Source organism: Natrix helvetica (assembly GCF_964273705.1).
Source record: "Natrix helvetica genome assembly, chromosome: 8".
Taxonomy (NCBI): Eukaryota; Metazoa; Chordata; class Lepidosauria; order Squamata; family Natricidae; genus Natrix; species Natrix helvetica.
In genome coordinates, this window is record NC_138559.1 from 21,464,301 (window position 1) to 21,536,389 (window position 72,089).

Here is a 72,089-nt window from a genome sequence, read left to right on the forward strand (position 1 = left end):
GGGTAGGACAATGGGTGAAAACTAATCAAGGAGAGAAGCAACTTAGAACTAAGGAGGAATTTCCTGACAGTTAGAACAATTAATTAGTGGAACAACTTGCCTCCAGAAGTTGTGAATGCTCTAACACTGGAGGTTTTTAAGAAGGGATTTGCGAACCATTTGTCTGAAGTGGTGTAGGGTTTCCTGCCTAGGCAGAGCGTTGGACTAGAAGACTTCCCAGGTCCCTTCCAAGTATGTTATTCTATTAAATGAGCTGATAACTGTGCTATGGAGGAGAGAAAGTGGTGGGCTCCTTTGATCCCACTTCTGGCTGGCTGAAAATTGGGCTGAGAGAGGGATGGCAACTGAAGGGCACTGAAGAATAGGGGGAAGGGGGCTAGCTGGGACATAGATAGAAGCATAGATGTCATTTCCCCAAACAAGGAGACATTAGAAATTCTAAGTGTTGTGAGGGGGGGAGGAGGAACCAATTGGTGGCAATTTCAACCACGACTTAATGTATTAATATATAAAAAGCATCTGACAAGACTTCAAAATAGAACTGAATAATAATAACCTGCTCTATTGTAAAAAAATAAACACCCAATTTCCTGCAGCTATGAAGTGCATTGATAGTGCCTATACTGCCTGATCATTCATCTTTAGTTATCTCTGCTGCTGCTGAGTGTACAACAACAGCACAATTGCCATCTTAAACTGTTGGCAATCTATTTGGTAAATGCTTTGGATTTTTCATTACCTCCCACTGAATACTCTTCCATGAGAGTGGCTCACAGATACTGGGCTACATCTGTTCAGCATGAATTATTCCACGTCGGGGTGCGTGTGACATTGTCAAGTCCCGGCTTCCTAAATTCCAGGACTTTGGCAAACTTCTGGACTGGTCCCAACTTTAAGGAATCATGTACAGGTGAGATGGTGGAGGCCTTACTGAATTAGCTCCGGAAAGAAAAGAAAAAAAAAAGACAGAGAAATTGATGGAGGGAAAGATGGAAGCCATGCTATTCACTGCAGATTTGGGGGAATCTTGATGAGGAGCAGATCCAGTAATGTGTCCGTTGTGGCCCGTCAGTGGAATTGGCAACAGATTCGGACAGTGAGGAAGTTGGGGAGGAACATGGGTCACTCCTGGAGTCTGATGAGGGGTTTATGTCAGAGGCAGAGAGGAGGCCAGAGCCGTATGCCAGTTATCAGCACAGCCAGTAATGATTCACAAACAGTCTGTGAAGATGCCGACAGATGTCTGCTCAGGTTGCCACAGTCTTTCAGGGTCATATTGATAAGCACCCACCTTTATCTCCCTTGAAACGCCAATTGCCAATTAGTTCTGCAAGACCAAACGTAGCACAGCGTTCAACAAGACTTCTCAGAGTTCGAACTGACTAGATGAACTAATTGCTTCCTGCAAAGGCTTACGTCCGTTTGCTCTTCTTTTATGTCTTTGGGAGGGGCCAATCATCTCCAAGCCTTACTCCGAGTCACCCTTTTTGTCTTAATTGTTCTTACCTTCTGGCAGCTCTGCACATGTGCACACTGGAACACGCTCACACTGTTCTGCTTCATTGATGTCAGGCTCCAGAGGCAGCATCTAACTAGTAGATGGCCCTGTCCCTCCCCCTCTGCCTCTGACACAGAGCCCTCATCTGAGCCTTCCCCAGACTCCAAGAGTGTCCCATGTTCCTCCCCAACCTCCTCACTGTCCACCTCTGCTGCCAGCTCCGCAGGCCGCTGGTGGACCACAACAGGAAGAGGAGGAAGAACTGCAAACTGGGCAATGGTTTGATAAGAGGCTGCAAAGTCCACAGAAAGAAGAGGGACATGGCAAACATCTCAGAAAGGACCCTACCTAGTTTCTTAGACTGTATAGTTGAGGAAGGGCATGATGGCTCAGCAGTTAAAGATGCAGAGCTTGTTAGTTGAAAAGCCAACAACCCATGTTCAAGACCTGAGCGCCACACTTTGGAGTGAGCTCCCATCCTCGCCCCAGCCCCTCACCCCAGCTCCTAGCAGTTCGAAAGCATGCCAATGCAAGTAGATAAATAGGTACCACTTTGGTGGGAAGGTTTCTGTGCACTTTAATGTATAGTCATATTGGCCACATGACCACGCAAATATCTTTGGACAACAGTGGCTCCCTTGGCTAAGAAATGGAGATAAATATCGCCCCCTACAGTTGGACATGATTAGACAGGGGAAACCTTTGTAAGTTTCCCAATAGTGAGGAAGGAGTGATGGACTTTAAGGGGAGATGGATTTGAGAGATGGATTTCAGACTTGCAAGATTCTGTTAATGTAATGTAACACAGTGGCTCAGTGGCTAAGACGCTGAGAGCTTATCGATCAGAAAGGTTGGCAGACCAGCAGTTCGAATCCCTAGCACCGCGTAATGGAGTGAGCTCCCATTACTTGTCCCAGCTTCTGCCAACCTAGCAGTTTGAAAGCATGTAAAAATGCAAGTAGAAAAATAGGAACCATCTTTGGTGGGAAGGTAACAGTGTTCCATGCACCTTCGGCGTTTAGTCATGCTGGCCACATGACCATGGAGATGTCTTTGGACAGCGCTGGCTCTTCGGCTTTGAAACGGAGATGAACACTACCCCATAGAGTCAGGAATGACTAGCACATATGTGCTAGGGATACCTTTACCTTTAACCTTATATTAAAGAAAATACTAGTAATCCTGGGTGGATGTCTCATCTAGACTCTCCATCCCAAGACCGACCCATTGCTAAGCTGATAATTTTATAGCCCTGCTAATGTTAAAGAATGCAAAGATATGTCTGGTATGTTTTCAATCTAAATTAGTACATCATGCATTCAACAGAGTGAACATTTGGGGTGAGCTGAAAGCTGTTGCATAACTGCAAAGAACTGGAAGGGCGCAAATGATTTTAGCAACACATTTTGCTCTCTTGTGTTCTGATGAGAATAACAGAGCAGAATGCAGAAGATCAAGGGCTTCTGGATAAAATTCCCACCCTGGCACTAGAAGGAGAAACAGCACCAAATGTTCCAAGCTGTCTTGAAGCCAGGCAGACTTATGAAAAGAGGGACGGATAGAGAGATCATGGAGAAGATGCCTTCAAAAAGGATGAAGACAGGAAATGAATCTTCAGCCCTGGAAGACGGAGCGCCAGTCATTCTAATATTCTTCTTCTTCTTCTTCTTCTTCTTCTTCTTCTTCTTCTTCTTCTTCTTCTTCTTCTTCTTCTTCTTCTTCTTCTTCTTCTTCTTCTCCTCCTCCTCCTCCTCCTCCTCCTCCTCCTTCTCCTTCTCCTTCTCCTTCTCCTTCTTCTTCTTCTTCTTCTTTTTTTTTTGGTGAATTCATTTGCCAGCTCCTAAAGCAAAAAAAAAATAAAGCCATATCCAGAAAGGGAGATTAGCTCTCTCTCTTTTTGCAGCAATTAACTGCCAGTGCCTCCTGCTAATGCTGGAGAAGAGCCAGAGGCAGAGTAGAGAAGAACAGAGAAAGAACAAGGACCCAGGATCCTCTGGATGGAGCCTTTCCAGATCCAGCACACCTGAAGGGCTGGTATCGACAAGCTCTCTTTAGTGGGTCATCACCGTCACCTCTGGCTCTTTAGAAGTCCATTAGCTCCGCTGGAATGGCTGGGCTGACCTCCTTTGAAGGCGTTGAATCTTATTTATATGACAGGCAGAAACTGCCTTAATAGAATCTTGAGCAGTTTAGATGCTCCTTTGTCTCTCTTTAGAAAGAGCCCTGCATTTGCAGCCTGACAAACACCCTTTGGAGGGAAAACCATTGTCCTGTTGGAAAGCCAGATGAAATTCCGAACGGGTCCATATTTTGCTTAAGGAGAGCAGCCTGGGTCAGTACTCTCTTGGTGAGCGGCATGGCTACAGGAACCCAAAGCAGAACACGGTTCTTTCTGAAGTAGCCCTGGATTCTCTCCCCCTCCCTCCCACACACACACACCTTTAGAATCTCTTTTTCTTTTTTAATATTTTTATTGTACATTTGTCTTCATTTTGTATCGCAATTTCAACTTTGCAACAGCGAGACACTGGTTGCATCAACACTTTTTAAAATATGCATGGTGTTATATATCCTAATTACGTCCATTTTTCTCTTATTCATACAATATTCAACATAGGGGGAAAAAAATTATAGGGACTTGATATTATACCGCATACTTATATCTGTTGTTTCCATCGTTCTAACATAGTCCTCTGTACATTTATCGTTCTATATATTTTAAGTTGTACTTTTCAACCATCATTTTCGACCATCCTGAGGAGAGGAGAGAGGAGGGGAAGGGGAAGAGAGGAGAGGAGAGAATGATAAGCTTTATTATTATTTTTTTCTGTGTACACAGTGGCACCCCTTAAAATGACATTCTGTGTACACAATGGTCCACTCTCAGGAAAGCAAAAGAAAATAAAAGAAAATAGAAGAAGAAAAGATAAGATAAAAAGAAAAGAAAGAAGAGAAAGAAAAGAAAAGAAAAAGTACACACACACACACACAAATACATATAAATCACAATCACTTTAGTCACATTTTGAACACATAGCAGAAAAAAAGAGTCTTGAGAGTTAACGTAGTTGATACTATATAATGCAACGGTATATTACCGAATCTGGTTGCTCTACTTTTTGAACATTATTTATTTACTTGGATGTATGCATGAGTTTAAAAAAAAAACATGTTGCTGTAGTTTCATTGCTGCTAGGATCATTACCGGGATCATCAAATAGAGAACCTGAGCATGCAGGATTTTTTTGAGCATCTACTTCTCTTGCTTTGTGCTGGTGTTTTTAATAGGGATGGGTAATGGGGGAACCATCGCGTGTCATTTCTGCTTAAGAGATGAGCAACTTGGGAAAGGCTCCGTTGTGCGTGGGGCTTCATGTGTGCCCATGTTTTCTCTTTCAAGTCGTAACAAAAATCGATTCTTAACCTTTCAAGGAGTTTATGAAATCCTGATGCGAGGTTCAATGGGCATTGATTTCTCTGCTTGCGTAGGCTCCCCGCGAAGGCTTGTGGATGACTTGGTTGGTTGTTTTTTCCCCTCTCTCTCTTTTGGCTGTGTTCTGAGCAGACCAAAACAGATGTTACCACTACAATTCAGCAAAAGGATAAGAAAGTTACTTCTTCCAATACAGATTCTTCTCTTCTGGGTTTCCCATGAATGTGACTATCCTTGGCTGGAAACGTAAGAGACTAAAAGCCAAGAGGTCCGGTACCGAAGAATCCACCAGTCCCGACAGCAAAGTCAGAGCGACTGCACTTAGAAACCAAAACATAGAGGAGAGATATGGGAAAATGAATTGTACCAGGAATGTAGGGTTGTTGTTTTTTTTTTTTTTAAAAAAAGACAGGAACCCTGTAGCTGATTACAGCCCTTTCAGAAGTAACATTGAATCCCCACCCACACCTTTAAAACCTCATTTTCAACAATCAAGAGGAGGGGACAGGACAGGAGAGGAGAAGGAAGGGGAGGGGAGAGGAGAGGAGGGGAGGGGAGTAGAGTATAGGAGATGGGATGGAAGGGGAAAGGAAAGGAGAGGAGAGGAAGGAGGGGAGGGGAGGAGGGGAGAGAGAATGGAATGAAAGGGGAGGGGAGGAAAGGAGACAGGAGAAAATGGAAGGGAAGGGGAGAGAATGGAATGGGAGGGGAGGGGAGGGAAGGAGAAGGGAGGGGAGGGGGGAAAGGAAAGGGGGATAGGGGAGGGGAGGGGGAGAAAGAAGAAAATAGAATAGGTGAGGAGAAGGGAAGAGAAGGGAAGGGGGAAGGGAAGGGAAAGGAAAGGAAGGGAAAAGAAGAGAAGATAAAAGGCACTAGAGGAAGGATAGAGACAGAGGATTGCAAATCTCCTCCAATTGTTAATAACTTAGAGAGTGGGGATAGAATGAAAAATATTGCAGGAATATCTCCAAGTAAAAGCGGACCATCACATGCACTGCAAAGCTATAGTTCTGCTTCTTTCTATTATACCAATTTCTCATTTTGTTATCCTCCCCTCCCTTCCCCTTTGCTGGAAGGATTTTCTTCTTTCACACTATGACAACTATATCTTCCGTTGAGCATACTTGTCTACCTACAAAGCTGATTTTGAAGCTGACCTTTGCAAGGAAGCTTTTGGTTTAATTCTTTGTCCCTCCTCCGGTTGCAAATTCATTTGCTTATATTCATCGTTGGTTACCATGGTTGCCCTTGTAACTCCCTGCAGCCCTGGAGGGATGAGACCAAACGCTTTCTATTCCAGCATCTCACTTCCCCACCTCTCTGGGAGCCATCTACTTAGAGAAAGCTTATTAGCAAAATATGAAATGAATAGTCTGCCTTCTCATATTCTCCAAAGCACCTGAGGGCAGAACAAGAAGCAATGGGTGGAAACTCATCAAGGAGAGAAGCAACTTAGAACTGAGGAGAGATTTCCTGACAGTGAGAACAATTAATCAGTGGAACAGAAGTTGCCTCCAGAAGTTGTGAATGCCCCAACACTGGAAGTCTTTAAGAAGATGTTGGATAGCCATTTGTCTGAAATGGTATAGGGTTTCCTGCCTAGGCAGGGGGTTGGACTAGAAGACCTCCAAGGTCCCTTCCAACTCTGCTATTGTATTTGTATTATGTACTTCCTAGGAACTGTGAGTCCTGCCCGGAACATGCCAATGATAGACATGTTCTCACTGTTGTTGCTAGCAATGTCTGTCTGTCTGTCTGTGTCTGTCTGTCTCTCTCTCTCTCTCTCTCTCTCTTTCTCTCTCTCTCTCTCTCTCTCGTCTACCTACTTACCTGCCTAGATAGCTAGATTGAAAACTGAAGAAGCTTCCTGGATAAGAAGCAAAACATCTTCAAAGAAAAACCAGAAAATCCAGTTGCCTCTTGAAAAAACATATTTGGGACAACCATGACCTGGATGATTGAGAATCTCGATAGACATCTGTCTGTCTGTCTGTCTGTCTGTCTGTCTGTCTGTCTTTTCTGTCTGTCCCTCTATCCCTCTATCCATCCATCTGTCATCTGTCATCTATCATCTATCTATATGCAGCTTTCTAGCTATGTAGTTAGCTAGCTAGCTATTATCAGGCTAGCAAGCTATTTATTAGATAGATATATTCTATCTATCTATCTATCCATCCATCCATCCATCATCTATCTATCTATCTATCTATCTATCTATCTATCTATCTATCTATCTATCTATCTATCTATCTATCCATCCAAACATCCATCCATCCATCCATCCATTTATCCACCTATCTATATCTAACATATTTATCATCTCTATCTTCATCCACCCATACCTCACTCCATTTACAACTATCTATCATCTCTATCTCCATCCATCATCCATCCATCCATCCATCCACCCATCCATCCATTTCTATCTATCTATCTATCTATCTATCTATCTATCTATCTATCCATCCATCCATCCATCCATCCATCCATCCATCCATACAACCATCCATCCATCCATCCATCCATCCATCCATTTATCTCATGCAGTTGTGTTGGATGCATAGAAGCAAAACACGTATTTAGAAAATGTCATTCCATCCAGATGCTTGCACTAAACTTCCACCAGCCCAAACCAATGGTCACTGATGATGGGAAGTGTAGTATAACATCTGGAGGTACTGCATTGCCTGCCTAGGGACAAAAGGTTTATTACACAGAATTTGCAGCCTCCACAGATGTTAGAAGCCAGTCCCAGCACAATGCCAGTCTCATCCTCTGTCTTTTCATTTAATCTGACAATTTAGCCTCCCTCACCTACTGTCTTCCTTAATACATTCACATTTGTTTGATCTCTTACAACCTCGGTTTTTTTCTCTCTCTCTCTGAACTGATGAAATAATAAATTGAAGCTCTTGGAAAGGGTGGGGAAGAAAATGGGAAGCTGTGCAGAAGGATCTAAAATGGGAGGGGAATCGAAGTGTTTTAAGCAGAAAGAATTTCCTAAATGTGACATTGCTACTTTGAAGGATAATCGCTGATGGACCGATTGTTTACTTCCTTGTTCCTTTGCTCCCCCCCCCCGCTTTCTTTCTTGAAACGCTAGATGCTCAAGAGTTCTGTGAATTCTCCATTTATGTAAATTATGTTCTATTTTCCCAAAGAAACACTTTCAGATCAGATGGAGGTGAAATGTTGATTTATTCCTAGGAAACATAAATGACAGTTCCCGGCAGATACTTACCCACATATCACATATTAATTTTAAGATTGCACACACTTGAATAAGAGAGAAAAGGACAGAGGCTTTGGGACATTTATTCTGGCACGTATTTTCTTCTTCTCCTTCTTCTTCTTCTTCTTCTTCTTCTTCTTCTTCTTCTTCTTCTTCTTCTTCTTCTTCTTCTTCTTCTTCTTCTTCTTCTTCTTCTTCTTCTTCTTCTTCTTCTTCTTCTTCTTCTTCTTCTTCTTCTTCTTCTTCTTCTTCTTCTTACCAACTGCCTGTTGCAAACAATCTCTTTAAGTACCTGCCTAGTAAATAATAGGTTGGAGATGGGTTTGCTGTCATCACGGCAAGCAGTGAGAAGTTGTGTTAGCAAACATTTTGGCCCTTTCATTTCGGAAGCTGCCTGTAATAACCAGTAATAACACAGAAATATATATGCAGGATTAGAACATCCTGTGGTCTCCAATTTTTTTTCTCACCCCCCTTTCAAGGATAAAAATTAAAAGAGAGGATTTTATTTTTCTTCTTCGCGCAGACCTGCAGACAGTTCTGACCTTAAAGTATCAAGAACCAAAAATGGAGAACAAGAAGAAAACAACATTTTGGGGTGTCCGTTTTGAATAATGTAACATTTAATCTGCAAGCAAAATCTGCAGAGACCACAGAAAGGTGTTCTCTCTCCCCCCCCCTCTCTCTCACGCACACACACACACACACACACACACACATCTATCTATCTATTTATCTATCTATCATCTATCTATCTATCTATCTATCTATCTATCTATCTATCTATCTATCTATCTATCTACCTATCTACCTAATATCTATCTCTGCCTGCCTGCCTGCCTGCCTGCCTGTCATCTTTATCTATCTTCCTACCTATCTACCTACCTATCTAATATGTCTGTCTGTCTGTCTGTCTGTCTGTCTGTCTGTCTGTCTGTCTGTCTATCTCATACTTCAAAAAAAAGTTAGATACCCTTTGCAATAAAAAAGGAGGGGAAAGGATGAATTGAACAGAGTAAAAGACAAGGATTCAGGATTTAGGCCAATCTTAGCTCTCAGTGCTTTGCTTCAAAGCTGATCGATTCTCATTTGTTGGTTATCTCTGTGGACAATCCCACCCTTCTAGTGTGTACACACAGCTCAGTAGGACCAACAACAGTTCAACCCAACAGAAAATTAATGTCACTTAAATGAGAAAGGAAAATAAGTTCCCCAAAACTGGAAAAAAAAAACCAAACAAACCATGCATTACAGAATAAAAACAACCGGACGTACTGCGTAACCTGATCCACCAGGTAAAAATTATACTGCCTGAGGAGAGAGGCAAGGGAAGAAGAGAGGGATAGGAGATAGGCCTGGGTGGGGGGGAAGAGGAGAGAGAAAGGAGGAGTGGAAAGGGGAGAGAGGAGAAGGAGAGAGGAAGGGGAAGTAGAGAAGAGAAGAATGACAGAGGGAAGAAAAAAGAAAAGGAAGGAAGGAAGGAAGAAAAGGAGAGGAAGGAAGGAAGGAGGGAGGGAGGGAGGAAGGAAACAGAAAGAAAGGAAGGAAGGAAGGAAGGAAGGAAGAAAGGAAGGAAGGAAGGAAGGAAGGAAGGAAGGAAGGAAGGAAGGAAGGAAAGGATGAGGGAGGAGACTATAATGAAAGGGGTCAGGGTCAGAGGAAAGTCCTGCTTTAGCTACCACTTGGCTACCACAGGTGCCCCTCCCACATGAGTGATGTCGAGCTGGCCACACCCCTCCCCCCAGCCACACACAACTCTAATGCTGCCCTCAATAAAATAGAGTTAGACACCCTTGGAATAGCATCTCCTGCTTGAGCAGGGAGTTAGACTAGAAGACCTCTAAGGTCCCTTCTAACTTTGTTATCTTCTGTTGACTTCTAAAGCTTCTCAGCACAATTTCACTTTCAACTTTAAGGAATGCAAATGTGTCTCTTACAAAAAGAAGTATGTAGTGGATGATTATCAAAAGCAATATTGCCTCTCCTTCCCAATCCCGCTTTAGCCATCAGCAATGTCTGGAAAAGCTTAAGTCGAGAATAGCTCGACCAGGAAGGAGTGCCAGTCTTCTTCCACCCACTGTAGATGTCAGAAAACTCCTTGTCCCTCTGCACATATTTTTTACCCTCTGCTCTGAGTAGCAATGCCTGATGGAAGAGGCCAGGAGTGTTAACAATTCCTTTATATGTGCTCGGAATTTTTTTTAAAAAAAACGGATGGCTGCCATTTGCTTTGCAAAGATGTCTTCGAAGGCCAGGAGAGGAAACAACCTCTTGTCTCTTCGGTGAGATTTCCAGCTTTGAAAACAAAAAAAAAATCAGCCTCTATTTTATTTATAGAGGCATCAAGCAAAACTGTCAGCTCGACAAATGCTTGGCTCCTGATTGGGAAGCTCCTCCAGATACAGCAGAGCTATCTCTTGAGTTTTCTTTTTCAAATGCCCCGGTGTTTAACGGTTTCCATGAGTGCATCTATCGAGGTCTTTGACTAGGCAGCTTTAACAGCCATGCTAAAATATCCGTGCCAAATTAGGCAAAATTGAAAGGCTGCTGAGATGTCCAGATACGGTTTCACCCTTCCTTCCCTCAACTCTTTACCCAGGGGGCTCCTTAGAGACCGAAGGACCTGGTTGGTGGTCAGAAATATGCAATATTTTTGAACAGCAGCTACAGATTCCAATGATTTGAAATCTTTCTTGGATGTCCCGAAGGTGCTTTCTTTCAAAAGGCAGCTGGACTTTCTGGCTTTCCTTGAAGACGTTTCGCTTCTCATTCAAGAGAAGCTTCTTCCATTCTGGCTGAATGGTGGAGAATGCAAGGATTTATGTTCCTTGCAGTCCTCTGGACTCTTTCTGAGAGTCTTTAAGACCCCTTGGAGGCTTATCTATGCCCATAGCAGCTAACTCCGTACAATCCCCCCTCCCATTTTCCCACATTAGAAACGGCATAGTAGAATAATAGAAAGTGTGGCAGGCCAAGGATCCAATAGAAAAAATGGCCGCAGGCCTGACAACGGGGGGTTAGGACCTTTGTTGGTGTTTTGAGTGTTTAAGGTTGCCAAAGCCTGTTCTACATTGTTCACATGATCTCCTGACATGTGATAGCCCAAAGATCCCCAGTGATCTCCCATGTCAGACAATGAACTAATTTGAGGTCTGCCCAGCCTCCCTCCATCACCTTACTATTTACACCACCTTTTAAAGTTAAAGTATAGAGGTATGGATAGACTGGAAAACAATATTAGAATGACTCAAGATGCACAGGTAGTACTCGTCTTGCCAAAGTTTATTTAGTGACCATTCAAAGTTACAACAGCACTGAAAAATGGGACTTGTGACCACTTTTCACACTTATGACCATTGCAGTACCCCCCCCTGCCCGGTCAGGTGATTTACATTCAGAGGCTTGACCAGTGGCTCATATTTATGACAGTTGAAGTGTCCCGAAGATCACACAATCCCCTTCTGACAAACAATGGGAAACTCAGACTCACTTAACAACGATGTCTCTGATTTTACAACTGCACCAATTCCCTGAATGAATGTGATGAGAAAAGTCATATGATGGGGCAAAACTCAAATGAACACCTTTCTTGCTTAGTGACAGGAATTCTGGACTCCTTTGCGGTCGTAAGTCAAGGGCTACCTCTAAAAAAAATGGAATCTCTCTTGTGTAACAGCACCTGTGGTTATCCAGCTAAATTCATAGTATAAGGTAAGAATTCTCAGCCAGCCAGTCGAGGCGGTGATTGGCTAAATATCCTTAAGTGATTTTTGAAATGAGAGATGAGGGGGGGGGGGAAATGTGTCAGGGAAAAAAAATTAGAATGAAGTTTGTGGTTTGGAATATTAAACAGCATTTTCTGTCGGGGCTGTTTAGTTTCCATAGATTATTTCATCCCTTCAGTGTGTTTGCCAGCCAATTGGAAGGCTCCCTCAAGCCAGACCATTTTATAATTAAGTGATAATTGTTTTTGCCAGGGAGCACACTAGAAAGATAAACAGCTTGAGGAATCAATAAGCATCAAGGTCATATATTGAATTATTTACTGAATCGGGTTGATATGTATCTCTCAACTTTTCCGCGCAAAGGGTAAGAGGTTCTGCTTTTTTCTTCTGAGAGGTGGGACTTTCTCCATGGGCCAGAAAAATCTCTCTATATAAAAGCGAAATACCACTCATGCATCATCATGAAATCTCCAGAACCATAAATCCTACAAACTTGAAATTTGACACGGATGTTCCTCTTGGCTTCTAGATGCTCGCTAATGAAGGGTTTTTCAAAATGACCATCAGATCATTAGTATTTCCTATATTATTATTAACACGCTCTGATGCTAAGGAGTTTGACATTCTACTCCCCCTTCCCACCTGAAAAGAACTCTGTTCCGACTACCAGTTCCCTCACATTCCGTTACCTCAGTTCAAACTGGCAGACGTTCCACTCCTTCACTCAGGAACGCTCTGTGGATCCTTACAGTATTAAATGTTGTTACCTCACCAAAATGTCTACGCCTTCCAACTATAGAACTGCTTCTGGACTCAAGGCAGCACGAAAAATATTCCAATATGTCTTTCAATTATTGACCACCACTGAGCCAATGGACTGTGAACCAAATTTCTCCTGCATAGTTCACATAGTTTTGTTGTGAAGCACGGGTATCCAGCTTGTAAATAAATAAATAAGGATCTGAAAGAAAGAAAAAAAATCTGAAGATACGCTTGTGAACTTAAAAGAAATGCAGGGATTGTCTTCACCCTACATGCTAAACCCTAAACTCGTAATCAATTGAAGTAAATTGCAATTTAAGATAATGATCTCATTCGCACAATGTGGAATAATATTTGGATTGCTGCAATGCGCTGGCCCAGAAACATCCCAGCTCCATTTTAGCCTTGTCTGACTTGTTCTACACACCCAGACTCTTAAATCCTCACTCAAAGTGTGCTAGTAAACCTATGTTTTGTAAAAGTAAATGATACTGAGACCTGGAAAGCTATTAAAATGCAAATTCATCCAGCCAGCAGCTTCTGAGTTTTGACTTCTTCTTCCACATTTTACACACACACAGACACACACATACACAGACATACACACACACACACACACCTGTGTTCTTAAGTCCAGAGCACCAAGTAGTTTTTTTAAGAATAAAAATGCATCCATCTTCTACTTCTCTAAGTGTTTGTGAGGGAATTTTATGAGTAGCAGAGACTCTGAAGCTTTGTTGCATTTCTACATCAACAGTTGAGTGTCACACCAGAAGCAGTTAGATCAGGGGTGTCAAACTCAAAACATGGGGGGCCGGATCTGGCCCATGGGGTACTTAGATTGGGACCAAAGTGAAGGATGGGCCTGCAGTGCCTCTGCCAGCAAAAACGGAGTTTGGGAGTGCTGCGTGTGGCCTTCCCGAGCTCTGTTTTTGCTGGCAGAGGGTTGCAGGAGGACGTCACAGCCGAAAACGGAGCTCATGAGGGCTGCCTGTGGCTTTCCCGAGCTCCACTTTCACTGGTAAAGGGTTGCAGGAGGCCATTGCGGCATAAAACGGAGCTCGGGAGAGTTTCTGTCTGACCCAGTCTTTCTGAATGGATTGCCAAATCTTGCCTCCCCAGTTTCTGATTGAGGAGGGAGACTGGGGCTGGTTTCTTCCTCCTTTAAGATCCCCCCCCCCATTTCTTTTTAGGGGAAATGTAATATTCTGCCTTTTTAATATTCCCCAAAATATTTTATTCTCTAGGAGGGTGGGTGGATGCTGACATTCTGCAGTGCCACGCGCTAAAGAAATAAACAAATCAACCATTCGAGTCTTCCTTCTCCGATCTAAAAGGAGATGCAGTTGCCTTACTTCTCCCAGGGCGGCACCTGAGCTCTCATGCTGGACCAGACAATTAGCAGGATTCAAAATCAATCTGTCAGCTTGTCTGAAGACCAAGATGAGTGTTTTTTTCACCCCCTCTCTTCTTTTGCCAATCATGTACCTGCTTGTGGTTTGCCTGATGCTATAATCTTTCCAGATGGCTCTGCCTTCGCTCTGCAGCTCTCGGTATTGATTAGCTAATGTCACCGCATGTCTTCTTTTTAAGGTACAGTCCATTTATGTAAAGAAAAAGGGACGGGGGAAATTCGCATCGGTCTCACCGTGGTATCCCGTAGGTGCTGGGCAAACAGCTTGAAGCAGAGAGCAAGATAATCTCCTCCTTTTCTCTTTGCCAGTTAGAAAAGTTATGGCCAGCAGTGTCCATGCACCTTAAACGATCACTTAAGCAACAAAAAAAATATAAGGTTTAAAATGTACTGGTCTCTGTTACATCTCGGTAGAAACGTATTGTCTGGGACAGGGGTGTCAAACTCGATTTCATTGATGGCTGCATCAGCGTTGTGTTTGATCTCGGAGGCCCCAGGGGGAGTGGCCAGGATGGGCATGGCCAGCCACTCGTGCCGGGGGGGGGGGCACCTGTGGTGGCCTGAGCCCCTGCCAGCGAAAACGGGCTTCTGAGCTCCGTTTTCAACGGCAATGGCTTTCTGCAACCCTCTGCCAGCAAAAATGGAGCTCAGGAGGGCCACGGGTGGGCCGATCCTTTGCTTTTTCCAGGGTGGTTCCACGGGCCAGATTTAAGCACCCCGCAAGCTGGATCTGGCCCCCAGGCCTTGAATTTGACACCCCTGGTTTGGGACAACATTTTTTTGAAGTTTTATCTGTTTTATTTATGTAACATCTAATTTTCATGAAACAGTGTGTGTTCTGGGTATAATTGAGCTTAAGTAGTCATCTTTTACATTTTTGTTGTTATAATTCCTCACCATCATATTAATAATATAATAACATAATAATATAGTAACATTAATATGTAACATTTGACATCATCTTCTTTAACAGGTCTCCTCTTTACCATTTCCTCCAATTATATCTCCTCCTTTCTAACATCTATTATTTAGCTCTTGATAAAATATGTACCATATCAAAAAATATTCAATTTCTTCTTTATCCTTAATAGCAAGTGTTAATTTGGGACAACATTTTACTGGAAAAGGAATAAGGATAATATTTCTTTGAACACACACACTTATAAAGCTCTTTGCTCACTAAGTTTTGGCAGAAAGTAATGGACTGTATAAATATATATTTATTTAACTTTTATCCCAACTTTCTTATTGTGATCATACCTAATATTCTCTCCTTCTCCTATTTTCCCTCACAATGACATCCCTGTCAGGTGGGTTGAAGTGTGAGTGAGGGAGTGACTGGCCCAAAATCACCAAACTAGCTTTTATATTTAAGTCAAGATTAGAACTCACTGTCTCCTAGTGATTGGCTCAAAATCACCCAGTTGGCTCTCAAGTCGAAGGTAGGATCAGAATTTACTATCTCCTGATGATTGGCCAAAGTCACTCAGTTGACTAGAATGTTTAAGGCAGGACTGAAACTCACAATCTCCTGGTTCCTAAACCAGTACCTCAACCACTAGACAAAACTGCCTCTCGGATTGTGCTAAATATAAATCAAAAGATGGTTGGGCGATAACGTTTTCACATTTTCAGTCAATAATATTCTTTTGAATGACATACTCAGTCCTTGGAATTTGATAACCAGATCACATAAATGGATTCTCCATGCCCTTACTATGGCCCGAAGACTGATATTGCAACATTGGAAAGATGCTCCCTTCAATGGATTGAGACCAATTGCACTTGCCACCTATGAGTGGATTGTCCCAAAGATGCTTTTTTTCAAGAGGCAACTGGACTTCATTTTTCCTGGAAGATGTTTCGCTTCTCATCCAAGAAGTGGTTGATGATTGAAACACATGAGGGAATATTGTTCCCACTGCCTTGAGTTTGGAAGCAATTCCATAGCTGGAAGGCGTAGACATTTTGGTAAGGTACCGACATTTAGTACTGTAAGGAGCCTCAGACTATTCCTGAGTGAAGGCATGGAATGTCTGCCAATTTGAACTGAGGTAACAAAATGTGAGGCAACTGGCAGTTGGAACAGATTTCTTTTCAGGTGGGGAGGGGGAGTAGAATGTCTAATTCCTTAGCATCAGACCATGTTAATATAAAATAGGTCAAAATGAGAGTTCTAGAAACGCATTAGAAATGTGTATGTACTTGAATAATTGCATTAGATAAATCAATTGTATCTAGTCACTGATATATTTTTCTTTTTTGCATTTTACTTCAGGTTTTTTTTAAATGCCTTTTTTGTCTTGTTTCCTTGATGATGTATGCGTTTTTATTTTCATTTTTTGTTCCTTTTTTCCATTTCTTATTGTCGCTGTTTTAAAAACCATAAAAGAATATATTAAAGAAATAAAAGGAAAGCATAACTAAGGACTTCAGCTTTCACCCACTTCTGAAAGAACCGAAGAAAATAGATCCATGCTGATACCCGTTTTTACCCTGTGCGCATATAAAGGGCGTTGGAACCAATTTCTCATATTTGATGTACTGTATGATTTTTGTGCATTCTTTTGTATCAAGAGCTCCTGTTTTTGTCATGCTCTTTATGAGAGTTCATTGAGCTGGGGAAGCTGAACAAGATGTGCTTTGCTAAACATACTGGAATTCAGCTAAAAACAAAAATGTTTATCCAAAGGAGATGTGATGGTGAATCTTATACAGGTAGTCCTCAGGGGTGACATACATCTCTTCCCTTTTTGTCCAGGACCTCAAACCTTGTGATCCTGTCCACCATTAAACCATCTTTCCAAGCAGTCTCCATGTTTCCAGGGTTTTTCTTCCCACTTGGAACTGAACCCAGATGGACATTTCTTCCAACACTTCCAAGAAGTTCTGTTTAATTTGGTTTTAATGCTCCACTTGTGGACATTCAGAGGCATCTGCAATGGGAAACCAAGGGTTCTCATCCATAATAGTCATTCTTAGACTTCTGTGTCATGCCTGCAAGACATCGTTTCTTTTGGACTTCAGGCCTGCCACACTTTCTACTGTCTACTTTCTATTGTGGGAAAATGGAAGGGGGGGGGATTATATGGAGTTGGGCGATATGTAGCCATAATAACATTCTTCTTAGAAAGCCAAGGTCATCTTTGTCTCTGCACCTGGCCAGAACTGGATGGGTGGAATCTATCATCATGGCAGTGGAAGATTGGACCATGTGATAAACTTGTGGGTGTTGGGGCAGGATCTTGAACTTTCAGCTGGGTGGGAAAACCTGGAAGCTTTCCGATTCGGGTTGTCCCAGATATGCCAACATGATTCTCTTAATAAATTGGAACCTTGAGGAATCCTTTGCCTTGGATTTAATTTTGGATGCTATTTGGAACCCTGACATTCTGCTTTTGTTCTTCCCCTTTTGAGGAAGTTTTCCTTTGAAATAGCTTTGTGTTTGGGCTCATACGTGATGCACATTCAAAGGGAACCACGGTACGGCTTTTAAAGCCGACACACCATTTTAATTTGTGGCCTGTCCAGGATGAATTTTCACAAGAGAATAGCAAGGAGAATTTCACAGGGAGTGGATGTGTGGCTTGCTGGCTAATTGTACAAAGCAAATTTACCACTTAGACTTGAGAAGAAGAGGACAATAGCTATCTCAAAGGATTACTATTTTAGATTTGTGTTTTTTACCGACGCAGGCAGCATCACACCAAAATAGAGGCAACCTATTTCTGGTTTGTAACAACCTGTATGCCGGATTCCTGGAAGCAATTTGTACTCACTGCAGGACGTTAGGCGAGGAACAATTTAGAGAAACTCCTCACAGAGAGGGGTCAGATGTCACTCATACTGTGCCTCTGATTTTCAGAAGATGGGGGAAATAAAAAACAAAGCTTATCTCAAGAACGCTAGAAAACCTTTCACAATTGCCCTCCATTGTCTTTAAACTTAACAAGATTGCTTTTAGAATATCTTCTTTTCTCCAGGAGCAACTCCTCTCCTTGTACCCCATAAATGTTCTTGTAGGTGTTCTTTGGACCTCCAGTTGGCTGGAGGGAAATGGTGGTTCAAAACTGTGAAAAATAAAATAAAATAAACAGAAAGCCTTACTACAAAGAAAAAAAAAACCAACAACACAAAGATTTATGAGGCTTATCGTGTGTTGGGATTTCATTATTTTAACTTAAGGGTGAAAAGAAAAAAACAAAGTACAACATGAGTTAAGTTCAACTTTCAGTTATTTTGTGAACATACTGTATTCACAAATTTATATTAGTAACAATGTAAAAATAGTCCACTGATGTTTTTTTTTTCTGGGGCATTTTTCAGGACAATCTACAACTTTGCTATTTCTTGGTATTCTCCCATCCGAATTCCAACAAGTTGTAACCCTGTTTAGCTTTTTCAAGATCAGAAGATTACCGTATTTTTTGGAATATAAGATGCTCAATAGTATAAGACACATCTAGCTTTTGGGGAGGAAAACAAGGGGAAAATAATCTGCCTCTGCCTCCCTGCAATTTGCCTCCTTGCGGCAAACAGCAAACAATACAGACGATATACATATACTTTGCCTCCTTTGTATACTGTTTGTAGTGTTACATTTCAGACTATGCTTGTACAGATGCTGTTAAATTGATGTGTCTTTCTGGAAGTATACGTTATTCTCTGCTATTTAAAAGAAGACACAATAGCACTGGGCCTCTTCAGATCAAGCATTTATTTTAAAAGGCTTCCTCATTTTGCTAAGTTGTCTAGAACAATAATAAAACAGATTTTAAAAAATAAGTCTAATAATTTGAACATTCTATAGGCATTTATAGTTATCGACTGACTTCCTTGCAGCAAACAGCCTGTATCAGCTTGGCCTGATTAGAAGAAAAAAAAATCTGCCTCTGCCTCCCAGCAATTTGCCTCCTTGCAGCAAACAGAAAATTTCACTTTCAATTTCAGCACGGACCTCCCGATGATCAGCTGTTTCAGGTTGCAGGGATTGCTATAGCCTATTGCTGCCTCTGCAAGCCCCATTTTCCCATTTGCTGCAAGGAGGTAAATTGCTAGGAGGCAGAGGCCATAGAGTGGGGGCCAGTGATGGGCAGGGCTACATTTGGTGTATAAGATGCACCCAAACTTTCACCCTCTTTTAGTGGGGGGGAAAGGTGAGCCTTATACTCCAAAAATATGGTAACTAAAGGCTGCACGTATTGATGCTTATTAAAGAAGATAATTCATGTGCTACCTCTGGTTCCGAATACTGACTTACACAGTTATTATGGTGGTTCACAGTTTATTCAAGGTCAAAGAGATAACAAAGGAATGCAAATCAAAAAGAGTCTCAGATGGTTGTCTGAAATATTGGCTTTTAAATAGGAGTGTGCAGAAGAATAGTTCAAAATCAGTCCAAGATTCTGAGAGCTGGGTCAAGGTTGTTGGTCAGTCCAGAGGTGACACACTCAAGGTTTCTTATACAAACAAAATCTATAGGAATGTCATGAAAGAAACAGAGATCAGGCATTGTTTCCAGCAAAGGGAACATGAGTCAGGGCTACCTCTTAAATCAGGCTGCAGCCAGCTGTCCACAATCAAGATGCTTATTCCTTTGCTTGGTGAGAAGCCTCATGGAACATATGTGCTCTGCAATCCTCTCTACTCACCAGGTGTTGGGGTTGGGATGTCTAACTTCATCCGCACCTGATTGCTGCAGCTGTCCAAGTAGTTTGATCAACTTCATGTAATCCTTGGCTTGATATCTCATCTGGAGCAGAATCAGAATCTGAGTTCTGAGCCAGATCAGGACAGTTCGAAACTATTTGCAAGCTGAACAAATTCATTCTTCCTAAACTCTTCTTCCCCTCTAAAATTTAAACACTTTCATCCATTTTGAGATCCAGCAACATCACGACTCACCTAAGCAGGGCAATTGGTCAAACTCATCATAACATTATGTGGGCCCTTTATGGGCAGAACACAGAGGCATTTGAGATAGCTTGATATGCTATTGGGCAGATCTGCTTTTGGTCTTTGTGGTTTATACCAGGGGCTATACTCCCTAAAACATAGAATGGGCTGGGACAAAAACGAAAAGTAATGCAATTTGCATTTACATGGAAATGCAATTTAAATTTAATTAATTTACTTAATATGATTGCTCATTGTGCAGATAATTAAATCTTAATTATCACTTTGGTAGCTAGTTTGAAAGAGTGGCAACCAAGGTCTCTGACAGAGTGAATACATGAAAAGCAAGAAGGAAGAATATGTATCTTCTGAAAGCAAAGTTTATGTGCAATCAACACTACGTATTTGTTACTCAGTGATTCCCAACATTCACACCAAGTACTAATATCTTTGACAGGCTGTCCTTCCATTCCCCAAATACATCTGAAAATCTGGTCAAATCTTCTGGCTCATAAATTTCACATAAAGAAGGAAGTGGCTCAAATCCTCAATTACCTTCAGGGTGGAAATGTATTAATCTTTAGGAGACCTCAGTATGAGTTTGCTTTCCCCAGGTTTTCCAGGTGTAGTTTAATGGATCAAGCGATCCCCAGAAAGTTAGAGCCAAGCACAATAGGACATCTTCTTTTCTTGCTTTGAGATAAAACCTATCTGGGAAGGAATAAAAAGCAAAATGGGAGTGACATCTTATTTGGGGTTTATTTTCAATGATGTTTTCTAATCCTAGATAGATAGATAGATAGATAGATAGATAGATAGATAGATAGATAGATAGATAGATAGATATATCTGTTGTCTCCATTTCTGCTTATCCTACAAGATTTGACATGCTCCATGTTCCCTTGATTGAATAAGGTCACAAGATAGATGGATGCTAAGTGAGGCAGGCAGGCAGACAGGCAGGCAGGCAGGCAGGCAGGCAGGATAGATAGATGATAGATAGATAGATAGATAGATAGATAGATAGATAGATAGATAGATAGATAGATAGATGGATGGATGGATGGATGGATGGATGGATGGATGGATGGATGGATGGATGGATGGATGGATGTGTTGTCTCAATTTCTGCTTATCCTACAAGATTTGACATGCTCCATGTTCCTTTGATTGAATAAGGTCACAAGATGGATGGATGCTGAGTGAGGCAGGCAGGCAGGCAGGCAGGAAGGAAGGAAAGATAGATAGATAGATATTTCCTTTAGCAAAGGGTAAACATATATTATTTATTTTTCCTTAACATATCAGATAATTTACACACAAAAAAAAGACACGTTTATTTATGTTTGAAATTAAATTAAAATTATGAAACAAAGATGGGATTGTGTAAAATGTAGGCACTTAATTCCAAAGATGACAGGTTCATGTTATATTTATATTAAAAGTCCTTCTCATCTCTTTTTACACAGATTTGTACATACGCTTTTGCCTTTGGTACAGTTTGTTGAGGGAGAAGGCATCACTCTTTAAACATTTATGTTCCTACTTCAAGATTAATTCAGATGGGGAACGTTAATCTTCTGCAAATGCTACCCTTTGCTCATGTTAGCTCTATCCCTTTGAAAAGGACACTGCCTGAATTTGTCACATGGCTAACATTATATCTGTACATCAGTGGTGGGATTCAATTTTTTTTTACTACTCATTCTGTGGGCATGGCATTGCGTGGCTTGGGGGGCGTGGCTTGGAGGACGTGGTAGGGTAAGGATACTGCAAAATCCCCATTTCCACTCCACTCCAGGGCAAGGATACTGTAAAATCTCCATTTCCGCCCCACCCCACTAACCTGCTTTCCAGCTCCTTTCTTCTATGCAGGGCAACAGAAGACACAGCTGATCAGCTGGGACTCAGGAGGCAGTGAATAGATGGGGCCAGCCAGAGCTGGTATTTGCTGGTTCTCCAAACTCTGAAATTTCTGCTACTGGTTCTCCAAAACCGATCAGAACTTGCTGAATATCACCTCTGCTGTACATGTACTCTAGATGTCATACATGTGGTATCTAAACAGATAATGGTCATTGGGGTGGGGTGGGGCAGGGTGGGGTAGGACAGCTAGGAATGGACAACTGCCATGAGAAAGGATGTTGACATTGTTGCATCACAGAAGTTCATGGCCAATTTATAATGACAACCCTCCATTTTAATTCCCCACAATGCCCATCATTAGACTTCCTCCTCCTATTTTCCCCACAATAAAACCCAAAGTGGTGGGTTAAACAGAGAGAGAGAGTGGCTGGCCTACAGCAGCTGACTTTTATCCCTAATGTGGGAGACTAGAACTCACTGACTTCTAGTGACTGACCCAAAGTCTCCCAGTCAGCCTTCACTCCTAAGGTGGGACTAGAACTCATAGTCTCCTCACAATTGGTCAAAAGTTACCCAGCTGGCTTTCACTCCGAAGGTGGGGACTAGTCACCTCACAATTGGTTAAAAGTCACCCAGCCAGCTTTCACTCCTAAGGCATGACAAGAATTCATAGTCTCCTCACAATTGGTCCAAGTCACTCAGTTGGCTTTCACACCTAAGACGGGACTAGAACTCATAGTCGTCTCACAATTGGTCCAAAGTCAGTCAGCCGGCTTTCAGTCCTAAGGCATGACTAGAACTCATAATCACCTCATAATTGGTCCAAAGTCACTCAGCTGGCTTTCAATCCTAAAGCGGGATTAGAATTCACTGTCTCCTGGTTACTGGCCCCAAATCACTCATCTGACTTTCGTGTCTTAGGGCAGGACTAGAATTCCCAATCTCCCGGTTTCTAGCCTAGTGCCTTTACCACTAAATCAAACTAGCCTAATCTTGAAAGCGAACTGTGCCAGTTCTCTAATTAAAGTTACAAGCCTTCCTTTTTTTTCTTCCATCTGTCATAATATATCAAAGCACAGCTGGTCCTGTAAATGCTCCCCCCCCCCCTCTTTTTGGTTTTTAAACTCAATCTCTGCTATGCCTGTTTTTCAGTCCAGGCAAATTCCCTTTCTTGGGAATGCAGAGAAAAATCATATGGAAAATCCCCCCCCCCCATTTCTACTCAGTTTCCACTGCACAGATTTTACCATGCCTCTGAAATCCACCCCATACTGTGAAATACATAAGCTCACCGCGAAAAGCTACCATGTGTAATTGGGTTGTATAAATAGTCACTTTTTAAAGATTCAAAGGATACTTCAATGGATTTTTTTAAAAATATATGTCATTGGTAATGCTTTCCTTGCCAACAACTAAAGTTTGCAGGGTTGAGATGGAATGGGGGGGAGGGGCAGGCTAGACTAGACATACCCAATTTCTACAACCGTTCTTCATGTGTTTTTGCTTCCAGCCTCTTAAACCGTAGCCCAAAACATTGTAAAGTTGGGTATAACTCATTTTATGGGACAACAATTTGTTTGAAAAGGTACAGAGTTTCCTGCCTGAGCAAGGGGTTGGACTAGAAGACCTCCAAGGTCCCTTCCAACTCTGTTATTCTATTCTGTTCTATTCTATTCTACATTTCAATATCCTATCCTATCATCCTATCCTATCCTATCCTATCCCATTCCATTCCATTCCATTCTAATTCTATTCTATTCTATTCTATTCTATTCTATTCTATTCTATTCTATTCCATTCCATTCCATTCCTGCCTTGCTTAGAAATCAAAATTATAATCTCAGTTGTGGTCATAAGGTGAGGAGTCCCTGTACAGGTAGCCCTTGACGTACAACCCCAATTGAACCCAACATTTACGTTGCTAAGTGAGAAATCTGTGAAGTGAGTTTTCCCCATCGTATGTCTTCTCTCGCCAGATTTCTTAAAGGAATCGGTGCAGTTGTTAAATTAGTGACAACATTGTTAAGTGAATCTGGTTTCCCCCTCGACTTTGCTTGTGAGAAGGTCGCAAAAGGGGATCACATAATCCCCCAGAACACTGCAATGGTCATTAATATGAATCAGTGGTCAAGCATCCGAATGCTACCACGTCGCTTACAAAAAGGTACCTTAACCGAGCTGCAAATATCTGGTTGATTTCTAGGCACCATCAAACCCTCCCCGCTGCTTTTGACGGGCCCTTTGAGTTTTGTCAGCCCAGAGGAGCTAGTCCTAGTACAGGGAAAACCCTGCAGAAATATGAAATGTGCTTGGTGACAGCATGTATTACTAACTCTTGCAAACTTATCCTTGGGGAGCTAAGTGGAAGGTTGGAGAAGTCATTTCAATTTCCCAGCAGCTTGAAGAGTGGAGCTGAGGTTAGAATTTAAAAACCTGGCCAAGACAGTTCTCCTTCGTTGCCTTCCATTTAACGCCAAAGTGGGGAATGCATTCCCAGCCATTCTCATCTATTGAAACTCTTCTCTCTCCCCCCCCCTCTTTCTTTTTATTAAAGGAAGAAGGGAGGAAAGGCAAATAAGCCAGCAAAATCCATTCCTCCTATTCCCAGTGGACAGGGCGATGGGTTGGGGGGAAGATGAAGAATCCACGTTCGGGGGTGGGGGTGGGTGAATGCACCCAAATCAGCCTCGTCCCTCTCTCTCTCTCTCTCTCTCTCTCTCCCTCTCCTGTAAATTAATTAGAGCACTTGTTTCAGGATAAAAGCACCCACCTTAAATCCCCCAGTTGCTGGAGGCAATTTTCTCCCTGCAATCCTTCAGTATCCCTGATAGACAGAAACACAATTCGTTCCCTGACAGAAGGTAGCCTGCAAAGCAGAGATGGAGCGAAAATAGATTTTTAACACGACCGCTACGCTTGTAAGTATCGCAGGAGAAAACATTCCCTTAGTTGGAAAGTCCCACCTTTGATGGATGGAAAGGGTTGCTGGGCTCCGGTGTCAGCTTTTGCTGAAGTAGGTAATTGACTTGCCCGGTTAATATTTACAATGGGCCAAAAAACCAATGTGCCGTTCAGTTGCTATATGTTACCGGTTAGACTCCGGCAGAAAACTGGACTTTGGAAGGGCCTGCTTTCATATTTCCCTTTCCTTAATGGCAGAAAGGAACCACTGAAGTTGTCCATCCGTTATTAGGCTCTGGAAGTTTTTAAATCAACTCCTCTGTGCTGCTCAGTGGAGAAGAGAAGGATATTTAGAACGTGGAACATAGAATAATAGGGTTGGAAAAAGAGGTCTTCTAGAATAGAATAGAATAGAATAGAGTAGAGTAGAGTAGAGTAGAGTAGAGTAGAGTAGAGTAGAGTAGAACACAACACAAGACAACACAACACAACACAACAGAATAGAATAGATATTGGAGAATAGGATAGGATAGGATAGGATAGGACAGGACAGGACAGGATGGCAGACAGGACAGGAATAGGAATAGGAATAGGAATAGAGTAGTGTAGAATAGAATAGAATAGAATAGAATAGAATAGAATAGAATAGAATAGAATAGAATAGAATAGAGAATAGAATAGAATAAATATTGGAGAATAGGATAGGACAGGACAGATAGGGCAGGAATTAGAATAGGAATAGGATAGAATAGGATAGGATAGGATATTGGAGAATAGAATAGAATAGATATTTGAGAATAGGATAGGACAGGACTAGGACTAGGACTAGGACTAGGACTAGGACTAGGACTAGGACTAGGACTAGGACTAGGACTAGGACTAGAATAGAATAGAATAGAATAGAATAGAATAGAATAGAATAGAATTATTTATTGGCCAAATATGATTGGACACACAAGGAATTTTTCCCGGTGCATATGCTTTCAGTGTACATAAGGAGAATACAATACATTCATCAAGAATAAAATAATACAACACTTAATGAAAGTCAAGGTTACTAATAAGCTTTCAAATCATATTAGGAAACAAATAAAAACAATATAAATTGAAAGATACAAGCATCATGGTTATAGTCATAAGATTTGTTCATTTGGTTGGTTCAAGAGTGGAAAATTCCGTTTGTGACTATAAGAGACTCTGTGCCACATTTTGCCTTGCCCTGCGTTTGGAAACTAGTTATCGGACAGCGCTCCAAATGAGATAAGGTGCGTGTGGATAAACATTCCTCTGAAAGACTGTTTTACTGAGCCTTGCTGACTGTGAATGAAAGGAATTCATAGTGTAAATAAAAGAGGTTTTGCAATTTTGCACTGTCTGCCCTTACTTCTGAGTCCAAAAATGTTGCATAGAAATTCTTTCTTGGGATTTAATAAAGATGCAGGTTTGTAAGGAAACTGTAGACAATTGGAGAAATGGCTATACAATAAAAGATGAAGCATTCAAACATATCCTTTGATCCTTTATGATGAAATCAATTCCAGAGCACAACACTGTACTCAAAAGATTTTAAAGAAAACCTGTGAAACCCAGAAAAATAAAATATATTAGGATAGATAAATATATCCCGTTTCCTCATTATTGCTGATCGCACAATGGCTCGCCTTAAAAACAAAAAGTAAAAACTAGGATCATGATGTGTGTGCAGATAGAAAGGGAGCAACGGAGTCTTCTGTGGTTCTGGTTTTGTTTTTTTAAAATCCTGCCTCATCCTTGATGTGAGCTTCAAAGGTGTTTGCTGGCATCTCTGAACATTTGAACTGAAAACCAGGCCAGAATCTAAATGTTTGTTGATATGCTCTGTTACCACCATAGGACGTTTAATATTCAGAACTTAACTCCTGTTCCTGGTTACTTGTTCCTGACACTACCTGACTCTCTGGGTTATAAGAGGGAAGGGAAGAAAAGCATGGTCAGATTTACAAGATTCTGTTCCTAGCCCTTACTCAAACTCTTTTTATTTTCCATCCATCCATTTACCTACCAGCTATCATCTACTATCCATCCATCATCTATCCATCCATCCATGATCCACCCATCCATCTATTTTTCATCTACCTACCTACCTACCTACCTACCTACCTACCTACCTACCTACCTATCATCTACTATCATCTCTCTCTCTTTCTCTCTCTCTCTCTCTCTCTCTCTCTCTCTCTCTCTCTCTCTACCTACCTACCTACCTACCTACCTACCTACCTACCTACCTACATCTATCTATCTATCTATCTATCTATCTATCTATCTATCTATCATCTATCTATCTATCTATCTATCTATCTATCTATCTATCTATCTATCTATCTATCTATCTATCTATCATCTATCTATCTATCTATCTATCTATCTATCTATCTATCTATCATGTCTGTCTGTCTGTCTGTCTGTCTGTCTGTCTGTCTGTCTGCCTGCCTGCCTGCCTGCCTGTCTCTCTATCTTTCTATCTATCTATCTATCTATCCATCCATGCATCCATCTATCCATCCATCCATCCATCTATGATGATGTCTGTCTGTCTGTCTGTCTGTCTGTCTGTCTGTCTATCAATCTATCATCTATCTCATCATCAGGTATCCATGAATCCATGCATCCATGCACCCACCCATCCATCCTCCCAGACATATTCCATAAATCAAAACACAGCAAATTTCTTCATAAACCTTATAGAAATGAGATAGAAATCACTTTGGATTTTAAAAATTAGACAATGAGAAGATATTAAATTTTCAGAGGGGTCCATTCCTGGCCTCAATGATCACGAGTGAGATACTGTACTTGAATCCCTGTGGGTTTTTTCCTTTCCTTTCCTTTCCTTTCCTCCCTCCCTCCCTCCCTCCCTCCCTCCCTCCCTCCCTCCCTCCCTCCCTCCCTCTTTCTTTCTTTCTTTCTTTCTTTCTTTCTTTCTTTCTTTCTTTCTTTCTTTCTTTCTTTCTTAGCAGGTTTAGTGACAGAGCAGCTGCAACATTATCGTCTCCATGCTGGGAAAGTCTGTATATATTTAATTTGGCCGGCGCCGATATGTAAAGAGTTTCATTTTTGTTTATAAGAACTTCCCCCAAACTCATACATTTGTTTATAAGTAGGTCAAAAATAACTTGAAATAGCTTCCGATTGAAAAATGTTTTACTGAGGGAGAAAGCGAAAGTGACAGGTGCTTCCATGCCTAGCCTCTGTGCTGTCCCTGAGCACCTACAGCACAAAGATGCTGATTTTATTATAGAAGTCAGCCATCCGGGCATCCGTAGCCTTCCGCATCTTTTCACCATGACTTGCTTCATTGTCAGCCTAACACTTCGCAGCACAGGTCAGCTGTTGGTGGCGAGGCGGGGGGGGGGGGAGGAATTCACTCTTCACCTTGCGGATAGTCAGAAGGAGAGGTGGTTATGAAACTCTAATTTCATTTTATCCATGTCCAGAGCAGTTATTTTTAAACTAGCCTGTTGCTCCGCTTCCTCTCTACCTGAACGTCTTTAGAAAAGCAAAATTATCCAATTATTTATACATCGCCCCTGTAAACATACCTTTTTTTTCCCCACCCAGATTTCCCTGGAACTGGCCAAGCAGACCAAATTGCAAAGGTTATTGCTATTCAGCGGCTAATTCTTGCCCACCAGACTAATAATTTAACCATGTTAATAATATCAGCCGGTGCCTATGTCAAATCCATTGTTGCACAATGTGACCAAATCCATTACCACACATGCAGAAATCAATTACTTCCCATTAGGGAACACTTAACAATTTACCGCAGCTTTTTTCCCTTCTACGTAGAAGGGGTGGGGAGAGAAGGGGGAATGAATCATTATCTTCCATGCTGGAAATAGATTTCTGCTCTACCTTTCTCCACCTCCTTTTTAATTCCTGTAACAAAAAATAGGCAGGTATGTAGCCTCTTATAGGCAGGTGAGCAATGGCTCGATATAAGTAAACAGGCCATTTCAGGTGGCAAAATGGTACCATTTGCAAGATAGTAGCCTTTTTGTTCGTTCTGAACGGTGGGGGGCGGGGGGGGGGAGAAAGACGCATGGCGGTTGAGTCAAATTGCCCTTTGGATTGGGCTGTACAATGTTGCTCTTTCTGTTTCTCTCTTCGGCTATCAAACACACAATGGCAGGCCATTGTAGGGACGTGTGTATTTTGCAGTTAATGGAAGTTCAGCACGGAGTGTGGATAAAGACTGGCAATCACAGGACAAACAATAGGTTAAACAATTTTCCCCTCGGTTTGCTTGAACAGATGGATATCTGGGCAGTCGCTACCAACGACCTCCTTCAAGACTGGATGGAGTCTTTGTGGAGGAGGGGGAAACAGAGGGAACCTCCAGATTTATTGCTAGACCTCCCCGAGTCCTTTACAGCAGCTCTGCAAAGGTTCTTTTAAAATAGGTTGCTATTTTTTTTAAATGTTATGCTGGCTTGCAGAGACTAGATCCAGCGATGCTACTGTTCTGACTTAGGCTTCCCCAAAAGCACGAAGTCCCGACAAAACCCCTTTTATTAAACGAATGTGAATTCCTCTCCTTCACATTCAACAAGGCCTGGCAAACAGTCTTTCAAAGGAATATTTATGACTACAGACCTTATCTACCTTGGAAAGCTGCCATGTAAATATTTTCCAAATGAGATACTGTGCAAGGAAAGACTGGGCACAGAGTCTCTGAGATTCACGGACAGATCTTCACACTCCTGAAATGAATCTAACAACCAAACAAACGAATTGTTTCCTGCAAAAGCCCACTCCCCTTTCGTTCCTCTTTTGTTTCTTATGGGGGGGGGGGTAATCACCATCCACCTGTGACTTTACTCCCAAGTCGACTCTGATTTCTGAGTTGTTCTTTTCTTCTGGCAACTCTGCACATGCACACACTGGGAACAGGCTCCAGCTGTTCCTCTGCCTCACTGCTGTCTAGCTCCGTAGGCAGCTGAGAACTGCCAGATGGCCTCGGCTCCCTCTCTGCCTCTGATGCAGAGCCCTCATCCGAGCCTTCCTCAGCCTTCAGGAGTGGCCCATGCTCCTCCCCAACCTCCACAGCGTCTGACTTTGCTGCCAGCTCTGCTGGCCGCTGGCAGGCCACAACAGCTACGGAATACATATCTAAGTATCTAGACCTAAGTATTTGCATTTCCTGATAGCAAGTTTAGCGCCGTTGTCTAAATGAGTGAAATTATCTTCCCATCCAAATCAATGGCAGTTAGAACCATAATTAATAGAACCCTCTTTCAATTCGCTTAATGTGAATCCAATGCAGCTGAATAAATATAAGCATTCATAAACCAGGCTACAGAACAAGGTGGAACAACAACTGATCACCTCCTTCTCCTGGTCCACTTATTGCGTTGCGGCATGGCAAGCTGGCTTGACAACCGCGGATAAAAAGACATTACAGAAGGTGGCGATTATGGCACAAAACATTGTGGGCTGTCCCCTGACATCACTAGACAAGATTGCTTGGACTCGCTGCCTTAGAAGAGTGAGGAAAATCCTCAGGGACAACTCACACCCTGGTCAGTACCTCTTTACTCTCCTACCATCAGGCAGGAGATATAGAAGCATAGCCAGTTGTACAAACCGGCTGAAGAACAGCTTTTTTCCGCCAGCTGTCAGACTCCTGAATGCAACGTAACATCATAAGTATGTAGTATGATAGACTTGCAGGGCCGGAGTAACGTGCAACATGTTCATATTAGTGCAATCTACATATATATAAATGGCTCTGTGTGTGTGTGTGTGTGTGTGTGTGTGTGTGTGTGTGTGTTCCAGGCTGACTCTGCTCACTGCCAGCAGTTCGATCCTGACTGAGTCAGCTAAAGTTGACTTAGCCTTCCATCTTTCTGAGGCCAGTAAAATGAGGACCCAGATAGTTGTGGACAATAGGCTGACACGATGGAGGGGTAGCAATTGGAACTTCAAATTCAGGTCATAAGCATATTTTGGGAGGGGTCCAAATAGTCACCAAGTGACCAATTATAAGTTGAGAACTACCTCCTTCCTCCTCCTCCTCCTCCTCCTCCTCCTCCTCCTCCTCCTCCTCCTCCTCCTCCTCCTCTTCTTCACATAGGATCCTCTTTTTGGATCACTGATGTTGATCATTGAAGTTGAGTACTACGATAACAAGTTATTATGATTACTTCCTCATTAGGCAATTTTCCAGCACCCCAAAAATTATGGAGGTCTCACAGACTGTATATAAGACTTTGGGAGCAGCTTCAGTTATACACCTTTTCTCCTAAGACAGATTCAGACCAACTCCAGATTATACCTTAACACATTATGTTTATTCACCGTTTTGTCTCCAAACTTCCTTTTACATTAGTGCCAGGGAGAGTGAAATGATTTTTCTCACCTCTTTAAGTACAAAATAGTTTCTAGGCTCTGCTCTTTTTTCCCCCCTTGACCAAGAATTATGTCCTGCTCAGGGATGGTATACGCTTATCTTCCCTTGTTGTTGTTGTTGTTAGTTGTGAAGTCATGTCTGACCCATTGCAACCCCATGGACAATGTTCTTACAGGCCTTCCTGTCCTCTACCATCCTCTGGATTCCATTTCTCACACCTATTGCTTCAGTGACTCCTTCCAGCCACCTCATTCTCTGCCGTCCTCTTCTTCTTTTGCCCTCAGTCTTTCCCAGCATGAGGCTCTTCTCCAGTGAGTCCTTCCTTCTCATTAGGTGACCAAAGTATTTGAGTTTCCTCTTCAGGATCTGTCCTTCTAAAGAGCAATCAGGGTTGATCTCCTCTAGGACTGACCGGTTGGATTGGCTTGCAGTCTTCTCCAGAGCCATAGTTAAAAGGCCATTAGTATTAGGGAGACTGAAATGATTTTTCTTGCCTCTTTAAGTACAAAATCATTTCTGGGCTCCACTCTTTTCTTTTTTCCCCTTGATCAAGAGTTATGTCCTACTGCAAGGTTATCTTAGCTCCCTGCTATGGCATTGTTTATAGACTTGTTAATAACCCAATTATACCACCAACATCTATACAAACAGAAATTTCACACCCAATGTTCAATAGATAAGACATTTTCTTGCTCCCTCTCTGCAAATACCCACTATATATATGAAGCTGGATGCTTCCTTTTTTGCGGGGTGGGGATGGGTTGGGGGGGGGGAACTCTTGCTTCATAACGACTCATGCATAGCCTTTTTCCTGGCTTTATTGCTTTCTGGGAAAGAAACAATTTTGCCACGTTCTTACACAGACTATTTTCTCTGTGTGATCCACTTGTGTGGAGGTTTGGGAAATAATTTGCCAATATTTCAGTCTCAAAAATAGCTTTGGAAGACAAAGGTTCCTGTTGATATCAAAGTGCAGGCAAGGAGAGGGGAGGAAGAGAAAGGTGGAAACGAACTACTGGAAAACAAAACAATATGTAATAAATCGGGTAACTTTTTACTTGCACCAGCTTGAAATGTTAAGTTGAATGAAGTCCGACAGGCAGTTGCTATCTAGTTTTGTGGTTATCAATGCTAAACGTTTGCCCGGCGAATGTGGCAATTTTCTTTTTTTTTTATTTGTGGTGCACAGCACATGAGCTAATTTTGCAGAACCTTTTGGATCCTAATGGACCTCATAGTTGACTAAGGTATTCCTTATTTAGAACATTTAGAACTGTTACATCAAATTCACTGTTTCCCAGGAGTCTATAATCCCAATTCAAAGTGTTGGTTTGAACCTTGAAGCACCTGAGTAACTTCTCAAGGGCGTAACTTGAGTTAACTTCGTATAAAGCTCAAGACCCACCTTTTTCAAGTTGCTGGCCTGGCTCAACTTTGATCCAACTATATCGCTCCTGACGGGTTTTTTATTTGGGGTATTTTAATTGCATTCAATTTATTTAAGGGTTTTAAACATTGTGTTTTTACTTGTTTTTATCTATCAGTTCACCTCCTCCTTGTATATGTCGTGTATATGTCTTGGTATATGTTTTGGTATATGTTTTGTTATATGTATGTCGATATATTTATTTCCTATGTTTTGTTGTACGCCGCCCCGAGTCCTTCGGGAGAGGGTGCGGCTAAGAAATAAATTATTATTATTATTTAACTAACTTGTGAGAGGACCTTGGTGCTCTCTGAGCTTGATTGTTTTCCTGCAGATGTTTCATTACCCAACTAGGTAACAACATCCGTGCTAGAAGGAAATGGGCCAGAGAGCAAACCCTACTCCTTTCTAGCATGAGACTACCTAGTTGGGTAATGAAACATCTCTAAGAAAACAATCAAGCTCAGATAGCATCAAAAACTTCAAAGTCCAATTCTCAGCTCCAAATATTCTCCTCTATTGCTAAATAACTTCCATTAAGTATGTAATTTGAGGGGAGAAGAAACATTAGAAGAGAATATTTGTAGTTCAGGGTTGAACTATAGGGCCTTTGGTGCCAGTGGTGGGATTCAAATAATTCAACAACTAGTTCTCTGTCCTAATGATTTCTTCCAACAACCAGTTCACCAAACTGCTCAGAAAGGTAACCACTGTTCTCCTGGAGTGGTGTGAACTGGCTGAATCCCACCGCTGCTTGGTGTTCTCTAAGCCTGATTTTGTTCTTGCAGATGTTTTGTTACTCAGACTAGATAACACCATCAGTGATAGTACATGATCACCTAGCACTGATGATGTTACCTGACTGGAGAATGAAACATCTGCAAGGAAACAACCAAGCTCAGTGAGCACCAAAGTCTCCACAGAGGAGAAATATCTGGGAGGCCACGTAAATTTATCCCTTTATCAGAGGTGTAGGACTTTATCAGAGAGGTGGACTCTTCTTTAGCAATTATAGAAGCAATATCACTGGAAAAGGCCTTCCAGATGTCTTCTGCTACAGCTGGAAGCCAAGGAGGCTGAAGACCAAAGGCAAGAGAGTGTCCATTGGGGGTGAAAAACATTGCCACATCTTGGTTAGTCATGTCATTAATGGAGGGTACGAATACCAGCTTCTCCCTATGGCACTGTTTCTGACATGATCTTCTACTTTGATTGAATTTCAGAAGCAATGTCTCTTTCATCAAATGAAGGACTATATAGAGAGAGAAGTGGAAGATATATTTTGCTCCAGAACGGCGAGTCTTCTTCAGCCAGAATCGATGATAGGAAATTTGGGCAGAAAAAAATAGACACTAGTTGCTGATGCTGTTTTTATCTGAGGAGGATATGGATTGGTGCCTATGACAGGTGCCAAAACCGGTAAGGTCATCCAGAAGGTGAATCCGCACCATTAGCCAGGAGTGGAGAGAAGAAGGGAGAAGAATCTCAATCAGGATGAGAAAATATCTCCAGAGATGTCTAAGCATCTTCGAGCGTAATGACTGGAGGAGGGCAGGAGCAGCCTGGAGAAACAGCTTGGGACCTTTCAGAGAAGCGAGTCCAATAATCAGCCTTGAAAGAGGCTAGAGGCAGCAGAGGGGTGGATGACATCCTCACTTATTTTCTTGGCACGGCTTGCATTTGATCCAGTGGCTGATTAAGTCTCGCTGGCCCAAATGCGCAGCTGCTCACAAGATACATGGAGTGAGCGCCTAATGACTCTCTGAGCTGGCACACTCGCTAAATGAGTGTGGCATGTGGTGGCAACTGTAAAGGACACCGGGACTGATTGTGTGTGAAAACCAGCGGAAAGAAACTGCAGAAATGTGGGGAAATGGAGAAAAGCAGGCCAAGGGGGGGGGGGGGGAAGATACTGAAGCTCACTAAGGATAGGTCCTCTACCCAACATGCAGACTATAAAGCTTGTTTGCTCAAAAGATTCATTAGAAGCTTACTTTCAGGGAAAAGTGCCCATGAATTAATAATATAATTGCTTTTGTCTCAACGTTCTTGAGGAATCTTAAAGAAAGGCTGTGCAGTCTAAGAGAAAGCATCACAAAAAACACAAGAGGGACAATCAGGGCAGAGGAAAAAATCACAAGACTGATTGTCTTCCCTTCCATCGGTGTATGGAGATTCTCAGTTCCCCAGGTCATGGTTGTCCCGAAGGTGCTTTTTTTTTTAATATAATATTTTTATTGAACATATTTTGTCAATTGCACCACATTTTCAATCTTTACAGCACTCCAGTATCGTTATCAGTGGTGCATTCCTACTGGTACGGACCGGTTCAGCGGGACTGGTAATAGCTTGGTGGCATGGGTCGCTGGAACCAGCAGTGACCCAGGCCTGCCACACCCCTGAACCGGTTCTCCCGGTGGTGCCATAGGCACTGACATCTTGTTTTTTGCTTCTGCGCATGCACAGAATAATTTTAGCCGTACTGCGCATGCACAGACCCTGAGCGAACCGACAGTAGTCTCTGCCAGAACTCACCACTGATTGATATCACTCATAATTACATAGTGGTTATTTCATTATTATTGTTTTCCAATTATATTCATTGCTGTTCTATATATTATATATTATAATATATGCCGACTAAATGCCGAAGGTGCACGAAACGCTGTTACCTTCCCACCAAAGGTGGTCCCTATTTTTCTACTTGCATTGTTTACATGCTTTCAAACTGCTAGGTTGGCAGAAGCTGGGAGAATTAATGGGAGCTCATTCCGTTACGCGGCGCTAGGGATTTGAACCGCTGAACTGCCGACCTTTTGATCAACAAGCTTTGCATCTTAGTCACTGAGTCACCGTGTCCCTTATAAAACAGTGCTAGTGTTATACAATTATTTTTGACCATCCTATTCATTCTAATACCACGATGCATATATAGATAGAAAGCGTATTTCCCCATTTCTAATTCCTCATCTTAACCATTGCACCAAACTAGCTCTCTTATTTTATTTTATTTTATTTTACTTTATTTTATTGTACTTTACTTTATTTTATTTTACTTTTTATTTTATTTTGCTTTATTTTATTTTACTTTCTTTTATTTCAGTTTATTTTATTCTTTTATTTTATCATTTTATTTTATTTTATTCTTTTATTCTATTTTATTCTTTTGTTTTATTTTATTATATTTATTTTATTCTTTTATTTTATTTTTTTGCAGCTGTTGCATCTGCTACAAACCTTCTTTAAAATGCAGTGCCCAGAGCTGGATAGTTGTATCACTTAACCATGGAGAATACACGAGAACTCAACTATACCTCTGTTGATGGAAGGGTAGGCACCTTTCTAACAGTCACATCACATACCTGCTTCGTATTCAGCTGGTGATCAACGACAATCTTACGAATCTTCCACAGATGCAATTATTCACTCCACCTATGTATGTGCATTGGATTTCTTTTATTTCTCCTCTCTGTACCGCCTCTTCGGTAAAATCCTAGCAGGAAAATCGCCCAAAAATGAACTTGTACCCTTTGAACTCTGAAGCTCGTCCTTCCAATTAATACTGCCCCCATCAGTAAATCAACCACAGCCCGAGTTGATTAATCAGCCAATTAAAACCTCCAACCTGGCAGAGGAATTAAAGAAGGGAGTGCAAAGAATCCGTTTGGAAAAGCCCAAAATCTTCCAGGCTGACACAAACAGTTGGAATAAATATGACTGGTGCCCGGTTGTTGTTGTTGTTTTTTTAGCAGCCATAAAAAATTAATTTGCTATTCCAGAAATGGGATTTTGTTATTGCAAATGAGTTGTACTGTTGCTGTTGTTCGCTATGCAGCTCGCAAGAACAGGCTTCTTATTGAGCTCATTCAGTTTTATTAGTTGGGCGGAGGGTGGGGGGGAGATGAGTTTCCCTCCCCCCTCCCTTTGCTCTTCGAATTGCAGCAAAAAGAAGGTTGCAAGGGCCCAGTCTGCAGGTAGGGAGGGCATCTCTCAAATGCCAAGCACGGGGGTCCACAGGGAGTCCCTGTTCACGTTTCGTCCCCCTCCATCCTTTCTTATAAAGACATTTTATTTGCCCAAAGCAGATCTAAGAAATATCTCTGATTGTTCTCTCTCTCTCTCCCCCGTCTCTCTCTCAGTTTCTCTCTGTCCGCCCTCTCTCTGTCTCTCTGTCTCTCTATCTTTCTCTCTGTCCCTCTCTTTATGTCTCTCTCTGTGTCCCCCCTCTTTCTTTTCTCTGTCTCTCTGTCTTTCTGTCTCTCTCCTTCTTTCTCTGTCACTCTCTCTGTCTCTCTCTGTCCCCCTCTTTCTGTCTCTCTGTCTCTCTCTGTCTCTCTGTCTCTCTCTCTCTCTCTCTCTCTGTCACTCTGTCTTTCTCTCTTTCTTTCTCTCTCTCTCTCTCTCTCTCTCTGTAAACTCTCTCTCTCTGTCTCTCTCTCTCTGTCTGTCTGTCTCCCTCTGTCACTCTGTCTTTCTCTCCCTGTTTCTTTCTGTCCCCACTCTCTCTGTGTCCCCACTCTCTGTCTTCCCTGTCTCTGTCTGTCTGTCTGTCTGTCTGTCTGTCTCTCTTTCTCTCTCTCTCTGTCCCTCTCTGTATGTTTCTCTCTCTGTCCCCCCTCTCTCTGTCCCTCCTCTCTGTGTCCACCTCTCTCTCTCTCTCTCTCTCTCTCTCTCTCTCTCTCTCTCTCTGTCTTTCTGTCTCTTTGTCTCTCTCTCTGTCCCTCTCTGTCTATCTGTCTCTCTATCCCCCCTTCTCTCTGTCTCTGTCTCTCTGTCTCTCTCTCTGTCCCCCTTCTCTGTCTCTCTGTGTGTGTCTCTCTCTGTCCCCCTCTCTTTCTGCCTCTGTCTCTCTGTCTCTCTGTCTCTCTGTCTCTCTGTCTCTCTCTCTCTCTTTGTCCCCCTTCTCTCTGTCTCTGTCTCTCTGTCTCTCTCTGTCCCCCTTCTCTGTCTCTCTGTCTCTCTCTCTATCTTTGTCCCCCACTCTCTCTCTTGCTACTTCTCTCTGTCCCCCCCCCCTTCTTTCTGCTTCTCTCTGCCTCTCCCACACCCATCCACACACAGCTGGCCACATTTGAAACATGATCATCTTCAGCCCCACAGACAACAAGCTGTCTTAATAACCTTCTCCTTTGCAAAGTGCTTTGTGTTAAACATTTATGAGACAAAGTGAGAACAGCTTTTGGCACTGCCAGGAAAGGCAAGAGTTTGGACGCTCCCTGCAGCACCAACTTTGTTCTTCTGTGTCCCTCGGTGCTTTGGGCTGCAATCCTTTCCCTCCCCAGCCCGTTCCCGGGAAGCCACAATAGTTTCTTTTCTCTTTAAACAGCCGAAAACAACTAGATTAGGCATTGAAAGCAGTTCCAATTTATTTATGCAATTAACTTTCATAAGAAGATCTCTAACTTCTGACCGCCCTAAGCCATAGTTGGTTATTATAGCTCAGTGGCATCGTTCCAGCTTTGAGTCCTAAGGTGACTTATTTTGGCTTCGTATAGGAGGAAAACCTTTTCCCTGCAATTTGTAAACCCTGGATTGGCAGCACAACAGATTGCGTGGATTTACCCATTATAGCTGTCAATAAGCCAGGATTTAAATAATCCATGGCTTTGTGTGACACTTGCAAACCCAGTCCCATTCTTCAGGGCAAGATGCCCCGACATTTCTAGGAGGAGGAGGAGGAAGATAAACAAGGTTGCATAGGGATCGTTTTGTCAATTAATCTGGCTATCTGAAAGCGTTTTTGAAATTGCTGTGGGTATTCCTATGTGAGAAGTAAGTCAACATTTATTTTGCACTAAAAGAAAAAGAAAAGAATCAGCAAGGGAAAGGCTAAGTTTAATGCAGTAGTAAAACATTTTGAATCCCACCACTGCAACCAATCCACTGATAAAAAAATACTTGGGGGCGGGGTGGGGGAGGAATTAATTGTAACGTGCCTGCACCAATTCCTCCCATTGCCTAAAATGTTAGGCGATCCATCCAGAGGCAAACACACTTCAATTCTTTAGTGAATTTCATGCAATGGGAATGAATGAGGAGAAGTGCTGAGCCGCTTGCACAAAATGTAGCTCATTCTTGCGGCCACCAAACATGGATTTAAACAGAAGCAAGGTGCTGCGTAACCAGTTCCTAACAATAGCTGCCTTGCAAAGCAGGCCCGCATAGAGAAGAAAGAGAAGCTCTTAGATGGAATGCAAGCATGCTTGCTATTTTGACCCCTGCCGTGCCATTTTTACATACAGTCCTTGTTTTGTGAAGCATAGCATCACATAATTTCTGAGGTTATGATTCTGCACTTTGAACAGTCAAGGGACAGAGGGGAACATAATAGTTAATGTTTAGAAGGTCTCCCGGTGGTTGGCCCAAAGGCACGAACCTGGCTTTCATGCCTAAGGCAGAACTCGAACTCACAATCTTCTAATTTTTAGGACAGCAGGGCTTTAACAAGTGCACCAGACTGATGATAGATAGATAGATAGATAGATAGATAGATAGATAGATAGATAGATAGATGGATGGATGGATGGATGGATGGATGGATGGATGGATGGATGGACGGACGGACAGACAGACAGAGATAGAAAGAGATAGAGATAGAAAGAAACAAATAGATAGATAGATAAAAATGATAGATAGATAGATAGATGATAGATAGATAGATAGATAGATAGATAGATAGATAGATAGATGATAGATAGATAGATAGATAGATAGATAGATGATAGATAGATGATAGATAGATAGATAGATAGATAGATAGATAGATAGATAGATAGATAGACACTCACAAACAGATGTAGAAAGATAGAGATGGAATGATATAGAGATATAGATGATAGATAGACATAGAAAGAGATGGAAAGAGATAGATATAGAAAGAGATAGAGATAGAAAGAGATAGAGATAGACATAGATGATAGATGATAGATAAAAGATGACAGATAAAAGATAGATGATAGATAGATAGATGGACAGACAGACAGATAGACAGACAGACAGACAGTGAGACTCTTATGAGCTGTAATTTCTCTTCTGTTTCCATTCCATTTCCTGGCCTTGAAGCTTTTTATTTATTTTTCCTCAAATGCATCATTTTGCATTTCATATCTACTAATTTGCATTGAGCTGCTCTTGAGATTCCCTTATCCCCATCCTTTCTAAGATACCTGTGCATCTTGACCTTCCTGGGGAAAGTCCTGCTCGCAGCTCCCTCTTGTCTAAGGATGCTTTCATTTGAGCTGTGTAAATATCCATGCTTATGCCGAATATTGGAAAGAGAGGAAGATGATGAACGATAAGGTTGGCCATTAGGTAAGGAAAAACACACACACATACACATCAGTGGTGGGATTCTTTTTTTTTTACCACCAGTTCTGTGGGTGTGGCTTGGTGGGCGTGGCAGGGGAAGGATACTGTAAAATCCCCATTTCCTCCCAATCAGCTGGGACTCCGGAGGCAGAGAATAAATGGGGGTGGGATCAATCAGAGGTGGCATTTACCAGTTCTCCCAATTACTCTAAATTTCCGCTACTGGTTCTCCAGAACTGGTCAGAACCTGCTGAATACAGCCTCTGACACACATGCAGACCATGAACTTTTGTTGATCTGGAACAAGTCAGTATTTGTTGATGAAAGCATGGCTTTAATGTTGTGTTCTTGGCCCCATTATTTGCATTTGTAATTGTAACACACACACACACACAACCCCCCCCCCCTTTTTTTTCTTCTCTGCCTGGAAGAAGTATTTCCATGTATTTTCTCTAATTCTCAAATTGGCAGGCAACGCGAAGAGCGTTGATTGGCATCTGCAATCAGTTCCTCATTCAGTCAGCTGCATGAAGGCGATGGATTGCGGCAGGCTCGGCTTTGACCTTCTGAGGCTTTGCTTCATCAGCAGGATAAATATTTTGCTAAGAACAATATTCTTTTTTTTTTTAAAAAAAAAAACACCTTCCAGAAATCAGGGAAGGATCGGGTGGCTGGCAAAAGAAGCTGCCATTTTCTTGAGCAGCATTTCTTGCTCTATAGCCAAGTGATAAGGAAGCAAAATCATCCAGGAGGCAGCCCGCATTTCGTTAAGAGTCTCTGATGCACTGAAGAAGGCTTCCAGGATCCTGGAGGACTAAAGTCCCTTCCAATTCTTGTTGTGGCCCCCCAGCAACCACAGGAGCTGGCAGCAGACTCAGGCAGTGAGGAGGTTGGGAAGGAACATGGGACAGTCCTGGAGTCTGGGGAAGGCTCTGATGAGGGCTCTGCATCGGAGACAGAGAGAGGGCCAGGGCCGTCTGACAGTTATCAGCTGCCTTCGGAATTGGATATCAGTGGGGCAGAAGAACAGCTGCAGCCTGTTCCCGGTGTGCGCAGGCGCAGAGCTGCCAGGAGAAGGGAACAGCTAAGGAACAAGGGCCGACTCAGGAGTAAAGGCACAGGTGGATGGTGAATGGCCCCTCCCATAGGGAATAACGAGGAGTGAAAGGGGAGGAGAGTTTGCAGGAGACAATTAGTTCAATTCATTAGGGTGAAGATCTGCTCCTGACTTCTTGCCAAGTAATTGCTGCTACAGCGAGGTGTTTGGAAGTTATCGGCCTGGCAGCTCTCCAAGCCCGATAAAGGTCTGTAGCTGTGAAATCTCATGAAATACTGTTTGCAGAGACTTTGCTGGAGAGGAATTCCCTTTAACCTAAATAAACTATGTTTTATTAGGATAAGGAGTTTGCTTCATGATCTTGGGTGGGCTAGATCAGAACAATTCTGTTATTCTGTTATGTTCTGACTTGGGTGGGAGAATGTGTCCCCTGTCTGTTGAGGAACCATCATCCTTTGGCTAGCAAAGGTGTTTTTCCCTTCAGTTCATTTTTTTATTGTTTCTTGAAAATACACCTATTCACTTAGGAATCCCCTTCTGAACACATGATTGGCTATTCTCTGCAGTCAAGGAACTGAAAGCTGAGTTGACTATCCTAAATGGTTTTGGAAACCACACTCCTCATTAGATAATATACAACAGTGTCAAACTCAATTTCATTGAGGGCCACATCAGGGCTGTGATTGACCTCAGGGGGCTGGCCGGGCATGGCCAGCTGGGTGGGCATGGCCAACTGGGTGGGCATGGCCAGCTTAACGTCACTCCCCAAACTGCTAGCACGTTTCCTCTTTGCTTTGGGTAGACCGGGCCAAAGTTATGCTGGCCTGATCTTTCCTCTTTGCATTGGATAGACCAGAATGGCCCTACGGGCTAGATTCAACTACATGGCAGGCCGGATTCGGCCTGCGGGCCTTGAGTTTGCCACCCCTGATATACAACAATACTCAGGAATCCAAGAAGCTTTTTCCAACCGATGGCCAAGGGAGCTGCTGCTGAGCTGAGTCAATTCCTAGCAGAGCAGAGAAGATTTTGCTCAGCGCTGTCTTGAACACGTTGGGGGAATTTTAAATGTGATTGAAATGTCATCTTGCTTTGGTAGCTGAGTAACACTATTATGAAGAATGTAATTTCTTTGTTTGCCAACTGTAATTGACCACTGCTCAACGCACTACGGAGCTAAGTAAAAGAAGTAGTTATCTCAGCATGGAGGCATCAAGTTAGTCTTCAAGAATGCTGGACCTGCAAGGACTTATGGAGACAACCCCATCTGTTCTTCTCCCTTCCTGGTTGCCAGCTGAAGCCACGCCAGACTTACTGCTCATTGTAGGTTGTGCGTTCCTTCTCTGGGCTTCGGCTCAGCCTCAGTGCCACCATCTGTGGTGCTGGCAAGGCCCTTCCACTGAGTTATTGCATGGTATCTACTCCTGGGGCCTGTTAGCATCCTAGTGCCTGTAATAGATGTGTTTAATTCTCATGGAAATATTGAGCAAACATCAGGGAAATGCGGCTTGCAGCCTAGAGCCAGCTCTGAGCATTGCTAATGCTATTATTGGATATGGTGTGGATGATTTAAACACAGAACCGTGACAAAGATTCACACCTGCCAGGGAATCAAAAACATCCATTACCTGGGACATTAATTAGCAGGAGGAAAGGTCAGGTGACATGCAGCTGCCAGCTGCCCTGGGAATGAAGAGAGAGAGAAAAACGAAAGGATGCTAACATATTTACACCTTACTCCTTGGCTTACTAGCTTGGTGGCACATATGCCAATTGACCTCATTAGGTCACACAGGAGTTCATCCCCTCCTGTTAGCTATGACCTGATGTTCTCTGATCTATTTGTAGCTTCAGCAATGAAAAGGGAAGTGATAAGGTAGAAAAGAGGCATCAAAAACATGCTGGAAAGTTCCTAAGCAGAAGTCCTATTCCTGGAGACAACTTGCATGCTGTAATGCTGCAGCAGTGATAAGAAAGCAAAGGCATCTCCCATTAATAGAGCTTGACCATGCCAATTGTGTTCCCTGTATCAGGGTCAGTATCAAGAGAAAAGGTGGGTATTTTCTCATAAGAATGGACTGCCTAAGTGGATGTAATGGAATGTCTGGCTGACCTTGGGAAAAGAGGGGAAGAGACACTGCATAGGAAACAATTGGAGAAGAGAAGGAGGAGCCCCCAGTGTCTTAATGGCCAGAGGAAGACACTTAGGAAGGATCTGCCCTAGTGGCTAACAGTGATGGCAGGAAGTTTGTGCCATGAGACCAGAGGTAGTATTCAGCCGGTTCAGACCGGTTCACCCAAACCAGCAGTGGAAATCGCAGGTGGGCCTGCTCACCAACTCCAGCTCTATGCCGTCCTATTTAGACATGTTTTCAAGCCAAAGCACATGCGCAGAAGGCCGAGCGCATGTGTGAATGGGCATGCGCTGACATTTGCGAACCAGCAGAGAAAGTAAGTGAATACCACCCTGCATGAGACTTGCAAGATTCTGTTAATGTAGCTTCACAATAGAGTAGAAATAGCTCATCAAAACATGCTTCGAATGAAAACAAATATAGATGTCCCAGGATAATGTTGCAAGATTCAATTTGAGTCACTCATCAGGAACAAAGATTTAGTCTTCCAAGCTTTTGGGCTCATGCTGAAGCCCATCATCTGGGAACTTCTGATTCTGGAGAGAGAGAAGTTCCCTGATGCTCCAGCACAAACCCCAAAGCTTGGAAGAATAAACCTTTGGTCCCGTTGACTGGTTGGATCCTAAAACATGTTCCCTGGTAGCAGTGGTGGGATTTTATTTTATTTTTTTACTACTGGTTCTGTGGCATGGCTTGGTGGACGTGGCCAGGTTGTCATGTGACTGGGTGGGCATGCCAATTTAGCAGCCCATTTTGCCAATTTAGTAGACCATTAAACAATACACAGCATCCCCCTTTTCTATTCTTCCTTTTAATACTGCATGGAGTTTTTGCTCTAGGTTTCTTTGGGGTTTTTTTACTAGCGGGGAGAGGTTGGCAATGCCTGCGGATTTCTCCTCTGTTTTAAGGGACTAAAATAACCAAGGTCTCCTGCTGGAACAGGGAGTTTGACCAGATGACCTCCAAGGTCTCTTCCAGCCCTGGATTGCCGTGCTGTTTCAAAGCATCCTCTGAAGCTGCATCTAGTGCCAGAGTTTGTGGCCCTCTCTTCCTCTCTCTTTTTCTCCTGGGAGCCAAAATGCGCCACACTGTCTCCCTACCCCCCAATTTGAGCCTAGCAAGCCTCCCTGAAACTTCCTGGGAGCCAAAATAGGGGCCGGGGGGGGGAGCATCTCCCACCTGCCCCCAGTTTTTGGCCTAGCAAACCTCCCTGCACTTACCTGTGAGCCAAAATGGGGTGCGTGGGGACTCCTGGAAGGGGCGTGGCAGAAAGGGCAGGGCCAGCCAGAGGTAGTATTTGCCGGTTCTCCGAACCAGTTAAAATTTCTGCTACTTGTTCGCTCGAACTGGTCAGAACTGGCTGAATATCACCTCTGTCTGGTATGTTTGCCTGGGAGGGCTGACATCAATCTTGCAAGTCTAATGCTACAATTAAACTGAAGCCATTCCTAGCTTTCTTTCTCTGTCCTTTAAGCCACTCTCTTATTTGTTTCCTAGTAGACAGTCTCTTTTCCGCTTTCTCCCCAAGGTCATCTTCAAATTCCAAGACAGCAGACAGCTTTGTTTCATGTGGGTTTCTTTTTTATGGGGGGGGGGGGGAGATGCTTGCAAAATATATTGGCCTGACTCAGTTTCCTTTTTGCTTTTCAGATTTCTGGTCAATCAAGTTTAAACATTGGCTGGAAGCAGGGTGAATTTAGCTTTCACAAAAGGGAGCTTACCACGAAAAAATACCGCAATGCAGAAATCTGGACGATCACTAGAGGGCAGGTAAGAATTAGCATTTATCTAATTTGTTACTGTCCTCTACTGGCTGTCTGGATTTTGCAGCCATTTTTAAGCATTAGCTTTTCATCAGGAAAAAAAAACATTATGCTTTCCTCAATATTAGTAGCTTCATATACAGATATTGAGGTAAAGATTCCCTTCACACATATGTACTAGTCCTTCTCAACTCTAAGGGGCGATGCTCATCTCCGTTTCAAAGCCAAAGAGACAGCACTGCCTGAAGATGTCTCCGTGGTCATGTGGCCGGAATGACTAAAGGCGCATGGAATGCTGTTATCTTCCCACCAAAGGTGCTTCCTATTTTTCTACTTGCATTTCTTTACATGCTTTCGAACTGCTAGGGTGGCAGAAGCTGGGACAAGTAACAGGTGCTCACTCCGTTACGCAGTGCTAGGGATTTGAACCTCCGAACTGCCGACCTTTCAATCGACAAGCTCTGCGTCTTAGCCACTGAGCTACCACGTCCCTTATACCGATATTATACAGATATTAGCCAAAGATGATTTTCACGTTGTAGGCAAAAGTGATCACTTGCAAATGTCCACCTTCGGGCTATTTTCAAAGGGAGAAGTACAAGGAAAATTTGGCAACTCTAAATATGTTGTACTTCGTCAGAATACCCATTCCTGCCAATTCAGCATCTTTTTTTGTCACAGTTCTCATTTAATTTCAGCTATCTACTTTCTTGATCTGCTCGGAAAGGAGATTAATGCTTTAATTACCCATTTTGAGAGCTAAACAGCCTTGGGATGGTATATGGTAGCCAAATTTCCGTTATATCTTGTGGCAGGTTTTTACTCCGAAAGAATACTTTCTAGCGGTTATAAATCCCTCTAACCCAGTACAATAAATCAGGCAGCAAGGACTCTCTTCGGTGGCTGAATGCTGTGAACTCACGTGGCCCTTCAATGGAGCCACGTGGGAGCGGTTACTTCAGCTGCAGGATTGTTTCTCAACCTTGTCAACTTGAAAACGGGTGGACTTCAACTCCCAGAATTCCCCAGCCAGCACAGAATTGAAGTCCACCCATCTTCAAGCTGAGAAACACTCATCTACGGTATACCCATCTGCCTTGTTGATCAGTGAAATTCAGAAAGTGGAGAACCAGTGAACTGCAGGGGGAAAAAATAAGACATTTTTCTCACTATAAAACACTCTGGACCATAAGATGCACCTGGCTTTTGGAAAGGAAAACAAGAAAAAAAAACTGCCTCTGCCTCTCAGCAATTTGCCTCCTTGCAGAAAACAGCAAACAGTAAACAGTCAGCTTCAGCACAGCCTAACTTAGCATAAGCAGCTGATTGGTGGTTGGATCAGCCTCCCGGAATACCACCGATCAGCTGTTCCAGGCTGCGGGAATTGTCTCTGCCCATCGCTACCGTCTATTGCCGCCACCACATGGCCCATGTTTGGCCTCTGTTTGTCCACTTTTTGGCCTCTGCACATCCTATTTTTTGTCCATTTCAGACAGAGGGGATTGCTGCCATCATCTATCACCGCTTCCTGGAACAGGTCGAAAACAGGATGCATGGAGGTTGAAAATGGGCCACACGGAGGTAGCGATATGTGTCAGCGATGGACAGCGATAGGCAGCGGCAATCCCTAAAGCCTGGAAAAGCTGATCAGTGGTATTCCAGGAGGCCAATCCAACTGCCAATCAGCTGCTCTTGCTAAATCAGGCGGTGCTGAAGCTGACCAGCTGTATATTGACGAAGGGCAAAGGTAAAAGTAAAGGTTTCCTTCACACATATGTGCTAGTTGTTCCTGACTCTAGGGGGCGGTGCTCATCTTTGTTTCAAAGCTGAAGAGCCAGTGCTGTCCGAAGATGTCTCTGTGATCATGTGGCCAGCATGACTAAATGCCGAAGATGCCCAGAACACTGTTACTTTCCCCACCAAAGGTGGTTCCTATTTTTTTACTTGCATTTTTACATGCCTTCGAACTGCTAGGTTGGCAGAAGCTGGGACAAGTAACGGGAGCTCACTCCATTATGCGACACTAAGGATGTGAACCGCCGAACTGCTGACCTTTCTGATTGACAAGGTCAGCATCTTAGCCACTGAGCCACCACATTCTTTTGTATATTGGCTATCAAATATCAAATGTCTAGAGCAGTGTTTCTCAACTTTGGCACTTTTAAGGTGTGTGGACATCAACTTCCAGAATCCCATAGCCTGCATGATGGCTGGAGAATTCTGATACCTAAAGTCCATAGACCTCAAAGTTGCTGAAATGGAGAGTCTCTGCTCCAGAGAACAGTTAAATATTAAATATATGGCGTATCAAACTTCAAATGCTAATGCAATTACTAATCAACTATACCACATTACCAACTATCCATATTAAACTTAAATAGGAGCTAAGTCAAATGAAGACAGTGTGTAGCTTTTGGGTATACGAGTACTTGGAGAATAATCAATATTAGCATTTACAAAGGAGATTTTCATTTTTATCGTTCTTCATATGTCTTTACGATCCCCATTATTCATCGGCTCAGTAATGTGTTTAAATAGAGAACCGTTGCATTTAATTTCTTTCTATTTTTTTAATTATTTAGAGGAAAAAGGCACTTAGGGACCCTGAAGTAACTTCTGCCACTTTATTTTCTTCCGATTCTCTTATTCTTTGTGTGTGCATGTGGCTGTCATTCATTTAACGAGAAATTTTTGAAGGTTAAGGGTTGCAAGAATTTCTGTCTATTCTGGAAGCTATAAGATCCTTCATGGAAATATGCTAGTTGATTTTTTTTTAAATAACCTGTTGCTTTAGACAGGGATGGGAATTGCAGAAGGAATTCAAGTATAGGTAGTCCTCGATTTAATTGCTCACTAAACAGTTTGTTTAGTGAGCGATTATGGTCTGCTTCTGAGTTGCCATGGGCAGAAAGTGGGGAGGGGAGAACTGATGGAGAAGTTCAGCAGCCATGTTCAGAAGCATATTTCACACATGCCTTCCTAAGGGTTAGATCTCAGATTACCACAGTCGGCCTGAAAGATACGTTTTTTACAGCCTGTGAAAGTGCCTCCTTGGACAATGTGATTAATGACACACTCTGGGAGGAGGGGGGGAATCAGGGTTACAGTTGAACCGTAAATCACATGCAGCAGAGTTGACTTCAAACAGGAACAGTGCTGAGATGTTGCGCCTAATAAAGAACTGGATTTCCTTTGAAATTTGGCTCGAGGCTCATGAGTTAATTAGGGCATCCGTCGGAACCCTGACATACAGCAGCCCTGAAAAAAGTGACTTACGGCCGTTTTCACACTTACAACCATTGCAGCATCCCCATGCTCATGTGATCAAAATTCAGACCCTGACTCATATTTATGACGGTTGCAATTTCCCCGGATCGTGCGATCACCTTTTGAGATTTTCTGACGAGCAAAGTCAATGGGGAAGCCAGATGCACTTAAAAACCATGTTACTAATGTAACAAATGCAATGATTCCCTTAACAACTGTGGCAAGAGAGGTCATAAAATGGGTCAAAACTCACTTAACAACTGTCTCGCTTAGCAACAGAAATGTTTAGCTCCATGATGGTTGTAAATCCCTCAAAAGTCATAACAGGGTGTTAGCTAATGTTCAACGTTGCTATTAATGGATTTTACTGACATTGGATATTTGGGGTGCTTGGCAGGTCACCAATGCAGGCTATGGACCACGAATTGTTCTGTTGATTTTACATTTTTTCCCCATTTAATATTTTTATTGGGTATAAAATAAAATAAGCTACAAAATAGGAAAGTAAATAGGAAAACAATGGGGGGGGGAGAGGGAAAAGAGAAACGAGGGAGGATGAGAGAGAGAGAAAGAAAAGAAACACTGTCTTCTGACTCTCTAAAGTTGGTTCCCTTTGCACATGCGTGCTAGTCGTTCCCAACTCTAGGGGGCGGTGCTCATCTTTGTTTCAAAGCTGAAGAGCCAGCGCTGTCCGAAGAGATCTCCGTGTTCATGTGGCAGGCATGACTAAACGCCAAAGATGCACAGAACACTGTTATCTTCCCCCCAAAGGTGGTTCCTATTTTTCTACTTGCATTTTTACCTGCCTTCAAACTGCTAGGTTGGCAGAAGCTAGGACAAGTAACGGGAGCTCACTACGTTATGCAGCACTAGGGATTCGAACCGCCAAACTGCCGACCTTTCTGATCAACAAGCTCAGCGTCTTAGCCACTGAGACACCATGTCCCTGTTTTTTTTTCATAATAATATGAACAAGCCATTTCTATCAAGATCTATCAATCTAGATTTCACATTTTTCCATGATACAATAAAAGCCCCTTTTTTATTTTGCATACTAATGATCCCAACCAATCAGGGAACACACGATTAGCATGCCAAATGAGAATACTGGGAATTGCATTCCAGTGTACCAGGTAGCTATGCAGGCATGCTTAAGGCCTATCTGACAGTTGGGAGAGGTAAGATGATTTTGAAAAACAGCGAAAGTTAAACCTCACAGATCACCGTTGCATCTGCCTTTTCCTATTGCCACAATTATTTCATTAGCACTTATTATGGAGGAGGATTTCACCAATAATTATGGTGTGATTCTGGGAGGAAAGTATTACACCGATTCATGCCAATGATCAAAATGCACGATTTTATGCTTTGCACTCTTTCTGCAATCTCTTATGTGACTAATATGAAATTGCCTTAATGGTGATTCAGTTAATTGGCCCGTTGAGCTTGACAGTTTTCTGACCAATAGAATTTCCTTTCCTGAAAACAAGTAAGAATCTAAAGGGCAGAAAAACATACTTTGAAGCTTAATCAAGTAGCAGGCTGGTCTCTTAAGACAATAGAATAGAATAGAATCAGTGGTGGGATTCAGCCGGTTCGCACCATTTTGGGAAAACTGGTTATTAGCTTTCTAACAACCAGTTTTCCCAAAGTGTTAACCAGTTGTTAAATTATTTGAATCCCATCACAGAATGGAATGGAATGGAATGGAATAGAATAGAATAGAATAGAATAGAATAGAATAGAATAGAAGGGACCTTGGAGGTCTTCTAGTCCAACCCCCTGCTTAGGCAGGAAACCCTACACCACTTCAGACAAATGGTTATCCAACAACTTCTTTAAAACATCCAGTGTTGGAGCATTCACAACTTCTGGAGGCAAGTTGTTCCACTGGTTAATTGTTCTCACTGTCAGGGAATTTCTTCTTAGTTCTAAGTTGCTTCTCTCCTTGGTTAGTTTCCACCCATTGCTTCTTGTCCTACCCTCAGATGCTTTGGAGAACAGCTTGACTCCCTCTTCTTTGGGGCAGCCCCTGAGATATTGGACACTATCATGTCACCCCTAGTCCTTCTTTTCATTAACAGTTCTTCATATATTTTAGTCCCCTAATCCTCTTTATTGCTCTTCTCTGCACTCTTTCTAGAGTCTCAACATCTTTTTTACATCGTGGCGACCAAAACTGGATGCAGTATTCCATAGATACTATGCAGTATTCCATAGATGCAGTATTCCATAGATAGATATAGGCAAACGACTCTCCTAAGCCCCCAAACTTTTTCCCCCAAACCCGCCTGGTGTCCAATTGATGCCTTCTTCTCCCCAACATCAGAAGGTAAAGATGAATGATAGAATGTGGCCTCCAGGAGTTGCAAGCTGAAAGGAAGCTCAGGAACATTGTTAGGATATTGAATTTAGTGGCTGGAACAATAAAGTGTACAAGAAGTCAGAACACTCAGTTGTAGTTGATGGCAAGAGAAAATCTAGGCTATGGTTAGTTGTTGAAAGAATAAAGGGGGGATTTCCCCCTTTTCCCGCCTTTTTCTTCTGTGTGTTCTGTATTCGGTTATTTTACCTCATGATGTTTCTGTGTTCCTATCTTGCGTTTTCTCTTATTTTGGGGTGCTGGGGAGGTCACCAATGCAGGCTGTGGACTAGGGCAGTGATGGCCGAAAGAAACGCAATGTGTGTGTGCCACCTCTCCCGCCCCCTGCGAATGTGTGTGCACCACTCCCCATGCTCCCCCCATTCCCCTCCCCGTGCATGCACGCCTGACCCCCCATGCTTTCCCTGCTCCTGTGCATGCGTGCCCAACCCCTCCATGCCCCGTTTTGGGCCTAGTAGTCACCGTGCAGCCTCTGGGGAATAAAAATGGGCCATGAGGGAGGAGGCAGCGCCGCACCCCTCCCAACTCCCCATTTTGTGCCTAGTAGGTCTCTCTGCAGCCTCCTGGGACCAAAAACAGGCCACAGAGGGGGGGTGCCATATCTCCCCCCATGCTCCCCTCCGCCCCTGCACATGTGCATGTGACCCCCCCTTCCTTCCCCCTGCATGCATGGGCATCTCCTCCATGCACCCCGTCCCCCGCGCATGCATAGCAGAGACCTAAAAATCAGCTGGCCGGCAGGAGATGTGTGCATATGCACGGTGGAACTGAGCTGGGGTGAAGGCTCGCGGGCCTGCAGAGAGAGCTCTGGGTGCCACCTGTGGCATGCATGCCAGAGGTTCACCATCACGGGTTCCTCTGTTGGTTTCACATGTTTCCATAATGCAACAAATGCTTATTGGGAAGATACAGGGTCCAAATCTGATGTCGGCAGAGCCCAGTCCTCATCTGTCCCAAGCACCATGAAATGTAGATATTTTCAGATCTCAAGGTGTATAGTATTGTTCTTTTGATCAGCAAAGTCTCTGTGGCTTATTCCAACCCACGTTTCAGTGGCAATATTTTCCGAAAGATTTAATAGCTGGTAGCTAAATATGGATAGGAGCCCAGCGGTTCTTACGTTGTAACCTGCCATTCTGAGCTTACCAGAGCTGGAGGAGACCAATGTTTGCTTTTTCGCATCACACTAACTCGTGAAATGAAAATTAGTGACTTCACTCAACCAGCTAAGCCCAAACCAAATCATTGTGATTTAAGACGACATTCAATACCATTCAGTAGCGTTCATATATTGTCCTCTGGAAGAGCCGTTGTTATTACTCTTGTTGTATGTTGGGATTATTTCTTTCTGGAGCTTAATATAACAGATAGATGTAGAAGGCGTAAGGGAGACTGCTGCCATTGCCCACAATTTTGTGCCTTTTGCCACTGAACAACAATTTTATTTATTTATTTTATTTAGTTAGTTTGACACTCATGTACAAGATAACAGGAATAAGAATATACACGTATAAGAACACAGGAAATGGGTACAAAATAAATGGGGACAGTAGGACAGGGATGTTCTCCCTCTCCCTCTCTCTCCCTGACTCTCTCTCTCTCTCTCTGCCTCCCTCCCTCTTTCTCTCTTTAAATATCCAGGTTTGTATGTACTGTGTGTAGTTCTTCAACCAACAGATGGCTTGGGAACACCCAAGCAGAATGCCTAAGCAGATGTGGGGAGTTTTAGAAACGAGTTCATATATGCAATAGAAGACAAACTAGAACTTCCATCCATTTAGCTCTTCGACTCTTAGCTCTCCTCCTTGGATTTCTGCAGGACAGCCACACAAATGAGGCTGAAAGAGCTGTCAATCACCTCATCCTTCATTCTTCATCTCCTGCCACTTTGGCTGGTGGTGTTTATGTTATATGGGCATTTGTGCCAATGGAAGCAGTTTATAGAAACTGCCATTCATTCAGGCAGGCCTGGCACATGTTTCTGGTCACCACTGACCAATGGTGGCTGGGGCCTTCATATGAGATCAACAACCCCTGCCAAGCCAAGTTCCTTTTCATCCAATTGGATTCTTCTCATCCACGGCCAATGTAATGCTTGGGGATCATAGCAGGCTGCATTATGGTGTGGATACTCCTGTATGTGTTTTAAACAAATCCTTCTACAGTCTCACATTCTCTCCTCTAAGGGAGATAACAGCGGTGCTGGAAAGAAGAAGAAAACAAAAACTAACATTAAAAGGCACCCTTGATTTATGTCATTTGAGCTGCTTGGTCCAAAGCTGTATGGTCCATCCCTTAGGAACCTTCTGTGGAATGGAGACAAAATGAATCATGTTATTCATTATTCATATTTTTTCGCAATGTCAACAACAAAAACAATATAAAAAGTCAGCTCCCTCCTTTCAGCCATTTTGAGGAGAGGCAGTGTAAATATTAGCATAAATAATTGGGAGGTGGGCTGCTTATTAGTTTACGATACTTACAAAACCCCTTCAGGGTTTGAGCTCAATATACAGAGCTCTACAAGAAGAAGCAATTCCGCTAGTATATTGGGAGGAAGTAATATTGGATCCCTCACCCACATTGCACTTTTAATCATCCCGTACATGAGCTGAATTAATTTCTACCCAAACTTGTTATTAGTAAACATTTGGCTCAGCTATTTCCAAAAAAAAATTCCTTCCTTGAAAACATCTCAGGCTAGATACCAAGCCGACCTTGAATAATATATTTATTCTTATTAACAGCTTTTATATTTATATAATAGCTTTTTATTGTTTACTATATAACACCTAATAGTAAATGGTTTCTGGGTGGAATACAGCAATCACATATGCCAAAGCGATAACAGTAATAACAAAACAACACAGAAGTTCCAGCATTAAAATAAAAATCAGTGGGTGAGAGTAGACTAATACTGGGAAAGAGACATCAAGAGTATTATAGTTTGTTTTATAGTTTTTAATATGGTTTCGTATGTCGTTCTAACTTTTGATTGGAAGCCGCCCAGAGCTGGTTATAAGAAAAGCGACCACGCAAATGTTTTAAATGAATAAAATAGATAAAAGGAATATGCAGAAATATGAGTTCAGGTTTTAACTCTGAAAATCTGAAAGGATTGTATTGGCATCGGAAAAAAAAGGAACACCAGGTGAGCAACTCCAGGGAGGCTCTTCCACAATTTACCTCCACTGAAATAGTCCTTTCCCAACTAAAATAGCAATAGCAATAGCACTTAGACTTACAGTATATACTGCTTCACAGCAGTGGTGGGATGCAACTGGTTTACAACCGGTTCGGTGAGTATGTTAAAAAAACAACCTTTTAAAGCTTTAGAACTTACAGTACCTTCTGTGTCAGCGCCTGTGAGTAAAACAGCTGACGCAGGGCCAACTGCTGTGCTGCACGAATCAGCTGAGCTAAAAAACAGGGAAATATAGGACATGTAAGTGCAGGGGGAGGTGGGCAGGGCCAACTGCTCACCAGAACTACCGGTTTGCCCAAACCCATCCGAAACGGCTGAATCCCACCCCTGCTTCACAGTGATTTTACAGCCCTCTCTAAGGAGTTTACAGAATCACCATATCAGAGGTAGTATTCAGCCAGTTCTGACAGGTTCTGGAGAACGGGTAGTGGAAATTTTGAGTAGTTCGGAGAACCAACAAATAGGCTGGCCTCGCCCCTGCTGCCTCCCAGCCTCCCAGGTGATCTTTTGTTGTTGCCCTGAACAGGAGACTGGAGCTGGAAAGCAGGTTAGGGGGGTGGTGGAGAGGGAATGGGGATTTTGCAATAACCTTCCCCTGCCACGCCCACAAAGCCATGCCCACAAAGCCACTCCACGCCCACAAAGCCACGCCCATAGAACCGGTAGTAAATACCTTTAATTCAATCACTGCAGCATATTGCCCCCCACAATCTGGGTCCTCATTTTATCCACCTTGGAAGGGTGGAAGGCTGAGTCAAAATCCAATTGCAATTCAGATGGGACTCAGGAGATTGTGGAATTGTTTTATTTTAATTTATTTAGAATTTGTCAAACAGAAACGAAAACAGGAATAATATAAAAATACAATGACAGGGACGATAAGCATGTTAGTGAGCTTATGCACACCCCCTCTGTGGACCTCTTAATTGTCTATGAGTTGTACCTGATTCAGGTGTCTGTTAAAGAGGTAGTGGTGGATGAGTAGTTATGATACTCATCAGTGCTCTTCAGGATCCTTGGGTGTAGCAGAGAAAGTGACAGTGTGTAACACTTCACTACTGGCTTCATTTGTCAAAAAAGTACATTCAGTTTTTGTCACCATGATGTAAAAAAGATGTTGAGACTCTAGAAAAAGTGCAAAGAAGAGCAACAAAGATGATTAGGGGACTAGAGGCTAAAACATATGAAGAACGGTTGCAGGAACTGGGTGTGTCTAGTTTAATAGAAAGAAGGACTAGGGGAGACATGATAGCAGTGTTCCAATATCTCAGGGGCTGCCACAAAGAAGAGGGAGTCAAGCTATTCTCCAAGGCACCTGAGGGCAAGGCAAGAAGCAATGGGTGGAAACTAATCAAGGAGAGAAGCAACTTAGAACTAAGGAGAAATTTGCTGATAGTTAGAACAATTAATCAGTGGAACAGCTTGCCTCCAGAAGTTGTAAAAGCTCCAACACTGGAAGGTTTTAAGAAGATGTTGGATAACCATTTTTCTGAAGTGGTGTAGGGTTTCCTGCCTAGGCAGGGGGTTGGACTAGAAGACCTCCAATGTCCCTTTCAACTCTGTTATTCTATTCTATTCTATTCTATTCTATTCTATTCTATTCTATTCTATTGGTCCATGGTGGCACTACTCAGTAGCAAGGAAGGATCTAATAACTGAGGCTCAATTTTGAACAAGAAGAAAAAACTACACATTTCAACTGGAACAAGCTGAAGAAAGTTCCATCACCATCACCATTTGGTGAAATAGAAGGATCCTATTTACATAACATTGATGTAATTACATAAAGGACAGCAGCAACCATTTGAGCCCATCCTCTTTCTCTAGCCTTGAAACACATCTTGAAATGTGCCCAACACACGGTGATTTGTGGAGAGAAAAGGAGTGGGAGAAGACAACTCTCTGAGGCACAGAACAGAAAGCAGCAGTCCAGGTGTACAATGTGACACACACACACACACACACACACACACACACACAAAGGCTTGGCTACACTAGAAAACTCACTTGGACATTGCGTGGGCCATCATTCATCTGCAGATTTTCTGGAAACAATCCGCTATGCTTTGACACAAATTGTGAAATTAAAATTGGCTAGCCACGTTCAGCTTTGTCCTGGTTGAGCTTGCCATATCAACATAGCACAGAACAAAGTTGGTTTTGGCAAAGCATTCTTCAGAATTATGCCATGGAATGAGAGGCCAGTGACTATTCTGTTTTCAAAGCTGCAATAAGAGTTCTGGGCTGAGTCCAACGAAAACAGGTGTAGCAAACCGGATGATGCCCAAAATTAACCCCCGAGCAAATTGTCAGGTCTAAAAACAGGGATATCCAACCTCTATGGTAACTTTATGACTTGTGGACTTCAACTCCCAGAATTCCTCAATCAGCCATGCTTACGAAGGAGAAAGAAATGGCAAGGACCTGGACAGATAGATATGAGATGGTTGCTAGATACCTAAAGAGCTAGACAAATAGAAGATAGTGAGAAAGATAAGCTAGGTAGCTAGGTAGCTAGCTAGACAAACAGACAGACAGACAGACAGACAGACAGACAGACAGACAGACAGACAGACAGACAGACAGACAGACATGATAGATGATGGATGGATGGATGGATGGATGGATGGATGGATGGATGGATAGAGATGATAGGTGATAGATGATAGATGATAGATGATAGATGATAGATGATAGATGATAGATGATAGATGATAGATAGATAGATAGATAGATAGATAGATAGATAGATAGATAGATAGATAGATAGATAGATAGTTATATAGGGAGAGAAAGAGAGAAAGAGAGAAAGAGAGAAAGAGAGAAAAAGAGAAAGAGAGAAAGAAAGACAAAGAGAGATTGATTGATTGATTCTTCCTTAGGCACAAAAGACAGCTGGATGACTTTGGGCCAGTCATACTCTCTCAGCCCTAGGAAAGGGCAAATCACTTCCATAAAATTTGCCAGGAAAACAGCCCCCAATTAATATTAATGCAAATAATCTTGACTGTCAGAGGGGGCAAATATTCCAACACTGAATATTTGGAGACAAATGCATTTAATTTCGAATTTCAGCCAGCCAGCTAGGAATGGGTCAGGCCTACTAGTGGCATTCAATTTTTTTTGCTACTGGTTCTGTGGGCGTGGCCTGGTGGGCGTGATGTGACTTGGTTAGTGTGGCTTGGTGGGCGTGGCAGTGGAAGGATCCCAGTTGGGTGCAATCTCATGGGCATGTCTTTGGCCACTTCCCAGTGACCGAGATGGCTCTGGCTACAAAGGTAGGAAAATAGAACAGCTCACTAGCTAGCAACCTTTCTAAATTCTAGTCAGGGACAAAGGAGGGAGGAGGAGGAAAGGAGGGGGTTGGGGAGCATCGGTGCCCAAGCAGGTACCATTTCCAGATCTTGTCATGTGGTAATTATCTCCATTGGACCTGCCAGTCCACAGTAACAAATTTCATCACTTGGCAGGCAATGAAATCAATAGCTGAAGGCTGGGGCGGGGGGGAGGGGGACGACAGGGGAGGAGAGCGAGAGATAAAACAGTAAAAAGGCAACCTTCCATTTTTGTCCTCTCAATATTTCTCCCTCCTTTCCAAGAAACACTGCAGTTTTTCCAGGGCTAACTGCAGAATTGCTCTCCAAGAGTGACCAAATGGATGCTGTTCTTCTTTTATTTTCAAGGGAAATAGTCAATCTGTGTTCCAAAGTGCTATTTTGCAATGACATGTGCCTGCGCATATGAGATATACAATAGGTGTGGGTCTTATTGAAAATGAGTGTGGGAAAGATATCTGTTGTCAACCCTGAGGTGAAGCTGGCTGAGGCCATCTTGGAGGCTTCAGGGTTGCCACACAACTGAGGGAGGGGGGAAATAGATGGGGTTTTGTAGCCAAAACAATAAAGCTTTCCTGTGGGAACCAAGGACATTGTCACAGGTGGTTGGACAGAGGAGGAGTAAAGTAACCAAGCAACTGGCCAGCAACTGATTGGACAACATGACCAGTGATTCGGGTGAAAGGGGCAGCTTTCACTTTTTAATTAGGAGAACGTTGCAGGAACTTTCAGAGTCGGCTTTCACCAGTTGTGCCAATATGATGTTTCTAATAAATTGTTCTTTGAGGAATTTGCCTGCCTCGGAGTTCTGCTTTCTATGGGTACATTACTTGGAATGCTGACATCTGTATAATATGCTAATAATAGAGATCCAGGAGCCCATGGGATATTTCTGCGTCATTTCCTGTACTAAGGATTTACACACACACACACACACACACACACACACACACACACAGAGAGAGAGAGAGAGAGAGAGAGAGAGAGAGAGAGAGAGAGAGAGAGAGAGAGAGACCGCCCCTGGAGTGCGGAAGGAATGGAGATTTTGCAGTATCCTTCCCCTGCAGTGGGGAGGGAGTGGAGATTTTATAGTACCCTTCCCTTGGAGTGAGGTGGGAACGGAGATTTTGAAGTATCCTTCCCCTGGAGTGGGGTGGGAATGGGGATTTTGCACTATCCTTCCCCTGGAGTGCGGAGGGAATGGAGATTTTGAAGTATCCTTCCCCCGGAGTGAGGTGGGAATGGAGATTTTGCAGTATCCTTCCCCTGGAGTGGGGTAGGAATGGGGATTTTGCAGTATCCTTCCCCTGGAATGGGGATTTTGCAGTATCCTTCCCCTGGAGTGCGGAGGGAATGGAGATTTTGCAATATCCTTCCCCCAAATGTTGGTTCTTAGTTCCAGGTACATTATCAATTGTTCCTGGCGCTTTCAACATTATTAAAGGAGGAGCATTTTCCATTCCACTTTGAGAAAGCTAGAAAAGCATATCTGTTCCAAGCTGACAAGATAATCCAATATCTAGCTAAGACAATATGTAGGATGTGTAAGCCAAAGAGGTGATTATCTCAGTTTCCCTCACTCGCCATGCCTCTTCGTAGGTCCCTCACAGAACTGGAGGCTAAGCCTTTGACTGCGAAGATACTTCTCCCTCTTGCTATTTAAATAGCTCTTTTGAACATGCCATTTAGAAGCTGCGGAGTGAGCCATTGCAAAAAGCCCATTGCTGAAAGAGGAGGAGAGAAATCTCTGCTTTATTTTTGCTTCACTGCAAAGAAATCGCAGATGGCCGTGAGTCTTCCTTATTTGTTTATGTAGAGTGATTAATATGTTCTTTCCAATCTGTGAAATATATAATTTGAAATTGACCCGGGTGAAATAGTTTGAATTTAGCTTTGAAGGATTTTCTGTTTTTTTTAAAACAAATCAATCAAAGGAAATACTCCTATATGTGTTGCTTGTGAGAAATACCAACCCTAGGGTTTTTTCCCACCTTCACTTTCACTTTTCCTGCAGTTTAAACTTAAAACAGGTACAACTGAGGACAAGTGAAAAAGTTAATATATAATCCTCTATTATCTCTACTAGGATCTGGCCCATTTTAGCTTTGTATTTCCATTGTATTTCTTGCATTAAGGGCTGAAATGATGCCTGGGAAAATGGGAAGACAGAAGTATCATTTTAACAGTTTCTTACACGGCAAATTTACATTCTTGAACTAACCCCAGTTTGCAAATTGCAATGGGGAGGGGGGAGGCCTTTGAGAGGGATATTAATACTTTAGCTTATTAGCAATCAAGTTTTCAAACAATTTAAATGACTGTGAGAGGAATTTAAACTACCCAACATAGCAAAATGGAGGTGTGTGTTTGTGTGTATTTTTTCAATTTTATTTTATTTGGTTTGTCAAATATATACAAGATAGCACGTATAAGTATAAGCATGGACATGAATGAAGGAAATGAATACAAATAAATGGGGACAGTAGGACAGGGAGGGTAGGCACACTGGTGCACTTATGCACTCCCCTTACTAACCTGTTAGGAATGGGGTGAGGTCCACGATAGACATTTTGAGGTTGAAGCTGTGGGGGTTGAGGCAGGGGTAGGTTCTTGACAGCATTACTACCAGTTGCGTGCCCCAAATTTTTGTGCGCAGGCTCTCATTTTGCTCTTGCACATGCCACATTGGCACTTTTAAAAGTCTGCGCATGCGCACACGATTAAAAAAAAAAGGGGGGGGATTACATTTTTTCAATGAAAATTGTTCTGCCCATGTGCAGAACAGAAAATAAAGTTGGTGGAGCCCAGGATAGAACCGGTATGGTCAGGTGTCCAGCAAAGTTACGACCTATTCGGCTGAACCATACCATACCGGTAGGAACCCACCTCAGGTTTGAGGATGTAATAAGTGGCACACTGGTGTGCTTTTGCACCAATCAACAGTGTGTTTTTCTTTGTTAAGCAACTTATAGCTAAGCTGAATGTTAGTTAGTTTTAAGAGTAGAAATATCCAGTATTAACAAGTCATTTTTTTTTTGTAATTCAGTTGCTAAGTTGTGCCTGATTTTTTGCAACCCCGTGGACCACAGTAAACCAGGTCCTCCTGTCCTTCACTGTCTCCTGGAGTTCACTGTCTCCTGGAGGGGACGACAGAGAATGAGGTGGCTGGATGGAGTCACCAAAGCAGTCGGCGTCAGCTTAAATGGACTCCAGAGGATGGTAGAGGACAGGAAGGCCTGGAGGAACATTGTCGATGGGGTCGCGATTGTTTGCAACTAACAACAACAACAACAACAACAAATACCACTTAAAGATCTCAACGTGCATCTAAATCAATAAATTGCCTTGGAAATTTAAATATAAAGTGAGTGAGGGGGCCACCAAGTCATTTGACATGGACATATCATATGATTCCTTTGTTCCCATTAAATACGTCCATTTTTTAATGTAGTCAAACAAAGATCCATGTGATTTAAAGTTATAACATGCTTCTGAATTATACACCAAATCTTGAATCTTATTGAGAATAATAGACTATTCAGTAAAGTTGGGCATAATAAAAGATTATCGTTCAATGTTGCAAGATAATGGGATTTCAGATCTACAATTCTGAATCGCCAATAATGTGTTTTCCTTCTGTTTCTCAACAAAAGGAGCTCTACTCATGCTGCAGGAAGACTAATCAATATTATTCCAAGCGGTCAAGGTTTAACGATGTGTTTGAAAATTAAGCAAATTATTTCCTATGTTGTGGAACATTACATGTTTTTTATTTTTTTCTCATTTATCTCTGTTTCTTTCCTTTCCTCTGCTTCCTTTCTCCTAGAGTAGTTTGTAGACGTGCACTCAATGGACGTGGTGGCTCAGTGGCTAAAACGCTGAGCTTGTCGATCAGAAAGGTCGGCAACTTGGCAGTTCGAATCCCTAATTCCGCGTAACGGAGTGAGCTCCCGTTACTTGTCCCAGCTTCTGCCAACCTAGCAGTTAGAAAGCATGTAAAAATGCAAGTAGAAAAATAGGGACCACCTTTGGTGGGAAGGGAACAGCATTCCATTTACCTTTGGCATTTAGTCATGCCAGCCACATGACCTCGGAGACGTCTTCGGACAGCGCTAGCTCTTTGGCTTTGAAACAGAGAGGAGCACCGGCTCCTAGAGTTGGAAATGACTAGCACATATGTGCGAGGGGAACCTTTACCTTTAGACATGCACTCATATCCCATATGTGAGTGACAAAAATCCAGAACACTGGAGGAACAGTTGGTGAAATGGATAAATAGCCTTCTTTGGTTAGGAAAAAAAATACATTATCCCCATTTATTTTGTGTAAAAATTAAGGAATTAATCAGCTTGTGAGTATGTTAATACTATGTTAATAATAATGTAGCATAATTTAGAAAAAGAAAATCAATATGTTACTTTAGAGAGATTAAAATATTTTTTCACTTATAACTGTACAATATATATGCATATATTCTTCCTTTTCTATTTTTCATCACTTTTTTCTTATCTTGCACTTTATTTTTTCTTTATTTTTCTTTTTCATTCCTTACTTTATATTAGTTTGTATTACTGTGTTTCCCTGAAAGTAAGGCAGGGTCTTATTTTCTTTTGACAACCCCCCCAAATAAGCGCTTGGCCTTATTTTTGGGGAGGTCTTATTATTTTTGAGGTGCAGGAGGTGGCGAGCATGGTAACCTCATGGCTGCTGCTGGGTTGCGATATTTCCAGGGAGGGCTTATTTCAGTGCAAGCACTCAAAACCCCGATTCAGCTTATTATGCTTTTTATCTGGGGAGGTCTTATTTTCAGGGAAACAGGGTAGTTGTTATCTTCTTTAGAAGTTTTAATTTTAAAAAAAGTTTAATAAAAAAATTACCCCCATCCAACCATCCAGAAAACCACTAGATGACAGTTTATGTTTATGCTGCCATCTAAAGGTCATCTAAGACGTTACATGCCTCATTTAAGTGCAATTTGTCTCATAGGTCAATTTCAGATTTCCTTAATAAATAACTTTTTTCTGAACAGGAATAAAGGCTGATTTGGATACGCAAGAAGCATCCTTTAATTTCTTTTACGAAGCCACAATGCAGGCAGTCCTCACCTTACAACTATTCATTTAGTAGCTGTTAAGTAATTAAGCTCCCCGTTAGAAGAGCGAGTATGCAGAGAAGCGTAATGAGAGTGATATGGAATAACACGCACAAACCAGCATACAGAGGCACTGAATAGTATAAAAATATAGTAGTTTACTATGTAGAAATATAGAGGTATTCAGAGTCCGGTTAACAGTCCAAGTCATACACGGTTCAGTCAGTCAGTTATCAATATTCAGTCTAGCACACAAAGTGGCTAACAGTAGCAAGACTCAGTACTCACGAGCAGTATCAAACAGTATCCACGATCAGCATCAAACAAACAGAGAGAGAGAGAGAGCTAACAACCATTCTGGCTTCCTCTTATAGCTGCTTGAGGTAACAAACCAATTAATCTCTTAATCATTTAAAGTAACAGTAACATAATCATAGCTTAATATACATTGCCAAGCCAAGCCTAGGGTTCCATCCCTAACAGTGGCCATTTGAACAGCATTGAAAAAAGTGACATCCTACTGTTTTTCACACAACCGCTGTAGCATTCCCATGGTCATGACCAAAATACGGATGCTTGGCAACTGACTCCTAGTTATGACGGTTCCAGGGACATGTGATTCTATTTTGCGTCCTTCTGACAAGCCAAGTCAATGGGGAAGCCAGATTCACTTAAGCGTGTTACCACCAATAGCAATTGCACTTAGGCTTATATACCGCTTCCCAGTGCTTTACAGCCCTCTCTAAGCGGTTTACAGAGTCAGCCTCTTGCCTCCAACAATCTGGGTCCTTGTTTTACTGATCATGGAAGGATGGAAGACTGAGTCAACCTTGAGCCTGGTGAGATTCAAACTGCCTAATTGCAGGCAGTTGGGCAATCAGCAGAAGTAGCTTGCTGTACGGCATTCTAACCACCGCACCACCACGGCTCATGATTGATTGCAATGATTCCCTTAACAACTATGGCAGGAAAAGTCACAAAATAGGGCAAACTCACTTAACCAATGTTTCACTCCGCAACATAAATCTTGGACCAAATTGTGGTGGAAATTTGAGAACTGCCAAATTGCAGGCAGCCGGCAATCAGCAGAAGTAGGCGGCAGTACTGCACTCTAACCACTGCGCCACTGTGGCTCACTAACTTACTAATGTAACAACTGCAGTGATTCACTTAACAACGGTAGCAAGAAAGGTCATAAACTAGGGTAAAGCTCACTTAGCCATTGTCTCGCTTAGCAGTTTTGGGCTCGATTGTGGTCATAAGTTGAGAATGAGTATTGCCATGAAGAATAGGCTGCGTGGAGACTCCTGGGAGGGGCAAGGCAGGGTGGGAGTGGCCAGCCGGTCCTTGCAACAACCAGTTTGCTGAACTGGATGCAAAATCAACATCCGGTTTGCCCGAACTGGTGAGAACCAGTTGTATCCTACCCCTGTTTACGTTACTATGATTGATTTTAATCATGGTTTTCGGACAAATCATAGTGTCTTGATTTTCACCTCCTGCGGAATCTAAAAGCCCGGCTTTATAAACCATTATAGGTAAGTTCATATCATGGACTGAGGAAAAAGCAAACAAAACTGCATTAAGATTTGGCATGATATATGAACTTACTCTAAGAACTGAACTATTCTGAGGCCAAACAATGGTTTCATTTTCCTCGGAGCTGAGAAGTATATTAGGAGTACACAGGGAGCGGAGTTTATTTTTCAAATACTGCTATTAACCCCTCTGGATAGAGGCATTAATCTCAAACATCCTGCATCTGACATCTTTCACAGTTGCTGACTTCATCCAAAATCTGTAATTAAAACAGCAGCAGAAAAGTCAATAAACTGTCATTGCCCGGATTTCAGCAAACATCTTCTGTCTTCTATTCTGGGTCCGTTTATACATTTCTGAGCAGATTGATACTTTTGTCAAAGTTGCCAAAGTCCCACTAGTCCCAGGTTCAAAAGAAGGAAAAGATAAAGGACAGACTGCTTTTCCCTGACGGCTTGGGATGGCCTCATCAAACAGTTCATCTTTATTTTTAGCGCCAAAAATTTATTTCGAATTCCTGTTCAAATGGATGGGAAAGACCATTCCCCCCCCCGCTTTGTCCCACGGACTCCTAAAAGGGGTGTGGAATTCTTGACTTACCTTAGGAGATGGTCAAGAGGGAAAAAAACTATAGGGAAGAAATAGAGGAGTTCAGTCAAATATGATGCTAAAACACAACATTGAATCATTTGATGTTGTTATCTGAGATACCATGTTTCTTCTGGATAGAAGGATGGTTTTTGTTTGTTTTGGTTTTAGAGTAGAGTAGAATATTTATAATATGATATGATAGGATAGGATAGGGATAGGGATAGGGATAGGGATAGGAATAGGAATAGGAATAGGAACAAGATAGAATAGCAGAGGATAGCAGAGGATAGGATGGGATAAGGAATGGAAAGGAATAAGAATAGGGTAGGGTAGGGCAGGACAGAACAGGACAGAACAGAACAGAACAGAATAGAATAATGGAATGGGGATAGGATAGGATTAGAATCTTTATTGTCACTTTAAATGTACAATAATCAGCATACATTAAAATGGAATTTCATTGCATTCAGCTGAAAAGATAACAATTTTGAACGTACCCGCATACAGACACATATACAACAGAGAGAAACATCACAGTCTGGTTCAAATTTGGTTTTGGTATATTAACTTTGCAGTGGAATCTTTGTAGATGCTCCTGATCATTTGAATTATTACGCTCCAGATTTAACCAAAGGATAATGGAATGGATGCTCAACATTTTCATGATAGCATCCTTCACCCAAAATAATACAAGACAGGAAGTGCTCTTATTCTCTGTGCCTTATGCAACCCATACAGTGTGCCTATATTAATATAGGAGTGTTTGTGTGTGTGTGTGTATTTATTTGAACAAGTATTATTTGCTGGGGTTGTTGCTTACAGAATGACTGAGAAATTTGGACTGTATATACTGCCTTGTTCGTTTTGTTTATTTATTTTCATTGCTAAGTAAACTGACTTCATGTTAATACTCTGTTAAAATTGGCATGGGCGTGTACGCATTCCTCTATTGGTTAGCACAGATAACAAATACTACCATGTGGTTTTATTCCTCTTCTTTCTCTGTTTTTTTTCTCTTGTTTTTGCACAAATTTTTCTTGAATAGGTACTGTATATATGAATTCCTGAATTTCATTGGCCTAGCTTCACTGTCATCTGAAGGTCTTCTCTTTCGCACATTTAATCACACTCCTAATTCTGTAAGGAGAACTCACGCCTATTTCCAACCTGGCTGTTATGTTTTTGAGATCTTCCTTATGAAATTCTGAATTTTACATACAGTGCATCCACATTGCTGCTACTACCTGCTGAAAGTAAGTCAATCCTTCCTTCGTTTTGGCCACAGATTAGTGAGAATTATATTCAGCATTAAAAATAAAGTGCTAACATTATGCCAATAGTTTAACCTACCATAAAAATAACCCAGGTTTAAAGTACTAGTGCAAATGTAAAAACATAGTGCAATACTATTAAGATTGTAAATGTAAATAGGATTTTCAAAACCAACCGTGAATGTAACACATAAATACAGGCAATGGAAACACTATTAGATAAAGCTGTTAAAAATGACTAAATATGAATAGCTATGTTGGTATATAAAATCACGAAATTGCTAGACTCTAAAGGTATTTCAAACTGAATAATAATGGTGTGACTGCAGCAACATGAATAATACAGAAAACGGACAGCATCAATTGTTAAAGATGTCCCTAGAAGAAAATAGTCTCTACTGCTCCTCTTGTCATGTTTTCCTTCTAGCAGATTATATTTACTATAGTCATTGGTATTTTATAAGTGATGGAGAGTTTTGATTGGATAGGTCAATGGAATTTCTCCCACAAAGCAGATCTGTGAAATAAATACAGTGGTGGGATTCAAAATGTTTTACTACTACTAAATATTTTTGGTCGGTAAGGCATGGCTTGGTGAGTGTGGCTTGGTGAGTGTGGCTTGGTGAGTGTGGCTTGGTGAGTGTGGCTTGGTGAGTGTGGCTTGGTGAGTGTGGCTTGGTGAGTGTGGCTTGGTGAGTGTGGCTTGATGAGTGTGGTTTGGTGGGCATGGTAGGGGAAGGATACTGCAAAATCCCCATTACCATCCCAATCCAGGGCAAGGATACTGTAAAATCCCCATTCCGTCCTTACCCCACTAACCTGCTTTCCCGCTCCGTTCTCCTTTGCATGATAACAGAAGAAGACTCAGCTGATGAGCTGGGACTTGGGAGACAGTGAACAGATGGGGGCGAAGCCAGAGGTGGTATTTGCCGATTCTCTGAACTACTCAAAATTTCCGCTACTGGTTCTCCGGAACTGGTCAGAACCTGCTGAATACCACCTCTGAAATAAAACATTTACTTATACATTTCATTCATTTCTCTAACCCTTCAAGGATGCTCTGCACATATCTATTTACATCTCCCTCTCCTTCCCCCCATATCTATCTCTCTCTCTCTCTCTCTCTCTCTTGCTGTCTTGTCAAGCATTCAATAGTAATATCTATCGAGATTTTCAGTCATCCAGTTAATTGTGCTTTTTCAAGAGTACATTCTTTGTTTTTCCTTGAAAGCAGCAGATAATTTCAGCAATTCCAAGAAGGTTCCACATTCATTTGCAGTATTGAGGTGACCCTTAGATAAACCTCCAAATGGCCTCAGAAAGAGCGCTAGCTATCAAAAGGAATCCTTCCATTCTCTATGTTTCAGTCAGAACTGAAGAAGCTTCTTGGATGAGAAGCAAAAAGTCTTCAAGGAAAACCAAAGCCCACTTGCCTCTTGAAAAAGCTCCTTGGGGCATTCAATGGGGAATTGTCCCCCATTTTTTTCTTTCTTCCCTTCCTCCTAAATGTTCTTTCTTTTCCCAATGATCCAATCCCAAGGGGAGGAAGAAACAATGTCACATCTTGTTCAAATGTTAACAATATCCAACTCAAAGCCAGAGGGAAAAATTATTTCTGTAGAGATTTCACATTCTTGGGAAAAACTTGCTTTCTTTCTCTCTGTCTCCCTCTGTCTCTCTGTCTCTTTGTCTTTCTCTCTCTTTCCGTCTCTCTTTCCATCTCTCTTTCCGTCTCTCTTTCCTCTCTCTCTCTCTCTCTCTCTCTCTCTCTCTCTCTCTCTCTCTCTGTGTGTGTGTGTGTGTGTGTGTGTTGGTCTCCCTCTCTCTCCTTCCTTGTTACTGCTACTCCCCCTTATTCAGCATTCAATTTTTCCTTGACTTCTTGGGCAGATTGCTAAACCAATTTCTACCAGGCTTCGGAGTTTACACTCTGTATATTAAAAATGCAAACGACTGAGAACTTGGAGGCAGAAAGGAAGGGAGTGAAAAGAAAAGAAAAGCAAGTTCAATGAATGGGACGACAAAAGGAATACAATTAGTTTGTGAGGTGGGGACCAGGGAAGGAGACAATATTGCATAAACCCGTCTAAAGCTTTGCATCACTCTATTTTTTCTCCCCACTGATGCTCAGGGTTTCTGATCTGATCCCTTCTGATTCTCCTTCAGCTTCAGAATCTTCATATCTGAAGATTGTAGGGTGATGATGATGATAATTCAAAGCAAGGCAATGTCACCTGTTCAGCAGAGAAGGTGCTTTGTAAGGTAATACAGCCAACACTTTCTGCAAAAGTCTGGGACTCCTCTGAAACTCACTGATCCATTAGCTTAGATATCTTTAGTATAATAAGAGGGGGAGAGGGAGGGAGAGGGAGAGAGATTGGTTTAGTGGTTAAGGCACCAGGCTAAAAAATGTGAGACTGTGAATTCTAGTCCCACCTGGAAGCCAGCTGGGTAGCCTTGGGGGGGGGGGAGAGAGAGAGAGAGAGAGAGAGAGAGAGAGAGAGAGAAAGAGAGAGAGAGAGAAGAAAAAGAAAGAGAAGGAAGGAAAGAAAGAAAAAGGAAGAAAAAGGAAGGAAGGATGGAAGGATAGATGGATGGATGGGAGACATTGAAGGAAGGTAGGAAAGAAAGAAAGAAAAGAGAAAGAAAGAGAAAGAAAGAAAGAAAGAAAGAAGGAAGGAAAGAAAGAGAATGAAGGAAAGAAAGAAAAGAAAAGAGAAAGGAGGAAAGAAAGAAAGAGAAAGAAAGAGAAAGAAGGAAGGAGAGAGAGAGAGAAATCAGAAAGTCCTATTATTTCTGGTAGTCTCCATTTCCTGATTGGTGTGCTGTGTGAATCCAGAAAACCGAATTAAGTAGTCCATGGTTACTTCAATCATGGATAAGTGTGTCACATGAACACGGCTTTTGAAGAGAAAATGCAAATGGCCGGGCGGAAGAAGAAGGGAACGATTAGGGCAGGGCTGGCACTCTGAAGGGGAGTTTCCTCTGGTGTCGTCTTGTGGTTGATCCCACTTGCCCGGTTCCTTTTCTAAGGGGAAGAATGAAGTGCCCTTAACTGCAGATCAGCTGTCACTGATCACTTTCACCGACAATAGCTCAGTGACTAAGCCATTACTGCCAGAGGACTCCACCAGCTTGTGACTTTCTGTACCAATTCTCTTTGTTCAACGACTGCAGACAAGCGCCAAGCGTCCCTTTACAGAGACTTCGCCTGTCAGAAAAGGCTTGTTAAAACTGTTTTCTTCTCTGCATGCGGTATACAGACGGTCTCAATTCTCAAGGAAATTCTCAAGTTGCTTCCTTAGGACCCCGAAACAAGGAAGCCTGTTCTCAATGTGCCAAAAACCGCGGGATTCCCAGGAGCAGACAATGCATGTTCAAATGCCACTGAGTCGCTTTTAATGTCCCAGCAACAAGTTACCAACCGAAATGCTTCCAGGAGCCCATCCCTCCCTCTCTTTAGCAAAATCCGGTGGCGAAAGAGATGTGAGACGGTGAATAAATAGCATTCCTGAACAGTCAATGGGGTGAAAACACTTATTGAAAACGGACAAAGGGGTTTTAATTATTGGGTAGCATTTGGCTTCCTTAGATGCTTTTATTTAATTCATCAACCGTATTGAGTTCTTGGTAGAAGTCAACGTTGCCACGGGGAACAATTAATTGGAATGGTGATGTATTATTAATAAATGCAATAGTAAGGTTTCAATCATCCCAATGTACCCTAGATGGCAGCAGAGAGAAACAGGATAATGGCACTCTTCTGCCACCTATAGGTGGGCTAGATTTTTGCAGCCCCTTACTTTCAATAAAAAAAAGCTGCTAAGAAGATTCAATTCATACACAGAGGACAAATTAATAAACCATAGCATGTTCATATGTTGGGCAGAGACACTTTTAGAATGAATAGGAGGCATTTTCACTGGTTTGTTGTATCATAGCTTACTATGAAAATTCTAATGCTACATAGTGACCAAACTATTGTAGCAAACACACCCTAATATTTTTAAGGGGCCAAATTCTAGTTGTTATTTGTTTTCCCTACAAGAGGTTTATTTTAGTTAAGCTAAATCTTAGTCCAACAAATCTTGGTTCATGATGCCCAGCTCTCCAACTCACTGTTAATAGAGTGTCAGAAGTAAATTGCTACCTTTTAGTTATTGCCGTTGTTCATCTGGATTTGTAAGATCTACTTAGTATGCAGAGTTGGTTAACTGATCAATGGAAGAGCTGAACTCCAACAGAAACTCTGCCTAGGTTCATTCTACTGGATGTATTTTAAAAGTATTGATTCTTTGCCAATAAGGGTTAGGAAATATCAGCAAAGAATCAATACTTTTTAAATACATCCAGTAGAACTCATCAGAACAAAAGCTTCTCCTCCTCCTCCTCCTCCTCCTCCTCCTCCTCCTCCTCCTCCTCCTCCTCCTCCTCCTCCTCCTCCTCCTCCTCTTCTTTTTCTTCTTCTTCTTCCTCTTCTTCTTCCTCCTCCTCCTCCTCATCTTCTTCCTCTTCCTCCTCTTTCTTCCTTCTCCCCTTCTTTTCCTCTTCCTCCTCTTCCTCTTCCTCCTCCTCTTTTTCCTCTTCCTCCTCTTCTTCTTCCTCATCCTCCTTCCTCTTCCTCTTCTTCTTCTTCCTCCTCCCCTTCTTCCTCTTCCTCTACCTCCTCCTCTTCTTCTTCCTCCCCTTCCCCTCTTCTTTTTCCCCTCCTCCTCCTCTCCCCCTCCTCTTTATCCACCACCACCACCACCAGCAGCAGCAGCTTGCTTTTGGAGCTACTGGAGGTTCTCAAGAAAAGACAGCACAACCATTTGTCCAAGATGGTACAAGGCCTCCTGCTTTGGGCAAAGGGTACGCCGCCCCGAGTCCTACTTGGAAAGGGAGCGGCTAATAAATCCAAATTTATTATTATTATTATTATTATTATTATTATTATTATTATTATTATTATTATTATTATTATTATTATTAAAAGACTTGCAAGGATATTTCCAGCCCTATGATTCTACAGTAAGGTAAGGAAAAGTGATGGATTACAAACCAACCAAATTGGATTTGTGTGCCCACTCATCACCTATCCGGTTTTTCCAAGATTCTCCAATCAAATTAGAGAAATCTTGGGAAAACAGATCTTCTTCTGGACAATCATTCAAAAGGCAGGAGCCCTATTCCACCCTGGATCTGAGCCCTCCGCCCCTCCACTTCTTTATATCTTTATCTCTGTTAAAGCAAGACTCGCTACATGCACTAGGGACCGATTTCAATTTTAAGGAGTATATTGGGTGAAATGAGGCAATAGCATTTGCTGTGCAGATGAAATACATTCTCCATTCTGTGGAAGCCTAAGGGACCAAACCCTTTATGTGCCCCACCTGCAGGCTTCTATCCCTGCAGTTAGAAGAGCTGAGGTTCTCCACATCTTCCTTCTGAGCAACGCGGCACGAGAAAAGTTGCCAGTAATCAGAGTCACTAAGCTCCTAACCATATCTACGCAAACGTGGGCCCACTGGATAGATCGTGCTTATTTGCTCTCTTTACCAGCTTGTTCTCTTTTGTGTAATCCATAAGTAAATACATTACAATCGTGGCGGTTGGGCGAAAAGAGAGAGAGAGGGAGCTTTGAATTACACAACAGTTATCTTCCGGATTTAACTCTCCAAATTGAATCAATCATTCCTTCCACTTCTGTGCAGGTCAAAAAAGGGCCTCTGCGTTGTTACTCTGAAGTTTGCAATTGGAAAAGGCTCAGAACAGGATCATGTCAGGTGGAAGAGATGGATGAATCTACCAAGGTTTGGTTCCAAATTGCATTTTGCCTCCAAGCTCCCATTGATCCTGTTTCCATAGTTTGTTCTTTCCTTCTCTTTAAGACCAGATTAGAGACTTAGAATAACTTTATTGTCACTTTGAATGTACACTAATCGACATGCATTCAAATGACATCTCTCAAAGGGTCTCCACCTCTAATATACACTACATAGTAAGGGTAAAGGTTCCCCTCACACGTATGTGCTAGTTATTCCCGACTCTAGGGGGCGGTGCTCATCTCTATTTCAAAGCCGAAGAGCCAGCCCTGTCCGAAGACGTCTCCGTGGTCATGTGGCCGGCATGACTAAATGGCAAAGATGCACAGAGCACTGTTACCTTCCCACCAAAGGTGGTTCCTATTTTTCTACTTGCATTTTTACAGGCTTTCGAACTGATAGGTTGGCAGAAGCTAGGGCAAGTAATGGAAGCTCACTCTGTTACATGGCGCTAGGGATTTGAACCGCCAAACTGCTGACCTTTCTGATTGACAAGTTCAGCGTCTTAGCCACTGAGCCATCCCATCCCTACATATACTACATAAACACGACTAAATAAAACATATGAAGAACAATTGCAGGAACTGGGTATGTCTAGTTTAATAGAAAGAAGGACCAGGGGAGACATGATAACAGTCTTCCAATATCTCAGGGGTTGCCACAAAGAAGAGGGAGTCAAACTATTCTCCAAAGCACCTGAAGGCAGGACAAGAAGCAATGGGTGGAAACTCATCAAGGAGAGAAGCAACTTAGAACTAAGGAGGAAATTCCTGACAGTGAGAAGAATTAATCAGTG